The sequence below is a fragment of the Pseudophryne corroboree genome, chromosome 8, assembly GCF_028390025.1.
Source record: "Pseudophryne corroboree isolate aPseCor3 chromosome 8, aPseCor3.hap2, whole genome shotgun sequence".
NCBI classification, from domain to species: domain Eukaryota; kingdom Metazoa; phylum Chordata; class Amphibia; order Anura; family Myobatrachidae; genus Pseudophryne; species Pseudophryne corroboree.
Window position 1 is genome coordinate 486,491,961 of NC_086451.1, and position 72,089 is coordinate 486,564,049.

At 51.0% G+C, this 72,089-nt stretch overlaps 1 protein-coding gene across 1 annotated transcript; it reads left to right on the plus strand.

Annotated features, from left to right (window-relative positions):
- The first annotated feature begins 10,949 nt into the window (after positions 1 to 10,949).
- AP2S1 (adaptor related protein complex 2 subunit sigma 1) lies at positions 10,950 to 57,774 on the plus strand. Its single transcript, XM_063938420.1, has 5 exons — positions 10,950 to 11,117; positions 50,953 to 51,102; positions 57,048 to 57,161; positions 57,324 to 57,383; positions 57,458 to 57,774. Exons 1-5 carry the CDS (start codon positions 11,115 to 11,117, stop codon positions 57,557 to 57,559), a joined length of 429 nt encoding a protein of 142 aa, XP_063794490.1. The 5' UTR covers positions 10,950 to 11,114; the 3' UTR covers positions 57,560 to 57,774.
- Positions 57,775 to 72,089: the final 14,315 nt, after the last annotated feature.

Below are 72,089 nucleotides of genomic sequence, written 5' to 3' on the forward strand. Positions count from 1 at the left end.
ACTGCAGCTCACCCCCAGATCACGTGGACTGCAGCTCACCCCCAGATCACTTGGACTGCAGCTCACCCCCAGATCACGTGGACTGCAGCTCACCCTCAGATCACTTGGACTGCAGCTCACCCCCAGATCACGTGGACTGCAGCTCACCCCCAGATCACTTGGACTGCAGCTCATCCTCAGATCACTTGGACTGCAACTCACTCCCAGATCACTTGGACTACAGCTCATCCTCAGATCACTTGGACTGCAGCTCACCCCCAGATCATTAGGACTGCAGCTCACCCTCAGATCACTTGGACTGCAGCTCACCCCCAGATCACGTGGACTGCAGCTCACCCCCAGATCACTTGGACTGCAGCTCACCCTCAGATCACTTGGACTGCAGCTCACTCCCAGATCACTTGGACTGCAGCTCACCCCCAGATCATTAGGACTGCAGCTCACCCTCAGATCACTTGGACTGCAGCTCACCCCCAGATCACGTGGACTGCAGCTCACCCCCAGATCACGTGGACTGCAGCTCATCCTCAGATCACTTGGACTGCAGCTCACTCCCAGATCACTTGGACTACAGCTCACCCTCAGATCACTTGGACTGCAGCTCACCCCCAGATCATTAGGACTGCAGCTCACCCTCAGATCACTTGGGCTGCAGCTCACCCCCAGATCACGTGGACTGCAGCTCACCCCCAGATCACTTGGACTGCAGCTCACCCTCAGATCACTTGGACTGCAGCTCACCCCCAGATCACTTGGACTGCAGCTCACCCTCAGATCACTTGGACTGCAGCTCACCCTCAGATCACTTGGACTGCAGCTCACCCCCAGAGCACTTGGACTGCAGCTCACCCTCAGATCACTTGGACTGCAGCTCACCCTCAGATCACTTGGACTGCAGCTCACCCCCAGATCACTTGGACTGCAGCTCACCCCCAGATCACTTGGACTGCAGCTCACCCCCAGATCACTTGGACTGCAGCTCACCCTCAGATCATCTGGGGGTGAGCTGCAGTCCAAGTGATCTGGGGGTGAGCTGGCCAGACACTTCCCACCCCACCGCACAACTGCCCCCCCCCCCCCGCCCCCTCATCTGGGTGGTCAGGTACCAGCGCTGCCCGGCGCCTCCGCGCTGTCCCCAGCTGTGGTGCTCCCGTTATCTCTGGAGCTGCTGGTGCTGTAGGCAGCTCCAACAATGGGTCCCGACGCTGCCGCTACCCCCTTCCCCCCCCTCCCGCCGCGGTCCTGTAGTGGCAGCTCCAGAAAAGTCCTCTCCTCTAGACGCTACCGGCGGCTCCACTGTAGCGCCGGGTCGCGCCGCAGCTGCAGCTCAATGCCTATGGGTGATTGGACCAGCGGATCCAGTACTGGATTCGCTGTCCAATCAAATCTGCCTCGCTGACAGGGGCGGGTTTTCCCTGTCAACGAGGCACTGGCATATGTGCCGCTTCCCCCGTAGTTTTTTTATGGGCTTTCACAGCCCAGTGCTTGGCCCAGCCCCCTTTCTCTGAACCTTTCCAGTTGTTACCGGGAGGCACTGCTAATACTGCCTTCCAAGGTGATGAAAAATTTTAAAATGCATAGTATAATATAAAGAGATTACTTATGACACAGAATGTGTCATAAGTATCTTCTTTATATTATGTTAATCATTAATGGCTCATTAATGGCAGGGGAGGCACTGCCTCCCCTGACTGCACATCCTTGGGAGGTAGGGTACACCGAGTACTGCTCTTAGTCAGGAGGTAGGGTACACCGAGTACTGCTCTTAGTCAGGAGGTAGGGTACACTGAGTACTGCCCTTAGTCAGGAGGTCGGGTACACCGAGTACTGCCCTTAGTCAGGAGGTAGGGTACACCGAGTACTGCTCTTAGTCAGGAGGTAGGGTACACCGAGTACTGCTCTTAGTCAGGAGGTAGGGTACACCGAGTACTGCCGTTAGTCAGGAGGTAGGATACACCGAGTACTGCCGTTAGTCAGGAGGTAGGGTACACCGAGTACTGCCGTTAGTCAGGAGGTAGGGTACACAGAGTACTGCCGTTAGTCAGGAGGTAGGATACACCGAGTACTGCCGTTAGTCAGGAGGTAGGGTACACCGAGTACTGCCGTTAGTCAGGAGGTAGGGTACACCGAGTACTGCCGTTAGTCAGGAGGTAGGATACACTGAGTACTGCCGTTAGTCAGGAGGTAGGGTACACTGAGTACTGCCGTTAGTCAGGAGGTCGGGTACACCGAGTACTGCCGTTAGTCAGGAGGTTGGGTACACCGAGTACTGCCGTTAGTCAGGAGGTAGGGTACACCGAGTACTGCCGTTAGTCAGGAGGTAGGATACACCGAGTACTGCTCTTAGTCAGGAGGTAGGGTACACCGAGTACTGCCCTTAGTCAGGAGGTAGGGTACACGAGTACTGCCCTTAGTCAGGAGGTCGGGTACACCGAGTACTGCCCTTAGTCAGGAGGTAGGGTACACCGAGTACTGCTCTTAGTCAGGAGGTAGGATACACTGAGTACTGCCGTTAGTCAGGAGGTAGGATACACCGAGTACTGCCGTTAGTCAGGAGGTAGGGTACACCGAGTACTGCCGTTAGTCAGGAGGTAGGATACACCGAGTACTGCCGTTAGTCAGGAGGTAGGATACACCGAGTACTGCCGTTAGTCAGGAGGTAGGGTACACCGAGTACTGCCGTTAGTCAGGAGGTAGGATACACCGAGTACTGCCGTTAGTCAGGAGGTAGGGTACACCGAGTACTGCCGTTAGTCAGGAGGTAAAATACACTGAGTACTGCCGTTAGTCAGGAGGTAGGATACACTGAGTACTGCCGTTAGTCAGGAGGTAGGGTACACTGAGTACTGCCGTTAGTCAGGAGGTCGGGTACACCGAGTACTGCCGTTAGTCAGGAGGTTGGGTACACCGAGTACTGCCGTTAGTCAGGAGGTAGGGTACACCGAGTACTGCCGTTAGTCAGGAGGTAGGATACACCGAGTACTGCTCTTAGTCAGGAGGTAGGGTACACCGAGTACTGCCCTTAGTCAGGAGGTAGGGTACACGAGTACTGCCCTTAGTCAGGAGGTAGGGTACACCGAGTACTGCCCTTAGTCAGGAGGTAGGGTACACCGAGTACTGCCCTTAGTCAGGAGGTAGGGTACACCGAGTACTGCCCTTAGTCAGGAGGTAGGGTACACCGAGTACTGCTCTTAGTCAGGAGGTAGGGTACACCGAGTACTGCTCTTAGTCAGGAGGTAGGGTACACCGAGTACTGCCCTTAGTCAGGAGGTCGGGTACACCAAGTACTGCCCTTAGTCAGGAGGTAGGGTACACCGAGTACTGCTCTTAGTCAGGAGGTAGGGTACACCGAGTACTGCTCTTAGTCAGGAGGTAGGGTACACCGAGTACTGCCGTTAGTCAGGAGGTAGGATACACTGAGTACTGCCGTTAGTCAGGAGGTAGGGTACACCGAGTACTGCCGTTAGTCAGGAGGTAGGATACACTGAGTACTGCCGTTAGTCAGGAGGTAGGATACACTGAGTACTGCCGTTAGTCAGGAGGTAGGATACACTGAGTACTGCCGTTAGTCAGGAGGTAGGATACACTGAGTACTGCCGTTAGTCAGGAGGTAGGGTACACTGAGTACTGCCGTTAGTCAGGAGGTAGGGTACACTGAGTACTGCCGTTAGTCAGGAGGTCGGGTACACCGAGTACTGCCGTTAGTCAGGAGGTAGGGTACACCGAGTACTGCCGTTAGTCAGGAGGTAGGATACACCGAGTACTGCTCTTAGTCAGGAGGTAGGGTACACCGAGTACTGCCCTTAGTCAGGAGGTAGGGTACACGAGTACTGCCCTTAGTCAGGAGGTAGGGTACACCGAGTACTGCCCTTAGTCAGGAGGTAGGGTACACCGAGTACTGCCGTTAGTCAGGAGGTAGGATACACTGAGTACTGCCGTTAGTCAGGAGGTAGGATACACCGATTACTGCCCTTAGTCAGGAGGTAGGATACACTGAGTACTGCCGTTAGTCAGGAGGTAGGATACACTGAGTACTGCCGTTAGTCAGGAGGTAGGGTACACCGAGTACTGCCGTTAGTCAGGAGGTAGGGTACACTGAGTACTGCCGTTAGTCAGGAGGTAGGGTACACCGAGTACTGCCCTTAGTCAGGAGGTAGGATACACAGAGTACTGCCGTTAGTCAGGAGGTAGGATACACTGAGTACTGCCGTTAGTCAGGAGGTAGGATACACTGAGTACTGCCGTTAGTCAGGAGGTAGGATACACTGAGTACTGCCGTTAGTCAGGAGGTAGGGTACACTGAGTACTGCCGTTAGTCAGGAGGTAGGGTACACCGAGTACTGCCGTTAGTCAGGAGGTAGGGTACACCGAGTACTGCCGTTAGTCAGGAGGTAGGGTACACCGAGTACTGTCCTTAGTCAGGAGGTAGGGTACACCGAGTACTGCCCTTAGTCAGGAGGTAGGGTACACTGAGTACTGCCCTTAGTCAGGAGGTAGGGTACACCGAGTACTGCCCTTAGTCAGGAGGTAGGGTACACCGAGTACTGCTCTTAGTCAGGAGGTAGGGTACACCGAGTACTGCCCTTAGTCAGGAGGTAGGGTACACTGAGTACTGCCGTTAGTCAGGAGGTAGGGTACACCGAGTACTGCCCTTAGTCAGGAGGTAGGGTACACCGAGTACTGCTCTTAGTCAGGAGGTAGGGTACACCGAGTACTGCCCTTAGTCAGGAGGTAGGGTACACCGAGTACTGCCATTAGTCAGGAGGTAGGGTACACCGAGTACTGCCCTTAGTCAGGAGGTAGGGTACACCGAGTACTGCCCTTAGTCAGGAGGTAGGATACACCGAGTACTGCCCTTAGTCAGGAGGTAGGGTACACCGAGTACTGCTCTTAGTCAGGAGGTAGGGTACACCGAGTACTGCCCTTAGTCAGGAGGTAGGGTACACCGAGTACTGCTCTTAGTCAGGAGGTAGGGTACACCGAGTACTGTCCTTAGTAAGGAGGTAGGGTATACCGAGTACTGCCCTTAGTCAGGAGGTAGGGTACACCGAGTACTGCTCTTAGTCAGGAGGTAGGGTACACCGAGTACTGTCCTTAGTAAGGAGGTAGGGTATACCGAGTACTGCCCTTAGTCAGGAGGTAGGGTACACCGAGTACTGCCCTTAGTCAGGAGGTAGGGTACACCGAGTACTGTCCTTAGTCAGGAGGTAGGGTACACCGAGTACTGCCCTTAGTCAGGAGGTAGGGTACACCAAGTACTGCACTTAGTCAGGAGGTAGGGTACCCCGAGTACTGCCCTTAGTCAGGAGGTAGGGTACACCGAGTACTGTCCTTAGTCAGGAGGTAGGGTACACCGAGTACTGCCCTTAGTCAGGAGGTAGGGTACACTGAGTACTGCCCTTAGTCAGGAGGTAGGGTACACCGAGTACTGCCCTTAGTCAGGAGGTAGGGTACACCGAGTACTGCTCTTAGTCAGGAGGTAGGGTACACCGAGTACTGCCCTTAGTCAGGAGGTAGGGTACACTGAGTACTGCCGTTAGTCAGGAGGTAGGGTACACCGAGTACTGCCCTTAGTCAGGAGGTAGGGTACACCGAGTACTGCTCTTAGTCAGGAGGTAGGGTACACCGAGTACTGCCCTTAGTCAGGAGGTAGGATACACCGAGTACTGCCCTTAGTCAGGAGGTAGGGTACACCGAGTACTGCCCTTAGTCAGGAGGTAGGGTACACCGAGTACTGTCCTTAGTCAGGAGGTAGGGTACACCGAGTACTGCCCTTAGTCAGGAGGTAGGGTACACTAAGTACTGCACTTAGTCAGGAGGTAGGGTACACCGAGTACTGTCCTTAGTCAGGAGGTAGGGTACACCGAGTACTGCCCTTAGTCAGGAGGTAGGGTACACCGAGTACTGTCCTTAGTAAGGAGGTAGGGTACACCGAGTACTGCCCTTAGTCAGGAGGTAGGGTACACCAAGTACTGCACTTAGTCAGGAGGTAGGGTACACCGAGTACTGCCCTTAGTCAGGAGGTAGGGTACACCGAGTACTGCCCTTAGTCAGGAGGTAGGGTACACCAAGTACTGCACTTAGTCAGGAGGTAGGGTACACCGAGTACTGCCCTTAGTCAGGAGGCAGGATACACCGAGTACTGCCCTTAGTCAGGAGGTAGGGTACACCGAGTACTGCCCTTAGTCAGGAGGTAGGGTACACCGAGTACTGCCCTTAGTCAGGAGGTAGGGTACACCAAGTACTGCACTTAGTCAGGAGGTAGGGTACACCGAGTACTGCCCTTAGTCAGGAGGTAGGATGCACCGAGTACTGCCCTTAGTCAGGAGGTAGGGTACACCGAGTACTGCTCTTAGTCAGGAGGTAGGGTACACCGAGTACTGCCCTTAGTCAGGAGGTAGGGTACACCGAGTACTGCTCTTAGTCAGGAGGTAGGGTACACCGAGTACTGTCCTTAGTAAGGAGGTAGGGTATACCGAGTACTGCCCTTAGTCAGGAGGTAGGGTACACCGAGTACTGCTCTTAGTCAGGAGGTAGGGTACACCGAGTACTGTCCTTAGTAAGGAGGTAGGGTATACCGAGTACTGCCCTTAGTCAGGAGGTAGGGTACACCGAGTACTGCCCTTAGTAAGGAGGTAGGGTACACTGAGTACTGCACTTAGTCAGGAGGTAGGGTACACCGAGTACTGCCCTTAGTCAGGAGGTAGGGTACACCGAGTACTGCCCTTAGTCAGGAGGTAGGGTACACCGAGTACTGCCGTTAGTCAGGAGGTAGGATACACCGAGTACTGTCCTTATGGGCCCTACACATTTAAAGATTTAAGTGAACAATATGAACGTACTCGTTCGTATTGTTCAGTGCGGAGGCACCAGCGATGAATGATGCGCGGCCTCGTGCTCGTTCATTGTTGGTGCGGGGTCACTTATGCATGCAGGTCAATATGGACAATCTCGTCCATGTTAGCATGCACTGCTATGGAGTTGGGTGACGGGGGGAGTGAAGAAACTTCACTCCCCCCGTCACCTCCCCTCCGCCGGCCGTCGGGCAGTTCGGCGGCGGGTCACTGAGTGTGTAGGGCCCATTAGTCAGGAGGCAGGGTAAGTAAGTTCTTAGTCAGGGTGCTGCCTATTCTGGTGTCAGAGGTACATCAGCGGAAGCATAATGCTGTATTTGGCATTTCATTTATGATGCGAGTATTGCCGCATACAGTGGCCGAACGCCAGGATCTGATGCATCAAGTCGTGGTCTGCGACGTGGGGACAGGTAACACTTCTTCATACATGAGGTCGGTGCGGGCAGTATGACAGGGAGATAGGAAGATGTACAACGTATGTGAAACCCCAGAGCTCACTTTGGGCCTCATGCAGAGGCGCAGGCCATCCTGACCGATGCTGAATCTCCAGTGACAATAACATAGGAATTTAATGAAGGAATACATTAGAGATGAGCGGTATCTGTTCCCTGAGAACCGAACCCTACTGGACTTCACTGCCCGAGCCCGGATCCGTGTCAGGCTCGGGATTTCCCGCCTGACTCGGAAACCAGAACGAGGCAAAACGTCATCATCCCGCTGTCGGATTCTCGCAGGGTTTGGATTCCATATAAGGAGCCGCGCGTCCCCGCCATTTTCACTCCGGCACTGGAGAGTGTAGAGAGAGGATGTTTCTCCGTCCTCAGTGTTAGTGTCTTGTGCTGCATCAGTCCAGTCCAGTGGTGGTGTCCTCTGCTGCCATATGTCCAGTGCTGCTGTATAAATCCAGTCCAGTGGTGCTATGTTGTCCTGCCTCAGTCCAGTGGTGTTGTCCCTGTGCTGCCGTATATGTCCAGTGATACTGCCATATATGTCCAGCGGTACTGCCATATACATCCAGTGATCCTGCCGTATAATTCCAGTGATCCTGCAGTATAATTCCAGTGATCCTGCCGTATAATTCCAGTGATCCTGCAGTATAATTCCAGTGATCCTGCCGTATAATTACAGTGGTACTGGCGTATAAATCCAGTGATTCTGACGTATAATTCCAGTGGTACTGGCGTATAAATCCAGTGATCCTGCCATATAATTCCAGTGATCCTGCCGTATGATTCCAGTGGTACTGGCGTATAAATCCAGTCCAGTGATACTGCCGTAAATGTCCAGTGATACTGCCGTATATAATTCCACTGTTACTGCCATATAATTCCAGTGGTACTGCCGTATATAATTCCAGTGGTACTGCCATATAATTCCAGTGGTACTGCCGTATATAAGTCCAGTGGTACTGCCATATAATTCCAGTGGTACTGCCGTATATAATTCCAGTGGTACTGCCATATAATTCTAGTGATACTGCCGTATATATATATACCCTGTTGCAAAGCGGATTACTGAGGCCATAACAACTATGCTGGTGTTAGACCTGCATCCGGTATCCGCCATTAGTGCAGTGGGACTGCTGTGCCAACCCTAGATGGGCCAGGTGTTTGTGCCGCACACTTGTGTCGCTAACCTTAGTCATACAGCCACCTAATTGCCCTCTTTTACTTCTTGGCGTGATGTGCTGTTTGGGGACTATTTTTTTTTAAGCGCCATCCTGTCTGACACTGCAATGCCACTCTTAGATGGGCCAATTGTTTGTGTCGCTTAGCTTAGTCATACACCTACCGCATTGCACCTCTTTTTCATCTTTGCATGCAGTGCTGTTTGGGGCCTTTTTTTTTTATATCTGCCCTATAAATCCACCAATTGAAGATTTTTTTTAAAATGACAGGGGCGTGCAGGAGATGCTGTCAGTGGACTGAAAAATTGCGGCCCACTTTCGACATTCAGCCACTGTGTGCCACTACTAGATGGGCTGTGGCGCTTAGCTTAGTCATACAGCAACCTCGGTGCACCTCTTTTTCTTCTTTCAATCATGTGCTGTTTGGGGACTAGTTTTTATAAAGTGCCATCCTATCTGACACTGCAGTGCCACTCCTAGATGGGCCAGGTGTTTGTGCCGCACACTTGTATCGGGATGCGGTCAAGATCCTGCCGGACAGGATCCCGGCGGTCAGAATACCAACACCGGGATCTCGACATATTCTCCCTCTGTGGGTGTCCACGATACCCATAGAGGGAGAATAATTTAGTGTGCCCGCAGAGTGGCGAGTGCAGCGAGCCCACAAGGGGCTGTGTTGCGCTTGCCCCCCTGTCGGGTTTGTGCCGGTCGGGATCCTGGTGTCGGTATTTCGACAGCCGGGATCCCGTCCGGCGGGATCTCGTACTGATTCCCTTGTGCCGCTTAGCTTAGTCATACAGCAACCTCATTGCACCTCTTTTTCTTCTTTGCATCATGTGCTGTTTGGGGCCTAGTTTTTAAATCTTCCCTCCTGTCTACCACTGCAGTGCCACTCCTAGATGGGCCAGGTGTTTGTGCCGGCCACTTGGGTCGCTTAGCTTAGTCATACAGCCGCCTTGGTGCAACCTTTTGGCCTAAAAACAATATTGTGAGGTGTGAGGTGTTCAGAATAGACTGGAAATGAGTGGAAATGAATGTTATTGAGGTTAATAATACCGTAGGAGCAAAATTACCCCCAAATTCTGTGATTTTAGCTGTTTTTATGTTTTTTTTCAAAAATCATCCAGATCCAAAACCAAAACACGAAAGGGTGGTTTTGGCAAAATCAATCCAAAACCAAAACACGAGCCGGGAATTATAACCAAAACACGAAAAAGTGCCCGCCGCACATCTCTAGAAAAAATGGAGAAAATAATATAGAAATTATTTTTAAAAAGTAAATGTTAGGAATGAAGGGTTTGCAGAAAGACGCCCATGCTGGCTTCTCCGCCCCGCTGCCTGCGCACACTCCCATGGTGGAGGCGACGCGTTTCTCCTCTCCCAGAATCACAGAGTGGTGTACAGCAATGTGACAGGGTCGCAGCAACATCGCAGCACGATTACTGAGGCCCCGGCGCACGTACAGCCCTGAACCCATGGGGAGCAGCCTCTGTGGCCACAAGTGATGGACACCATGTTCTAACGTCCTGGGATTACAGTGCGGTCACACAGAGGTCATTACAGGGCCACACAGGGGTCATTACAGAGCCACACAGAGGTCATTACAGGGCCACACAGGGGTCATTACACGGCCACACAGGGGTCATTACAAGGTCACACAGGGGTCGCTACGGGGTCACACAGGGGTCATTACAGGGCCACACAGGGGTCATTACAGAGCCACACATGAGTAATTACAGGGCCACACAGGGGTCATTACAGAGCCACACAGGGGTCGCTACGGGGCCACACAGGGGTCATTACAGGGCCACACAGGTCATTACAAGGCCACACAGGGGTCATTACAGGGCCACACAAGGGTCATTACAGGGCCACACAGGGGTCGTTACAAAGCCACACAAGGGTCATTACAGGGCCACACAGGGGTCATTACAGGGCCACACAAGGGTCATTACAGGGCCACACAGGGGTCATTACAGGGCCACACAAGGGTCATTACAGGGCCACACAGGGGTCATTACATGGCCACACAAGGGTCATTACAGGGCGACACAGGGGTCATTACAGGGCCACACAAGGGTCATTACAGGGCCACAAGGGTCATTACAGGGCCACACAAGGGTCATTACAGGGCCACATAAGGGTCATTACGGGGCCACACAGGGGTCATTACAGGCCAGGGCCACATAAGGGTCATTACAGGGCCACAAGGGTCATTACAGGGCCACATAAGGGTCATTACAGGCCAGGGCCACATAAGGGTCATTACAGGGCCACACAGGGGTCACTGCAGGTGTGAGACCAGTCTAACGGGGAGATGTACTAAGCCTTGGAGGGAGATAAAGCAGCAGCCAATCAGCACCCGGCTGTAACACGACAGGATGTGATTGGCTGGCACTGTATCTCTCTCCAGGGATTAGTACATAGAGCCCTCATACACTGTGCGGGACATTACACCGGGTGTGACACGTGCGAGGCGGGCAGAAGCTGAACAGCGCAGTCACGTGTCCGGTCGCCGCTATCCGCATGCCGTGACGTCACTTCCCGCCGCTGCCGCCGAGCTTCATGGGAGTTGTAGTTCCTCCGGAAATCCGGAGCGGGTGACAGGAAAGGAAGAGAAGGGAGATACCGACATGGTGAGGACTCAGCCCGCTGCTCCCCGTTATTATACGTGTGTCTGTGCCCCCAGCCTTACCCGATATATACCATATATATATATATATATATATATATATATATATATATCCCAGCCCTACCCTGTATATACCATATATATATATATATATATATATATATATATATATATATATATATATATCTATATATCTATATCTATCCCAGCCCTACCCTGTATGTGTCTTGCTTATGTACCTATATATACCCCAGCCTTACCCTGTATGTACCATATATATATATATATACGCCAGCCCTACCCTGTATATACCATACATATATATATATATATATATATATATATACGCCAGCCCTACCCTGTATATACCATATATATATATATATATATATATATATATATATATATATATATCTCCCAGCCCTACCCTGTATGTGTCCTGCTTATGTACCTATATATACCCCAGCCTTACCCTGTATGTACCATATATATATATATATATATATATATATATATATATATATATATACGCCAGCCCTACCCTGTATATACCATACATATATATATATATATATACACGCCAGCCCTACCCTGTATATACTATATATATATATATATATATATATATATATATATATATATATATATATATACCCCAGCCCTACTCTGTATGTGTCCTGTATATATACCCCAGCCCTCCTGCGTATGTGTCTTGTACATCACCTAAATATACACATATACCTTCCCATCTATCATCTATATACACCTATATATAGTTACCCCAGCTCTCCTGTGTATGTGACCTGTACATCACCTATATATACACATATACCCTCCCATCTATCATCTATATACACCTATATATACCCCAGCTCTCCTGTGTATGTGTCCTGTACATCACACATATATATATATATATATATATATACACACATATACCCTCCCATCTATCATCTATATACACACCTATATATACCCCAGCCCTCCTGTGTATGTGTCCTGTACATCACCTATATACACATATACCCTCCCATCTATCATCTATATACACCTATATATACCCCAGCCCTCCTGTGTATGTGTCCTGTACATCACCTATATATAAACATATACCCTCCCATCTATCATCTATATACACCTATATATACCCCAGCCCTCCTGTGTATGTGTCCTGTACATCACCTATATATACACTCATGTACCCTCCCATCTATCATCTATATACACCTATATATACCCCAGCCCTCTTGTGTATGTGTCTTGTACATCACCTATATATACTCATGTACCCTCCCATCTATCATCTATATACACCTATATATATACCAGCCCTCCTGTGTATGTGTCCTGTACATCACCTATATACAGACATATACCCTCCCATCTATCATCTATATACACCTATATATACCCCAGCTCTCCTGTGTATGTGTCCTCTATATACCATACTAGGTGATTCATCACGCCCTATGGGCGCTCTTCACATCGTCGTAAGGGGCTACGCCCCCTTAAATCTTGCACGCCCTTCTGGCGTGCAATATTTTTATTTTCTCTGACGTCCTAGTGGATGCTGGGAACTCCGTAAGGACCATGGGGAATAGCGGCTCCGCAAGAGACTGGGCACAAAAGTAAAGCTTTAGGACTACCTGGTGTGCACTGGCTCCTCCCCCTATGACCCTCCTCCAAGCCTCAGTTAGATTTTTGTGCCCGGCCGAGAAGGGTGCACACTAGGGGCTCTCCTGAGCTTCTTAGAAAAAGTTTAGTTTTAGGTTTTTTATTTTCAGTGAGACCTGCTGGCAACAGGCTCACTGCATCGAGGGACTAAGGGGAGAAGAAGCGAACCTGCCTGCTTGCAGCCAGCTTGGGCTTCTTAGGCTACTGGACACCATTAGCTCCAGAGGGACCGAACACAGGCCCAGCCTCGGAGCTCGGTCCCAGAGCCGCGCCGCCGGCCCCATTACAGAGCCAGAAGCAAGAAGAGGTCCGGAAAAATCGGCGGCAGAAGACATCAGTCTTCAACAAGGTAGCGCACAGCACTGCAGCTGTGCGCCATTGTTACTCAGGCACACTTCACACTTCGGTCACTGAGGGTGCAGGGCGCAAGGGGGGGGCGCCCTGAGCAGCAATGTAAACACCTTGGCTGGCATAAATACACCACATATAACCCCCAGGGCTATATGGATGTATTTTAACCCCTGCCAGAACTCACCTAAAAAGCGGGAGAAAAGGCCGCCGAGAAGGGGGCGGAGCCTATCTCCTCAGCACACGGGCGCCATTTTCCATCACAGCTCCGCTGAAAGGACGTCTCCCTGACTCTCCCCTGCAGTCCTGCACTACAGAAAAGGGTAAAAAAGAGAGGGGGGCACTAATTTGGCGCAGTTTTGATACTAACAGCAGCTATAAAGGGAAAAGCACATTTTATAGTGGTATTCCTGTCTATATATAGCGCTCTGGTGTGTGCTGGCATACTCTCCCTCTGTCTCCCCAAAGGGCTAGTGGGGTCCTGTCCTCTATCAGAGCATTCCCTGTGTGTGTGCGGTGTGTCGGTACGATTGTGTCGACATGTTTGAGGAGGAAAATGAGATGGAGGCGGAGCAATTGCCTATTATAGAGTTGTCACCCCCTAGGGAGTCGACACCTGAGTGGATGAGCTTATGGAAGGAATTGCGTGACAGTGTCAGCTCTTTACGACAGACAGTTGACGACATGAGACAGCCGGCTACTCAGCTTGTGCCTGTCCAGGGGTCTCAAACGCCATCAGGGGCTTTAAAACGCCCGTTACCTCAAATGGCAGACACAGACACGGATACTGACTCCAGTGTCGATGATGAGGAGACAAACGTGACTTCCACTAGGGCCACACGTTACATGATTGAAGCAATGAAAAATGTATTGCATATCTCTGATAATACAAGTACCACTAAAAAGGGTATTATGTTTGGTGAGAAAAAACTGCCTGTAGTTTTTCCTGTATCCGAGGAATTAAATGAAGTGTGTGATGAGGCGTGGGTTTCCCTCGATAAAAAACTGATAATTCCTAAAAGGTTATTGGCATCGTACCCTTTCCCGCCAGAGGATAGGGCACGTTGGGAAACACCCCCTAGGGTGGATAAAGCGCTCACACGCTTGTCTAAACAGGTAGCACTACCCTCTCCTGATACGGCCGCCCTAAAGGAACCTGCCGATAGAAAGCTGGAGAATATCCTAAAATGTATATACACTCACACGGGTGTTATACTGCGACCAGCAATCGCCTCAGCCTGGATGTGCAGTGCGGGCCTGGCGTGGTCGGATTCCCTGACTGAAAATATTGATACCCTAGATAGGGACAGTATATTACTGACTATAAAGCATTTGAAGAATGCATTTCTATATATGCGTGATGCACAGAGGGATATTTGCCGACTGGCATCAAGAGTTAGCGCGCTGTCCATTTCTGCAAGAAGAGGTTTATGGACGCGGCAGTGGTCAGGTGATGCGGATTCTAAAAGGCACATGGAAGTATTGCCTTATAAGGGGGAGGAGTTATTTGGGGTAGGTCTATCAGACCTGGTAGCCACGGCAACTGCTGGAAAATCCACATTTTTACCCCAGGTAGCTTCTCAACCTAAGAAGACGCCGTATTATCAGGCGCAGTCCTTTCGGCCCCATAAGGGCAAGCGGGCAAAAGGCGCCTCATTTCTGCCCCGTGGCAGAGGGAGAGGAAAAAGGCTGCAACAAACAGCCAGTTCCCAGGAACAAAAGCCCTCTCCCGCCTCCGCAAAGTCCTCAGCATGACGCTGGGGCTTTACAAGCGGACTCAGGCACGGTGGGGGCCCGTCTCAAGAAGTTCAGTGCGCAGTGGGCCCACTCGCAAGTGGAACCCTGGATCCTTCAGGTGGTATCTCAGGGGTACAAATTGGAATTCGAGACGTCTCCCCCTCGCCGTTTTCTAAAGTCTGCTTTACCGACGTCTCCCTCAGACAGGGAGGCAGTATTGGAAGCCATTCACAAGCTATATTCCCAGCAGGTGATAATCAAGGTACCCCTCCTACAACAGGGAAAGGGGTACTATTCCACACTATTTGTGGTACCGAAGCCGGACGGCTCGGTGAGACCAATTTTAAACCTAAAATCCTTGAACACTTGCATACAAAGGTTCAAATTCAAGATGGAGTCACTCAGAGCAGTGATTGCAAACCTGGAAGAAGGGGACTATATGGTGTCTCTGGACATCAAAGATGCTTACCTACATGTCCCAATTTACCCTTCTCACCAAGGGTACCTCAGGTTTGTGGTACAGAACTGTCACTATCAGTTTCAGACGCTGCCGTTTGTATTGTCCACGGCACCCCGGGTCTTTACCAAGGTAATGGCCGAAATGATGATACTCCTTCGAAGGAAGGGAGTTTTAGTTATCCCTTACTTGGACGATCTCCTGATAAGGGCAAGATCCAGGGAACAGTTGGAAGTCGGAGTAGCACTATCTCAGATAGTGCTGCGCCAGCACGGTTGGATTCTCAATATTCCAAAATCGCAGCTGATCCCGACGACACGACTTCTATTCCTAGGGATGATCCTGGACACAGTCCAGAAAAAGGTGTTTCTCCCGGAGGAGAAAGCCAGGGAGTTATCCGAACTAGTCAGAAATCTCCTAAAGCCAGGCCAAGTCTCAGTGCATCAATGCACAAGGGTCCTGGGAAAGATGGTGGCTTCTTACGAAGCAATCCCATTCGGCAGATTCCACGCAAGAACCTTCCAGTGGGATCTGCTAGACAAATGGTCCGGGTCGCATCTTCAGATGCATCAGCGGATAATCTTGTCACCAAGGACAAGGGTCTCTCCCCTGTGGTGGTTGCAGAGTGCTCATCTTCTAGAGGGCCGCAGATTCGGCATTCAGGACTGGGTCCTGGTGACCACGGATGCCAGCCTGAGAGGCTGGGGAGCAGTCACACAGGGAAGAAATTTCCAGGGCTTGTGGTCAAGCCTGGAGACATCACTTCACATAAATATCCTGGAGCTAAGGGCCATCTACAATGCTCTAAGCCTAGCAAGACCTCTGCTTCAAGGTCAGCCGGTGCTGATCCAGTCAGACAACATCACGGCAGTCGCCCACGTAAACAGACAGGGCGGCACAAGAAGCAGGAGGGCAATGGCAGAAGTTGCAAGGATTCTTCGCTGGGCGGAAAATCATGTGATAGCACTGTCAGCAGTGTTCATTCCGGGAGTGGACAACTGGGAAGCAGACTTCCTCAGCAGACACGACCTCCACCCGGGAGAGTGGGGACTTCACCCAGAAGTCTTCCACATGATTGTGAACCATTGGGAAAAACCAAAGGTGGACATGATGGCGTCCCGCCTCAACAAAAAACTAGACAGGTATTGCGCCAGGTCAAGGGACCCTCAGGCAATAGCTGTGGACGCTCTGGTAACACCGTGGGTGTACCAGTCAGTGTATGTGTTCCCTCCTCTGCCTCTCATACCCAAGGTACTGAGAATCATAAGAAGGAGAGGAGTAAGGACTATACTCGTGGCTCCGGATTGGCCAAGAAGGACTTGGTACCCGGAACTTCAAGAGATGCTCACAGAGGACCCGTGGCCTCTACCTCTAAGAAGGGACCTGCTCCAGCAGGGACCCTGTCTGTTCCAAGACTTACCGCGGCTGCGTTTGACGGCATGGCGGTTGAACGCCGGATCCTGAAGGAAAAAGGCATTCCGGATGAAGTCATCCCTACCCTGATCAAAGCCAGGAAGGATGTAACCGTACAGCATTATCACCGTATTTGGCGTAAATATGTTGCGTGGTGCGAGGCCAGGAAGGCCCCTACAGAGGAATTTCAACTGGGTCGTTTCCTGCATTTCCTGCAAACAGGACTGTCTATGGGCCTAAAATTAGGGTCCATTAAGGTTCAAATTTCGGCCCTGTCGATTTTCTTCCAGAAAGAACTGGCTTCAGTTCCTGAAGTTCAGACGTTTGTCAAGGGGGTACTGCATATACAGCCTCCTTTTGTGCCTCCAGTGGCACCTTGGGATCTCAATGTAGTTTTGGGGTTCCTAAAATCACATTGGTTTGAACCACTCACCACTGTGGACTTAAAATATCTCACATGGAAAGTGGTAATGCTGTTGGCCCTGGCTTCAGCCAGGCGTGTCTCAGAATTGGCGGCTTTATCCTATAAAAGCCCTTACCTAATTTTTCATACGGACAGGGCAGAATTGAGGACTCGTCCTCAATTTCTCCCTAAGGTGGTTTCAGCATTTCACTTGAACCAGCCTATTGTGGTACCTGCGGCTACTAGGGACTTGGAGGACTCCAAGTTGCTGGACGTAGTCAGGGCCCTGAAAATATATGTTTCCAGGACGGCTGGAGTCAGAAAATCTGACTCGCTGTTTATCCTGTATGCACCCAACAAGCTGGGTGCTCCTGCTTCTAAGCAGACTATTGCTCGTTGGATTTGTAGTACAATTCAGCTTGCACATTCTGTGGCAGGCCTGCCACAGCCAAAATCTGTAAAAGCCCATTCCACAAGGAAGGTGGGCTCATCTTGGGCGGCTGCCCGAGGGGTCTCGGCTTTACAACTTTGCCGAGCAGCTACTTGGTCAGGGGCAAACACGTTTGCTAAATTCTACAAATTTGATACCCTGGCTGAGGAGGACCTGGAGTTCTCTCATTCGGTGCTGCAGAGTCATCCGCACTCTCCCGCCCGTTTGGGAGCTTTGGTATAATCCCCATGGTCCTTACGGAGTTCCCAGCATCCACTAGGACGTCAGAGAAAATAAGAATTTACTTACCAATAATTCTATTTCTCGTAGTCCGTAGTGGATGCTGGGCCCCCATCCCAAGTGCGGATTGTCTGCAATACTTGTACATAGTTATTGTTACAAAAATCGGGTTATTATTATTGTGAGCCATCTTTTCAGAGGCTCCTCTGTTATCATGCTGTTAACTGGGTTCAGATCACAGGTTGCACGGTGTGATTGGTGTGGCTGGTATGAGTCTTACCCGGGATTCAAAATCCTTCCTTATTGTGTACGCTCGTCCGGGCACAGTATCCTAACTGAGGCTTGGAGGAGGGTCATAGGGGGAGGAGCCAGTGCACACCAGGTAGTCCTAAAGCTTTACTTTTGTGCCCAGTCTCCTGCGGAGCCGCTATTCCCCATGGTCCTTACGGAGTTCCCAGCATCCACTACGGACTACGAGAAATAGAATTATCGGTAAGTAAATTCTTATTATATGGAGTATTACCTCCAGTCATAATTGTGTGAGTGGTTAAATATTGCACGGACAAAGGGCGTGCGATGTTAAGGGGCCTTAGCCCCTTGCGACTGCGTTAACATCGCATGCAGGGCCTGATGAATCACCTAGTAGGTGCTGTGGTTGGGGGAGTGGCGGGTGCGGGGGAGACGCAGATGGGGGAGGGGAAGGGGCGGTTGTGGGAGGGGCAGGTGGGCAAGGGAGTCCTGAGCCACCTTGGCTGGAGGAGGGGTGGGTGCGAATGTGCTGTGGGTGGAGCGTTTGCAGGGGGGTGCGGATGGGGGTCCAGTGGTGCTGCTGGTGAGGGTGCCGCGGTTGGGGGAGGGGCAGGTGCGGGGCTGTTGTGGATGGGGGAGGGGTTACGGAGGCGCTGCAGGTGGGTAAGGTGCGGGGGTGCTGCGAGTGGGGTAGGGGGTCGGGAGGCGCGGGGTTGACGCGGCTGGGGGAGTGGCAGGTGTGGGGGTGCTGCCGATGGGAGATGGGGTCCATAGGTGCTTCAGGTGGTGGAGTGCTGGGTGCGGGGGTGTCACGGTTCAGGTAGGGGGTCTGGAGGCACCATGGGAAGGGGCGGGTGCTGCGGGTGGAGGAGGGGGCGAGCTCTGGGGTGCCACGGGTGGGGGAGGGGGGATGGGTGCGGGAGGGGCATGTGTTTGGTTCAGAATGGAAATAGACGCAGCAGTGTGTGGTCAGGCAGGGAGCGCGACCTCTGCGTCTTAGGTGCATCAACTACTCACCAGACAGTTAAAGGATCATGGCCTGCATTCAGCCACCTCTCCTATATATTTGGGCAGATCTGTGACTCTCTGACTCCGCCCAGCATTGTGACTCCGCCCAGCATTAGGAAATGAGTCACAGATCTGGGCTAATATATTGGAGATATACACTGCTCAAAAAAATAAAGAGAACACAAAGGGCCGAAACACACGAGGTGGCTGGCGCCGGCCGGCTTTAAACCGCTGCCGTGATGTAAAGACACATGCAGCGCAATTTGTCCTTACACACGGCACGGTCCCGGCCCGGCTGCCGGGTTGCAGCCGGCTCTCACCACTGGAAGGTCCGGCTGCCGGGTCTCGCCACTGGAAGGTCCGGCTGCCGGGCCGTCTTTGCAGCCAGTAAACCGTGTGCGTGAAGGGGAGCTTTCACACACAACGCTTTTTTCTCTAACGTCCTAGTGGATGCTGGGAACTCCGAAAGGACCATGGGGAATAGCGGCTCCGCAGGAGTCTGGGCACAACTAAAAGAAAGCTTTTAGACTACCTGGTGTGCACTGGCTCCTCCCACTATGACCCTCCTCCAAGCCTCCGTTAGATTTTTGTGCCCGGCCGAGCTGGATGCACACTAGGGGCTCTCCTGAGCTCTTAGAAGAAAGTATATTTTAGGTTTTTTATTTTACAGTGAGACCTGCTGGCAACAGGCTCACTGCAACGAGGGACTAAGGGGAGAAGAAGCGAACCTACCTGCTTGCAGCTAGCTTGGGCTTCTTAGGCTACTGGACACCATTAGCTCCAGAGGGACCGACCGCATGGAACTGGCCTTGGTGTTCGGTCCCGGAGCCGCGCCGCCGTCCCCCTTACAGAGCCAGAAGCAAGAAGAAGTCCGGAAAATCGGCGGCATGAAGACTTCTGTCTTCTCCAAGGTAGCGCACAGCACTGCAGCTGTGCGCCATTGCTTCTCATACACACTTCACACTCCGGTCACTGAGGGTGCAGGGGGGGGGGGGGGGGGGCCTGAGCAGCAATAAAAACACCTTGGCTGGCAAAACAATCACAATATATAGCCCCAGAGGCTATATATGTGATAATTACCCCTGCCGGAATCCTAAAAAAAGCGGGAGAATAGTCCGTGAAAAAGGGGCGGAGCTATCCCCCTCAGCACACTGGCGCCATTTTTCCCTCACAGTTCCGCTGGAAGGAAGCTCCCTGGCTCTCCCCTGCAGTCTACACTACAGAAAAAGGGTAAAAAAGAGAGGGGGGGCACTAAATTTAGGCGAAGTAAATATTATAGCAGCTATAGGGGACATAATTCAGTTAGTCCCTGCAGTATATAGCGCTCTGGTGTGTGCTGGCATACTCTCTCTCTGTCTCCCCAAAGGGCTTCTGTGGGGTTCTGTCCTCTGTTTAGAGCATTCCCGGTGTGTGTGCGGTGTGTCGGTACGGCTGTGTCGACATGTTTGAGGAGGAAAATTATGTGGAGGCGGAGCAGATGCCTGTAGAAGTGATGTCACCCCCTGCGGGGCAGACACCTGAGTGGATGGTTTTATGGAAGGAATTACGTGCAAGTGTCGACTCCTTACACAAAAAATTTGACGACATGCCAAATGCGGGACAGCCGGCTTCTCAGCTTGTGCCTGCCCAGGTGTCTCAAAGGCCATCAGGGGCTCTAAAACGCCCGCTACCTCAGATGGCAGACCCAGATGTCGACACGGATACTGATACCAGTGTCGACGACGATGAGTCTAATCTAATGTCCACTAAGGCCATTCGCTGCATGATTGAGGCAATGAAAGAGGTGTTACACATTTCAGATTTAAACCCAGGTACCACAAAAAAGGGTATTATGTTTGGGGAGAAAAAACTACCCGTAGTTTTTCCCCCATCTGAAGAATTAAATGAAGTGTGTGAAGAAGCGTGGGCTTTCCCTGATAAAAGATTGATAATCTCAAAAAAAAAATTACTAATGGCGTTCCCTTTCCCGCCAGAGGATAGGGCACGTTGGGAAACACCTCCTAGGGTGGATAAAGCGCTCACACGTTTGTCTAAAAAGGTGGCACTTCCGTCTCCGGATACGGCCGCCCTGAAGGAGCCTGCGGATAGAAAACAGGAGGCGATCCTGAAGTCTATATATACACACACAGGCATTATACTTAGGCCAGCTATTGCGTCAGCATGGATGTGCAGTGCTGCCGCTGCGTGGTCAGATTCCCTGTCAGAAAATATTGACACCCTTGACAGGGACACTATTCTGCTAACCATAGAGCATATAAAAGACTCAGTCTTATACATGAGAGATGCACAGAGGGAGATCTGCCGGCTGGCATCTAAAATAAGTGCATTGTCCATTTCTGCTAGGAGAGGCTTATGGACCCGGCAGTGGACAGGGGATGCAGATTCCAAAAGGCACATGGAAGTTTTGCCTTATAAGGGTGAGGAATTATTCGGGGATGGTCTCTCGGACCTCGTTTCCACAGCGACAGCTGGGAAGTCAGCATTTTTACCCCATGTTCCCTAACAGCCTAAAAAAGCGCCGTTTTATCAGGTACAGTCCTTTCGGACCCAGAAAAACAGGCGAGGAAAAGGCGGGTCCTTTCTGTCCAGAGGCAGAGGTAGGGGAAAAAGGCTGCAACAAACAGCTAGTTCCCAGGAGCAAAAGTCCAAAAGTCCTCCCCCGCTTCTTCCAAGTCCGCCGCATGACGGTGGGGCTCCACAGGCGGAGCCAGGTACGGTGGGGGGCCGCCTCCAAAATTTCAGCGATCAGTGGGCTCGCTCACAGGTGGATCCCTGGATCTTTCAAGTAGTATCTCAGGGGTACAAGCTGGAATTCGAGGCGTCTCCCCCCCGCCGTTTCCTCAAATCAGCCTTGCCAGCAACTCCCTCGGACAGGGAGGCTGTGCTAGAGGCAATTCACAAGCTGTATTCCCAGCGCGTGATAGTCAAGGTGCCCCTACTTCAACAAGGACGGGGTTACTATTCCACACTGTTTGTGGTACCGAAACCGGACGGTTCGGTGAGACCCATTTTAAATTTGAAATCCTTGAATACATACATAAAAAAATTCAAGTTCAAGATGGAATCGCTCAGGGCGGTTATTGCAAGTCTAGACGAGGGGGATTACATGGTATCCCTGGACATCAAGGTTGCTTACCTGCATGTCCCCATTTACCATCCTCACCAGGAGTACCTCAGATTTGCTGTACAGAATTGCCATTACCAATTCCAGACGCTGCCGTTTGGTCTGTCCACGGCACCGAGGGTGTTTACCAAGGTAATGGCGGAAATTATGATACTCCTTCGAAAAAAGGGAGTTTTAATTATCCCATACTTGGACGATCTCCTAATAAAGGCGAGATCCAAGGAGCAGTTGTTGGTAGGAGTAGCACTATCTCAGGAGGTGCTACACCAGCACGGTTGGATTCTAAATATTCCAAAGTCACAGCTGGTTCCGACGACACGTCTACTGTTCCTGGGAATGATTCTGGACACAGTCCAGAAAAAAGTGTTTCTCCCAGAGGAAAAAGCCATGGAGCTGTCGTCTCTAGTCAGAAACCTCCTGAAACCAAAACAGGTGTCGGTGCATCACTGCACGCGAGTCCTGGGAAAGATGGTGGCTTCTTACGAAGCAATTCCTTTCGGCAGGTTCCATGCCAGAATCTTTCAGTGGGACCTGTTGGACCAATGGTCCGGATCGCATCTTCAGATGCATCGGCTAATAACCCTGTCTCCAAGAACCAGGGTGTCTCTGCTGTGGTGGCTGCAGAGTGCTCATCTTCTAGAGGGCCGCAGATTCGGCATACAGGACTGGGTCCTGGTGACCACGGATGCCAGCCTTCGAGGCTGGGGGGCAGTCACACAGGGAAGAAACTTCCAAGGACTATGGTCGAGTCAGGAGACTTCCCTACACATAAATATTCTAGAACTGAGGGCCATTTACAATGCCCTAAGTCAGGCAAAACCCCTGCTTCTACACCAGCCGGTACTGATCCAGTCAGACAACATCACGGCGGTCGCCCATGTAAACCGACAGGGCGGCACAAGAAGCAGGACGGCAATGGCAGAAGCCACAAGGATTCTCCGATGGGCGGAAAATCATGTGCTAGCACTGTCAGCAGTGTTCATTCCGGGAGTGGACAACTGGGAAGCAGACTTCCTCAGCAGGCACGACCTCCACCCGGGAGAGTGGGGACTTCATCCAGAAGTCTTTCAAATGATTGTAAACCAGTGGGAAAAACCACAGGTGGACATGATGGCGTCCTGCCTAAACAAAAATCTAGAGAGATATTGCGCCAGGTCAAGGGACCCTCAGGCGATAGCGGTGGACGCTCTAGTGACACCGTGGGTGTACCAGTCGGTTTATGTGTTCCCTCCTCTGCCTCTCATACCAAGGGTACTGAGAATAATAAGAAAACGAGGAGTAAGGACAATACTCGTGGTTCCGGATTGGCCAAGAAGAGCGTGGTACCCGGAACTTCAAGAGATGATCTCAGAGGACCCATGGCCTCTGCTGCTCAGACAGGACCTGCTGCAGCAGGGGCCCTGTCTGTTCCAAGACTTACCGCGGCTGCGTTTGACGGCATGGCGGTTGAACACCGGATCCTAAAGGAAAAGGGCATTCCGGAGGATGTAATTCCTACGCTGATTAAAGCCAGGAAAGATGTAACTGTAAAGCATTATCACCGCATATGGCGGAAATATGTTGCTTGGTGTGAGGCCAATAATGCCCCAACAGAGGAATTTCAGCTGGGTCGATTTCTGCACTTCCTACAGGCAGGAGTGACTATGGGCCTAAAATTAGGCTCCATTAAGGTGCAGATATCGGCTCTGTCGATTTTCTTCCAAAAAGAACTAGCTTCACTGCCTGAAGTTCAGACATTTGTAAAAGGAGTGCTGCATATTCAACCCCCTTTTGTGCCTCCAGTGGCACCCTGGGATCTCAACGTGGTGTTGAATTTTCTAAAATCATATTGGTTTGAGCCACTAAAGACCGTGGATCTAAAATATCTCACGTGGAAAGTGGTCATGTTATTGGCCTTGGCTTCGGCCAGGCATGTATCAGAATTGGCGGCTTTGTCATTTAAAAGCCCTTATCTGATTTTCCATATGGATAGGGCAGAATTGAGGACTCGTCCCCAGTTTCTCCCTAAGGTGGTATCAGCTTTTCACTTGAACTAACCTATTGTTGTGCCTGCGGCTACTAGCGACTTGGAGGATTCCAAGTTGCTGGACGTAGTCAGGGCCTTGAAAATTTATGTTTCCAGGGCGGCTGGAGTCAGGAAAACTGACTCGCTATTTATCCTGTATGCACCCAACAAACTGGGTGCTCCTGCTTCTAAGCAGACTATTGCTCGCTGGATTTGTAGCACAATTCAGCTGGCGCATTCTGCGGCTGGACTGCCGCATCCTAAATCAGTTAAAGCCCATTCTACAAGGAAGGTGGGCTCATCTTGGGCGGCTGCCCGAGAGGTCTCGGCTTTACAACTTTGCCGAGCTGCTACTTGGTCAGGGGCAAACACGTGTGCAAAATTCTACAAATTTGATACCCTGGCTGAGGAGGACCTTGAGTTCTCTCATTCGGTGCTGCAGAGTCATCCGCACTCTCCCGCCCGTTTGGGAGCTTTGGTATAATCCCCATGGTCCTTTCGGAGTTCCCAGCATCCACTAGGACGTTAGAGAAAATAAGATTTTACTCACCGGTAAATCTATTTCTCGTAGTCCGTAGTGGATGCTGGGCGCCCGTCCCGAGTGCGGATTGTCTGCAATAATTGTACGTAGTTATTGTTCACTAACGGGTTATTGTTATGAGCCATCTGTTGAGAGGCTCAGTTATGTTTCATACTGTTAACTGGATATGGTATCACGTGTTATACGGTGTGATTGGTGTGGCTGGTATGAGTCTTACCCGGGATTCAAAATCCTTCCTTATTGTGTCAGCTCTTCCGGGCACAGTATCCTAACTGAGGCTTGGAGGAGGGTCATAGTGGGAGGAGCCAGTGCACACCAGGTAGTCTAAAAGCTTTCTTTTAGTTGTGCCCAGACTCCTGCGGAGCCGCTATTCCCCATGGTCCTTTCGGAGTTCCCAGCATCCACTACGGACTACGAGAAATAGATTTACCGGTGAGTAAAATCTTATTTCTCTGACGTCCTAGTGGATGCTGGGAACTCCGTAAGGACCATGGGGAATAGCGGCTCCGCAGGAGACTGGGCACAAAAGTAAAAGCTTTAGGACTACCTGGTGTGCACTGGCTCCTCCCCCTATGACCCTCCTCCAAGCCTCAGTTAGATTTTTGTGCCCGGCCGAGAAGGGTGCACACTAGGGGCTCTCCTGAGCTTCTTAGTGAAAAGTTTAGTTTTAGGTTTTTTATTTTCAGTGAGACCTGCTGGCAACAGGCTCACTGCATCGAGGGACTAAGGGGAGAAGAAGCGAACTCACCTGCGTGCAGAGTGGATTGGGCTTCTTAGGCTACTGGACACCATTAGCTCCAGAGGGACCGAACACAGGCCCAGCCTCGGAGCTCGGTCCCGGAGCCGCGCCGCCGGCCCCCTTACAGAGCCAGAAGCAAGAAAAGGTCCGGAAAAATCGGCGGCAGAAGACATCAGTCTTCAACAAGGTAGCGCACAGCACTGCAGCTGTGCGCCATTGTTACTCAGGCACACTTCGGTCACTGAGGGTGTAGGGCGCTAGGGGGGGCGCCCTGAGCAGCAATGTAAAACACCTTGGCTGGCATAAATACACCACATATAACCCCCAGGGCTATATGGGTGTATTTTAACCCCTGCCAGAACTCACCTAAAAAGCGGGAGAAAAGGCCGCCGAGAAGGGGGCGGAGCCTATCTCCTCAGCACACGGGCGCCATTTTCCATCACAGCTCCGCTGGAAGGACGTCTCCCTGACTCTCCCCTGCAGTCCTGCACTACAGAAAAGGGTAAAAAAGAGAGCGGGGGCACTAATTTGGCGCAGTTTTATACTAACAGCAGCTATAAAGGGAAAAGCACATTTTATAGTGGTATTCCTGTATATATATATATAGCGCTCTGGTGTGTGCTGGCATACTCTCCCTCTGTCTCCCCAAAGGGCTAGTGGGGTCCTGTCCTCTATCAGAGCATTCCCTGTGTGTGTGCGGTGTGTCGGTACGATTGTGTCGACATGTTTGAGGAGGAAAATGAGATGGAGGCGGAGCAATTGCCTATTATACAGTTGTCACCCCCTAGGGAGTCGACACCTGAGTGGATGAGCTTGTGGAAGGAATTGCGTGACAGTGTCAGCTCCTTACGACAGACAGATGACGACATGAGACAGCCGGCTACTCAGCTTGTGCCTGTCCAGGGGTCTCAAACGCCATCAGGGGCTTTAAAACGCCCGTTACCTCAAATGGCAGACACAGACACGGATTCTGACTCCAGTGTCGATGATGAGGAGACAAACGTGACTTCCACTAGGGCCACACGTTACATGATTGAAGCAATAAAAAATGTATTGCATATATCTGATAATACAAGTACCACTAAAAAGGGTATTATGTTTGGTGAGAAAAAAACTGCCTGTAGTTTTTCCTGTATCCGAGGAATTAAATGAAGTGTGTGATGAGGCGTGGGTTTCCCCCGATAAAAACTAATAATTCCTAAAAGGTTATTGGCATCGTACCCTTTCCCGCCAGAGGATAGGGCACGTTGGGAAACACCCCCTAGGGTGGATAAAGCGCTCACACGCTTGTCTAAACAGGTAGCACTACCCTCTCCTGATACGGCCGCCCTAAAGGAACCTGCCGATAGAAAACTGGAGAATATCCTAAAATGTATATACTCTCACACGGGTGTTATACTGCGACCAGCTATCGCCTCAGCCTGGATGTGCAGTGCGGGCCTGGCGTGGTCGGATTCCCTGACTGAAAATATTGATACCCTAGATAGGGACAGTATATTACTGACTATAGAGCATTTGAAGGATGCATTTCTATATATGCGTGATGCACAGAGGGATATTTGCCGACTGGCATCAAGAGTTAGCGCGCTGTCCATTTCTGCAAGAAGAGGTTTATGGACGCGGCAGTGGTCAGGTGATGCGGATTCTAAAAGGCACATGGAAGTATTGCCTTATAAGGGGGAGGAGTTATTTGGGGTAGGTCTATCAGACCTGGTAGCCACGTCAACTGCTGGAAAATCCACATTTTTACCCCAGGTAGCTTCTCAACCTAAGAAGACGCCGTATTATCAGGCGCAGTCCTTTCGGCCCCATAAGGGCAAGCGGGCAAAAGGCGCCTCACTTCTGCCCCGTGGCAGAGGGAGAGGAAAAAGGCTGCAACAAACAGCCAGTTCCCAGGAACAAAAGCCCTCTCCCGCCTCCGCAAAGTCCTCAGCATGACGCTGGGGCTTTACAAGCGGACTCAGGCACGGTGGGGGCCCGTCTCAAGAAGTTCAGTGCGCAGTGGGCTCACTCGCAAGTGGACCCCTGGATCCTTCAGGTGGTATCTCAGGGGTACAAATTGGAATTCGAGATGTCTCCCCCTCGCCGTTTTCTAAAGTCTGCTTTACCGACGTATCCCTCAGACAGGGAGGCAGTATTGGAAGCCATTCACAAGCTGTATTCCCAGCAGGTGATAATCAAGGTACCCCTCCTACAACAGGGAAAGGGGTACTATTCCACACTATTTGTGGTACCGAAGCCGGACGGCTCGGTGAGACCAATTTTAAACCTAAAATCCTTGAACACTTGCATACAAAGGTTCAAATTCAAGATGGAGTCACTCAGAGCAGTGATTGCAAACCTGGAAGAAGGGGACTATATGGTGTCTCTGGACATCAAAGATGCTTACCTACATGTCCCAATTTACCCTTCTCACCAAGGGTACCTCAGGTTTGTGGTACAGAACTGTCACTATCAGTTTCAGACGCTGCCGTTTGGATTGTCCACGGCACCCCGGGTCTTTACCAAGGTAATGGCCGAAATGATTATACTCCTTCGAAGGAAGGGAGTTTTAGTTATCCCTTACTTGGACGATCTCCTGATAAGGGCAAGATCCAGGGAACAGTTGGAAGTCGGAGTAGCACTATCTCAGATAGTGCTGCGCCAGCACGGTTGGATTCTCAATATTCCAAAATCGCAGCTGATCCCGACGACACGACTTCTATTCCTAGGGATGATCCTGGACACAGTCCAGAAAAAGGTGTTTCTCCCGGAGGAGAAAGCCAGGGAGTTATCCGAACTAGTCAGAAATCTCCTAAAGCCAGGCCAAGTCTCAGTGCATCAATGCACAAGGGTCCTGGGAAAGATGGTGGCTTCTTACGAAGCAATCCCATTCGGCAGATTCCACGCAAGAACCTTCCAGTGGGATCTGCTAGACAAATGGTCCGGGTCGCATCTTCAGATGCATCAGCGGATAATCTTGTCACCAAGGACAAGGGTGTCTCTCCTGTGGTGGTTGCAGAGTGCTCATCTTCTAGAGGGCCGCAGATTCGGCATTCAGGACTGGGTCCTGGTGACCACGGATGCCAGCCTGAGAGGCTGGGGAGCAGTCACACAGGGAAGAAATTTCCAGGGTTTGTGGTCAAGCCTGGAGACATCACTTCACATAAATATCCTGGAGCTAAGGGCCATCTACAATGCTCTAAGCCTAGCAAAACCTCTGCTTCAAGGTTAGCCGGTGCTGATCCAGTCGGACAACATCACGGCAGTCGCCCACGTAAACAGACAGGGCGGCACAAGAAGCAGGAGGGCAATGACAGAAGTTGCAAGGATTCTTCGCTGGGCGGAAAATCATGTGATAGCACTGTCAGCAGTGTTCATTCCGGGAGTGGACAACTGGGAAGCAGACTTCCTCAGCAGACACTACCTCCACCCGGGGGAGTGGGGACTTCACCCAGAAGTCTTCCACATGATTGTGAACCGTTGGGAAAAACCAAAGGTGGACATGATGGCGTCCCGCCTCAACAAAAAACTAGACAGGTATTGCGCCAGGTCAGGGGACCCTCAGGCAATAGCTGTGGACGCTCTGGTAACACTGTGGGTGTACCAGTCAGTGTATGTGTTCCCTCCTCTGCCTCTCATACCCAAGGTACTGAGAATCATAAGGAGGAGAGGAGTAAGGACTATACTCGTGGCTCCGGATTGGCCAAGAAGGACTTGGTACCCGGAACTTCAAGAGATGCTCACAGAGGACCCGTGGCCTCTACCTCTAAGAAAGGACCTGCTCCAGCAGGGACCCTGTCTGTTCCAAGACTTACCGCGGCTGCGTTTGACGGCATGGCGGTTGAACGCCGGATCCTGAAGGAAAAAGGCATTCCGGATGAAGTCCTCCCTACCCTGATCAAAGCCAGGAAGGATGTAACCGTACAACATTATCACCGTTTTTGGCGTAAATATGTTGCGTGGTGCGAGGCCAGGAAAGCCCCTACAGAGGAATTTCAACTGGGTCGTTTCCTGCATTTCCTGCAAACAGGACTGTCTATGGGCCTAAAATTAGGGTCCATTAAGGTTCAAATTTCGGCCCTGTCGATTTTCTTCCAAAAAGAACTGGCTTCAGTTCCTGAAGTTCAGACGTTTGTCAAGGGGGTACTGCATATACAGCCTCCTTTTGTGCCTCCAGTGGCACCTTGGGATCTCAATGTAGTTTTGGGGTTCCTAAAATCACATTGGTTTGAACCACTCTCCACTGTGGACTTAAAATATCTCACATGGAAAGTGGTAATGCTGTTAGCCCTGGCTTCAGCCAGGCGTGTCTCAGAATTGGCGGCTTTATCCTATAAAAGCCCTTACCTAATTTCTCTAAGGTCCTAAGTGGATGCTGGGGACTCCGTAAGGACCATGGGGAATAGCGGCTCCGCAGGAGACTGGGCACAAAAGTAAAGCTTTAGAACTACCTGGTGTGCACTGGCTCCTCCCCCTATGACCCTCCTCCAAGCCTCAGTTAGATTTTTGTGCCCGAACGAGAAGGGTGCAAACTAGGTGGCTCTCCTGAGCTGCTTAGTGAAAAGTTTAGTTTTAGGTTTTTTATTTTCAGTGAGACCTGCTGGCAACAGGCTCACTGCATCGAGGGACTAAGGGGAGAAGAAGCGAACTCACCTGCGTGCAGAGTGGATTGGGCTTCTTAGGCTACTGGACATTAGCTCCAGAGGGACGATCACAGGCCCAGCCATGGATGGGTCCCAGAGCCGCGCCGCCGGCCCCCTTACAGAGCCAGAAGACAGAAGAGGTCCGGAAAATCGGCGGCAGAAGACGTCCTGTCTTCAACAAGGTAGCGCACAGCACTGCAGCTGTGCGCCATTGCTCTCAGCACACTTCACACTCCGGTCACTGAGGGTGCGGGGCGCTGGGGGGGGGCGCCCTGAGACGCAATAAAAACACCTTGGATGGCAAAAAAATGCATCACATATAGCTCCTGGGCTATATGGATGAATTTAACCCCTGCCAGAATACATAGAAAAACGGGAGATAAGGCCGCCGATAAGGGGGCGGAGCCTATCTCCTCAGCACACTGGCGCCATTTTCCCTCACAGCTCCGTTGGAGGGAAGCTCCCTGGCTCTCCCCTGCAGTCACTACACTACAGAAAGGGTTAAAAAAGAGAGGGTGGGCACTAATTACGCGCAGTATTAAAGATACAGCAGCTATAAGGGGAAAAACACTTATATAAGGTTATCCCTGTATATATATAGCGCTCTGGTGTGTGCTGGCAAACTCTCCCTCTGTCTCCCCAAAGGGCTAGTGGGGTCCTGTCCTCTATCAGAGCATTCCCTGTGTGTGTGCTGTATGTCGGTACGTTTGTGTCAACATGTATGAGGAGAAAAATGATGTGGAGACGGAGCAGATTGCCTGTAATAGTGATCTCACCCCCTAGGGGGTCGACACCTGAGTGGATGAACTGTTGGAAGGAATTACGTAACAGTGTCAGCTCTGTATAAAAGACAGTGGTTGACATGAGACAGCCGGCTACTCAGCTTGTGCCTGTCCAGACGTCTCATAGGCCGTCAGGGGCTCTAAAGCGCCCGTTACCTCAGATGGCAGATATAGACGCCGACACGGATACTGACTCCAGTGTCGACGGTGAAGAGACAAATGTGACTTCCAGTAGGGCCAGACGTTACATGATTGAGGCAATGAAAAATGTTTTACACATTTCTGATAATACGAGTACCACCAAAAAGGGGTATTATGTTCGGTGAGGAAAAACTACCTGTAGTTTTCCTGAATCTGAGAAATTAAATGAGGTGTGTGATGATGCGTGGTTTTCCCCCGATAACAACTGATAATTTCAAAAATGTTATTGGCATTATATCCTTTCCCGCCAGAGGTTAGGGTGCGTTGGGAAACACCCCCTAGGGTGGATAAAGCGCTCACACGCTTGTAAGAACAAGGGCTCTACCCTCTCCTGAGATGGCCGCCCTTAAGGATCCTGCTGATAGAAAGCAGGATGGTATCCTAAAATGTAGTTACACACATACTGGTGTTATACTGCGACCAGCAATCGCCTCAGCCTGGATGTGCAGTGCTGGGTTGGCGTGGTCGGATTCCCTGACTGAAAATATTGATACCCTAGATAGGGACAGTATATTATTGCCTATAGAGCATTTAAAAGATGCATTTCTATATATGCGTGATGCACAGCGGAATATTTGCCGACTGGCATCAAGTCTAAGCGCGTTGTCCATTTCTACCAGTAGAGGGTTAAGGACACGACAGTGGTCAGGTGATGCGGATTCCAAACGGCATTTGGAAGTATTGCCTTATTAAGGGGAGGAGTTATTTGGGGTCGGTCTTTCAGACCTGGTGGCCACGGCAACAGCTGGGAAATCCACGTTTGTACCCCAGGTCGCCTCTCAACATGAGAAGACGCCGTATTATCAGGCGCAGTCTTTTCGTGGGCAAGCGGGCAAAAGGTTCCTCATTTCTGCCCCGTGACAGAGGGAGAGGAAAAAGGCTGCAGAAATCAGCCAGTTCCCAGGAACAGAAACCCTCTCCCGCCTCTGCCAAGCCCTCAGTATGACGCTGGGGCTTTACAAGCAGAATCAGGCACGGTGGGGGCCCGTCTCAATGAATTTCAGCGCGCAGTGGGCTCACTCGCAAGTAGACCCCTGGATCCTTCAGGTGATATCTCAGGGGTACAAATTGGAATTCGAGACGTCTCCCCCTCGCCGTTTCCTAAAGTCGGCTTTACCGATGTCTCCTTCTGACAGGGAGACAGTTTTGGAAGCCATTCACAAGCTGTATTCCCAGCAGGTGATAATCAAGGTACCCCTCCTGCAACAGGGAACGGGGTATTATTCCACACTGTTGTGGTACCGAAGCCGGACGGCTCGGTGAGACCGATTCTAAATCTAAAATCTTTGAACACTTACATACAGAGGTTCAAATTCAAGATTGAGTCACTCAGAGCAGTGATTGCGAACCTGGAAGAAGAGGACTACATGATGTCTCGGGACATCAAGGATGCTTACCTTCATGTCCCAATTTACCCTTCTCACCAAGGGTACCTCAGGTTTATGGTACAGAACTGTCACTATCAGTTTCAGACGCTGCCGTATGGATGGTCCACGGCACCCCGGGTCTTTACCAAGGTAATGGCCGAAATGATGATACTCCTTCGAAGGAAGGGAATTTTAGTTATCCCTTACTTGGACGATTCCCTGATAAGGGTAAGATCCAGGGAACAGTTGGAGGTCGGTGTAGCACTATCTCAGGTAGTGTTGCAGCAGCACGATTGGATTCTCAATATTCCAAAATCGCAGCTGATTCCGACGACTCGTCTTCTGTTCCTAGGGATGATCCTGGACACAGTCCAGAAAAAGGTGTTTCTCCCGGAGGAGAAAGTCAGGGAGTTATCCGAGCTAGTCGGGAACCTCCTATAACCGAGCCAAGTCTCAGTACATCAATGAGATGGTTCTGGGAAAAATGGTGGCTTCCTATGAAGCAATCCCATGCGGCAGATTCCACGCAAGAACTTTCCAGTGGGACCTGCTGGACAAATGGTCTGGGTCGCATCTTCAGATGCATCAGCGGATAACCCTGTCACCAAGCACAAGGGTGTCTCTCCTGTGGTGGTTGCAGAGTGCTCATCTTCTAGAGGGCCGCACATTCAGGACTGGGTCCTGGTGACCACGGATGCCAGCCTGCGAGGCTGGGGAGCAGTCACACAGGGAAGGAATTTCCAGAGCTTATGGTCAAGCCTGGAGACATCACTTCACATAAATATCCTGAAGCTAAGGGCCATTTACAATGCTCTAAGCTCAGCAAGACCTCTGCTTCAAGGTCACCCGGAGTTGATCCATTCGGACAACATCACGGCAGTCACCCACGTAAACAGACAGGGTGACACAAGAAGCAGAAGGGCAATGGCAGAAGCTGCAAGGATTCTTCGCTGGGCGGAAAATCATGTGATAGCACTGTCAGCAGTATTCATTCTGGGAGTGGACAACTGGGAAGCAGACTTCCTCAGCAGACACGACCTCCACCCGGGAGAGTGGGGACTTCACCCAGAAGTCTTCCACATGTTTATAAAACTCGACAAGTATTGCGCCAGGTCAAGGGACCCTCAGGCAATAGCTGTAGACGCTCTGGTAACACAGTGGGTGTACCAGTCAGTGTATGTGTTCCCTCCTCTGCCTCTCATAACCAAGGTACTGAGAATTATAAGATGGAGAGGAGTAAGCACTATATTCGTGGCTCCGGATTGGCCAAGAAGGACTTGGTAACCGGAACTTCAAGAGATGCTCACGGAGGATCCGTGGCCTCTACCTCTAAGAAGGGACCTGCTCCAGCAAGGACCCTGTCTGTTCCAAGACTTACCGCGGCTGTGTTTAACGGCAGGGCGGTTGAACGCCGGATCCTGAAGGAAAAAGGCATTCCGGATGAAGTCATCCCTATCCTGATCAAAGCCAGGAAAGATATAACCGCAAAACATTATCACCGCATTTGGCGAAAATATGTTGCGTGGTGCGAGGCCAGTAAGGCCCAGACGGAGGAATTTTCAACTAGGTCGATTCCTACATTTCCTGCAAACAGGAGTGTCTATGGGCCTGAAATGGGGGTCCATTAAGGTTCAAATTTCGGCCCTGTCAATTTTCTTCCAAAAAGAACTAGCTTCAGTCCCTGAAGTTCAGACGTTTGTGAAAGGGGTACTGTATATACAGCCTCCTTTTGTGCCTCCAGTGGCACCTTGGGATCTAAATGTAGTTTTTGGGTTCCAAAAGTCACATTGGTTTGAACCACTTAAATATGTGGAGTTAAAATATCTCGCATGGAAAGTGGTCATGCTGTTGGCCCTGGCCTGGGCCAGGTGCGTGTCAGAATTGGCGGCTTTATCCTGTAAAAGCCCTCATCTGATTTTCCATTCGGACAGGGCGGAATTGAGGACTTGTCCTCAGTTTCTCCCTAAGGTGGTTTTCAGCGTTTCACCTGAATCAACCTATTGTGGTGCCTGCGGCTACTAGGGACTTGGAGGACTCCAAGTTGCTAGACGTTGTCAGAGCCCTGGAAATATAGGTTTCCAGGACGGCTGGAGTCAGAAAATCTGACTCGTTGTTTATTCTGTATGCACCCAACAAGCTGGGTGCTCCTGCTTCTAAGCAGACGATTGCTCGTTGGATTTGTAGTACAATTCAGCTTGCACATTCTGTGACAGGCCTGCCACAGCCAAAATCTGTAAAAGCCCATTCCACAAGGAAGGTGGGCTCATCTTGGGCTGCTGCCCGAGGGGTCTCGGCTTTACAACGTTGCCGAGCAGCTACTTGGTCAGGAGCAAATACGTTTGTAAAATTCTACAAATTTGATACCCTGGCTGAGGAGGACCTGGAGTTCTCTCATTTGGTGCTGCAGAGTCATCCGCACTCTCCCGCCCGTTTGGGAGCTTTGGTATAATCCCCATGGTCCTTACGGAGTCCCCAGCATCCACTTAGGACGTTAGAGAAAATAAGAATTTACTTACCGATAATTCTATTTCTCGTAGTCCGTAGTGGATGCTGGGCGCCCATCCCAAGTGCGGATTGTCTGCAATACTGGTACATAGTTATTGTTACCAAAAAAATCGGGTTATTGCTGTAGTGAGCCATCTTTTCTAGAGGCTCCTCTGTTATCATGCTGTTAACTGGGTTTAGATCACAAGTTATATGGTGTGATTGGTGTGGCTGGTATGAGTCTTACCCGGGATTCAAAATCCTTCCTTATTGTGTACGCTCGTCCGGGCACAGTATCCTAACTGAGGCTTGGAGGAGGGTCATAGGGGGAGGAGCCAGTGCACACCAGGTAGTTCTAAAGCTTTACTTTTGTGCCCAGTCTCCTGCGGAGCCGCTATTCCCCATGGTCCTTACGGAGTTCCCAGCATCCACTACGGACTACGAGAAATAGAATTATCGGTAAGTAAATTCTTATTTTTCCCGAACCGTGTCTAATGCTGCGCATGCGCACAGCATCACACACGGCTCAAAGCCGTCCTGTGTGACAGACTCTGCCGGTTTCTCCCGGATGGCAAAAAGCCGGACAAAGGCCCTCATTCCGAGTTGTTCGCTCGCAAGGCGATTTTAGCAGAGTTGCTCACGCTAAGCCGCCGCCTACTGGGAGTGAATCTTAGCATCTTAAAATTGCGAACGGTGTATTCGCAATATTGCGATTACACACCTCGTAGCAGTTTCTGAGTAGCTCCAGACTTACTCGGCATCTGCGATCAGTTCAGTGCTTGTCGTTCCTGGTTTGACGTCACAAACACACCCAGCGTTCGCCCAGACACTCCTCCGTTTCTCCGGCCACTCCCGCGTTTTTTCCGGAAACGGTAGCGTTTTTTCCCACACGCCCATAAAACGGCCTGTTTCCGCCCAGTAACACCCATTTCATGTCAATCACATTACGATCGCCAGAACGATGAAAAAGCCGTGAGTAAAATTACTAAGTGCATAGCAGATTTACTTGGCGCAGTCGCAGTGCGGACATTGCGCATGCGCATTAAGCGGAAAATCGCTGCGATGCGAAGATTTTTACCGAGCGAACAACTCGGAATGAGGGCCAAAGTTTGTCCGGCTTTTTGCCATCCGGGAAAAACCGGAGTGTGTGTTACAGCCCTAAAATAACACATCCTAGATCTGAGTGAATGAAATATTCTTATTAAATACTTTGTTCTTTACATAGTTGAATATGCTGACAACAAAATCACACAAAAATTATCAATGGAAATCAAATTTATTAACCCATGGAGGTCTGGATTTGGAGTCACCCTCAAAATTAAAGTGGAAAAACACACTACAGGCTGATCCAACTTTGATGTAATGTCCTTAAAACAAGTCAAAATGAGGCTCAGTAGTGTCTGTGTGGCCTCCACGTGCCTGTATGACCTCCCTACAATGCCTGGGCATGCTCCTGATGAGGTGGCGGATGGTCTCCTGAGGGATCTCCTCCCAGACCTGGACTAAAGCATCTGCCAACTCCTGGACAGTCTGTGGTGGATGGAGCGAGACTTGATGTGCTCAATTGGATTCAGGTCTGGGGAACGGGCGGGCCAGTCCATAGCATCAATGCCTTCATCTTGCAGGAACTGCTGACACACTCCAGCCACATGAGGTCTAGCATTGTCTTGCATTAGGAGGAACCCAGGGCCAACCGCACCAGCATATGGTCTCACAAGGGGTCTGAGGATCTCATCTCGGTACCTAATGGCAGTCAGGCTACCTCTGGCGAGCACATGGAGGGCTGTGCGGCCCCCCAAAGAAATGCCACCCCACACCATTACTGACCCACTGCCAAACCGGTCATGCTGGAGGATGTTGCAGGCAGCAGAACGTTCTCCTTGGCGTCTCCAGACTCTGTCACGTCTGTCACATGTGCTCGGTGAGAACCTGCTTTCATCTGTGAAGAGCACAGGGCGCCAGTGGTGAATTTGCCAATCTTGGTGTTCTCTGGCAAATGCCAAACGTCCTGCACAGTGTTGGGCTGTAAGCACAACCCCCATCTGTGGACGTCGGGCCCTCATACCACCCTCATGGAGTCTGTTTCTGATCATTTGAGTAGACACATGCACATTTGTGGCTTGCTGGAGGTCATTTTGCAGGGCTCTGGCAGTGCTCCTCCTGTTCCTCCTTGCACAAAGGCGGAGGTAGCGGTCCTGCTGCTGGGTTGTTGCCCTCCTACGGCCTCCTCCACGTCTCCTGATGTACTGGCCTGTCTCCTGGTAGCGCCTCCATGCTCTGTACACTACGCTGACAGACACAGCAAACCTTCTTGCCACAGCTCGCATTGATGTGCCATCCTGGATGAGCTGCACTACCGGAGCCACTTGTGTGGGTTGTAGGGAGGTCATACAGGCACGTGGAGGCCACACACACTACTGAGCCTCATTTTGACTTGTTTTAAGGACATTACATCAAAGTTGGATCAGTCTGTAGTGTGTTTTTCCACTTTTATTTTGAGGGTGACTCCAAATCCAGACCTCCATGGGTTAATAAATTTGATTTCCATTGATCATTTTTGTGCGATTTTGTTGTCAGCACATTCAACTATGTAAAGAACAAAGTATTTAATAAGAATATTTCATTCATTCAGATCTAGGATGTGTTATTGTAGTGTTCCCTTTATTTTTTTGAGCAGTGTATATATCCTGCATATACACCTATATATACCCCAGCTGTCCTGTGTATGTGTCCTCACCTGTATATACCATATATATCCTGCATATACACCTATATATACCCCAGCCCTCCTGTGTATGTGTCCTTTACATCACCTATATATACTCATGTACCGTCCCATCTATCATCTATATACACCTATTTCTCTTAAGTCCTGGAGGATGCTGGGGACTCCGTAAGGACCATGGGGTATAGACGGGCTCCGCAGGAGACATGGGCACTATAAAGAACTTTAGATGGGTGTGCACTTGCTCCTCCCTCTATGCCCCTCCTCCAGACCTCAGTTAGATCCTGTGCCCAGAGGAGACTGGGTGCATTACAGGGGAGCTCTCCTGAGTTTCTCTGAAAAAAGAATTTTGTTAGGTTTTTTATTTTCAGGGAGCACTGCTGGCAACAGGCTCCCTGCATCGTGGGACTGAGGAGAGAGAAGCAGACCTACTTAAATGATAGGCTCTGCTTCTTAGGCTACTGGACACCATTAGCTCCAGAGGGTCGGAACGCAGGTCTCACCCTCGCCGTACATCCCGAAGCCGCGCCGCCATCCTCCTCACAGAGCCGGAAGATAGAAGTCGGGTGAGTATAAGAAGAAACTTCAAAGGCGGCAGAAGACTTCAGATCTTCTCTGAGGTAAAGCGCAGCGGTAACGCTGCGCGCCATTGCTCCCACACACAACACACACTGCAGGCACTGATGGGTGCAGGGCGCAGGGGGGGCGCCCTGGGCAGCAATATTAAACCTCTAGGACTGGCTAACAGGCATATATAGGCTGCGGAGGCAGTATATATTATAATCCCCCGCCAGTATTGAAAAATTGAGCGGGACCGAAGCCCGCCACTGAGGGGGCGGAGCTTGATCCCACAGCACTAACCAGCGCCATTTTCTCCACAGCACACTGCAGAGAAGCTGGCTCCCCGGACTCTCCCCTGCTAAACACGGTGACACAGGGCAAAAAATAGGGGGGGGGGGGGGGGGGGGCACTTGTAAGGCGCAGTGAGTGTATATATACATATAATTATATAAAAGCGCTGTTTATCTGGGAATTTAGTTTCCAGTGTCAGTTGGCGCTGGGTGTGTGCTGGCATACTCTCTCTCTGTCTTTCCAAAGGGCCTTATTGGGGAACTGTCTCCATATAAATATATCCCTGTGTGTGTGGGGGTGTCGGTACGCGTGTGTCGGCATGTCTGAAGCGGAAGGCTCATCTAAGTGGAGGAGCATCTAAGTGGAGGCTCATCTAAGGAGGTGGAGCAGATGATTGTGGTGTCTCAGTCGGCAACGCCGACACCTGATTGGTTGGACATGTGGAATGTTTTAAATGCAAATGTGACTTTATAACATAAGAGATTAGACAAAGCAGAATCCAGGGATAATACAGGGAGTCAATCAATGGCTTTGACGGTGTCACAGGGCCCCTCAGGGTCTCAAAAAACGTCCCCTATCCCAAATAGCAGACACTGATACCGACACGGATTCTGACTCCAGTGTCGACTACGATGATGCAAGGTTACACCCAAGGGTGGCCAAAAGTATTCATTATATGATTATTGCAATAAAAGATGTTTTGCATATCACAGATGACCCCTCTGTCCCTGACACGAGGGTCCACATGTTTAAGGAAAAGAAACCTGAGGTTACCTTTCCCCCATCTCATAAGCTGAATGCGTTATTTGAAAAGGCTTGGGAAACTCCAGACAAGAAACTGCAGATTCCCAAAAGAATTCTTATGGCGTATCCTTTCCCTGCACAGGACAGGGTACGGTGGGAATCCTCGCCCAGGGTGGACAAGGCTTTAACGCGCTTATCCAAGAAGGTGGCGCTACCGTCTCCAGACACGGCAGCCCTCAAGGATCCTGCTGATCGCAGACAGGAAACGACTTTAAAATCAATATATACACATACGGGTGCCTTGCTCAGACCGGCAATAGCATCGGCTTGGGTTTGTAGCGCGGTAGCAACTTGGACAGATACCGTATCAGCTGATATTGATACCCTAGATAGGGATACCATTTTATTGACTTTCGGTCACATCAAGGACGCAGTCTTATATATGAGAGACGCTTGGAGAGACGTTGGGATGCTAGGGTCGAGAGCCAACGCCATGGCGATTTCTGCTAGGCGAGCATTGTGGACCCGCCAATGGACGGGTGATGCCGACTCAAAGAGGCATATGGAAGTTTTGCCTTACAAGGGTGAGGTTTTATTTGGGGAAGGTCTCACGGACCTGGTTTCCACAGCTACCGCAGGTAAATCTACTTTTCTGCCTTATGTTCCCCCGCAGCAAAAGAAAACACCACAGTATCAGATGCAGTCCTTTCGGTCGCATAAGTCCAGAAGAGGTCGGGGCTCTTCCTTCCTCGCCAGAGGTAAGGGTAGAGGGAAAAGAATGCCTGCTTCGGCTAGTTCCCAGGAGAAGAAGTCCTCCCCGGCTTCTACTAAATCCACCGCATGACGCTGGGGCTCCACTGAGGGAGTCCGCGCCGGTGGGGGCACGTCTTCGACTCTTCAGCCACGTCTGGGTTCAGTCGGACGTGGATCCTTGGGCGATGGAAATTGTATCCCAAGGCTACAAGCTGGAATTGGAAGACGTGCCTCCTCGCCGATTCTTCAAATCTGTTTTACCAGCTTCTCCCCCTGAGAGGGAGATAGTTTTAGCTGCAATTCAAAAGCTGTGTCAACAGCAAGTGATTATCAAGGTTCCCCAAAATACAACGGGTAAAAGGGTACTATTCAACCCTATTTGTGGTCCCGAAACCGGATGGCTCGGTCAGACCCATTCTAAATTTAAAATCCCTAAACCTGTACTTGAAAAAGTTCAAGATGGAATCGCTCAGGGCTGTTATCTCCAGCCTGGAAGGGGGGGGTTTTATGGTGTCACTGGACATAAAGGATGCATACCTTCACGTCCCCATATATCCTCCTCATCAGGCATACCTGAGATTCGCTGTACAGGACTGTCATTACCAGTTTCAGACGTTGCCGTTTGGGCTTTCCATGGCCCCGAGGGTTTTCACCAAGGTAATGGCGGAAATGATGGTGCTCCTGCGCAGACAAGGAGTCACAATTATCCCGTACTTGGACGATCTCCTGATAAAAGCGAGATCAAAGGAACAGTTGCAGAAAAGCGTGTCGGTCTCCCTGAGAGTGCTGCAGCAGCATGTCTGGATCCTGAATCTACCAAAGTCACAGTTGGTTCCAACGACTCGACTGTCTTTCTTAGGCATGATTCTGGACACAGAACAAAAGAGGGTTTTTCTCCCGATGGAAAAAGCCCAAGAACTCAAGAACATGGTCAGAGACCTGTTAAAACCGAAAAGTGTCAGTCCATCAATGCACTCAAGTACTGGGGAAAATAGTGGCGACCTACGAAGCCATCCCCTTCGGCAGGTTTCATGCAAGGACGTTTCAGTGGGACCTTCTGGGCAAGTGGTCCGGGTCCCATCTTCAAATACATCAGAAAATAACCCTGTCCCCCAGGGCCAGGGTGTCTCTCCTGTGGTGGTTGCAGAGTGCTCACCTTCTAGAGGGTCGCAGGTTCGGCATTCAAGACTGGGTTCTGATGACCACGGACGCGAGCCTCTGAGGATGGAGAGCAGTCACACAAAGAAGAAATTTTCATGGACTATGGTCAAGCCAGGAGGCTTGTCTACACATCAACATACTGGAATTAAGGGCCATATACAAAGGCCTACGACAAGTGGAGAATCTTCTTCGCGACCTACCTGTTCTGATTCAATCGGACAACGTCACAGCCGTGGCTCATGTAAATCGCCAAGGCGGGACAAGGAGCAGAGTGGCAATGGCGGAAGCCACCAGGATTCTACGATGGGCAGAAAATCACGTAAGCGCTCTGTCAGCGGTATTCATTCCGGGAGTGGACAACTGGGAAGCAGACTTCCTCAGCAGACACGATCTCCATCCAGTAGAGTGGGGACTTCATCAAGAAGTTTTTGCAGAGATAACAAGTCTTTGGGGACTTCCTCAAATAGACATGATGGCGTCACGCCTCAACAAGAAGCTTCGGAGGTATTGTGCCAGGTCAAGGGACCCTCAGGCAGTAGCGGTGGATTCCCTGGTGACACCATGGGTGTTTCAGTCCGGTCTATGTGTTCCCTCCTCTTCCTCTCATCTCAAAAATATTGAGAATCATAAGACGAAAAAGAGTGCAGACAATACTCATTGTTCCAGATTGGCCTCGAAGGGCCTGGTATTCAGATCTTCAGGAGATGCTCACAGAAGATCCATGGCCTCCTCCTCTCAGGGAGGACCTGTTGCAGCAGGGGCCCTGTGTGTTCCAGGACTTACCGCGGTTACATTTGACGGCATGGCGGTTGAGCACCGAATCCTAGCTGGGAAAGGTATTCCAGAGGAAGTCATCCCTACTCTGATGAAGGCTAGGAAGGAGGTGACGGCGAAACATTATCACCGTATCTGGAGGAAATATGTATCTTGGTGTGAAGTCAAGAATGCTCCTACGGAAGAGTTTCATCTGGGCCGTTTTCTCCACTTTCTACAGACAGGAGTGGATATAGGCCTAAAGTTAGGCTCCATTAAGGTACAGATTTCGGCCCTATCTATATTCTTCCAGAAGGAATTGGCTTCTCTCCCAGAAGTCCAGACTTTTGTAAAAGGAGTGCTACACATCCAGCCTCCTTTTGTGCCCCCAGTGGCACCATGGGACCTTAACGTGGTGTTACAGTTCCTAAATTCTCACTGGTTTGAACCTCTTCAGACAGTTGAATTAAAATATCTTACTTGGAAGGTGGTCATGTTGTTGTCCTTGGCATCTGCAAGGCGGGTGTCCGAATTGGCGGCTTTGTCTCATAAGAGCCCCTATCTGATTTTCCATGTGGATAGAGCAGAGTTGAGGACTCGTCCTCAATTTTTGCGTAAGGTGGTGTCATCATTTCATATGAACCAACCTATTGTGGTGCCTGTGGCTACGGGAGACTTGGAGGATTCCAAGTCCCTTGATGTAGTCAGGGCCCTAAAAATTTACGTAGCCAGGACGGCTCGGATTAGGAAAACAGAGGCACTGTTTGTCCTGTATGCAGCCAACAAAGTTGGCGCTCCTGCTTCTAAGCAGACTATTGCTCGCTGGATCTGTAACACGATTCAGCAGGCTCATTCTACGGCTGGATTGCCGTTACCAAATTCGGTAAAGGCCCATTCCACTAGGAAGGTGGGCTCTTCTTGGGCGGCTGCCCGAGGCGTCTCGGCTTTGCAGCTTTGCCGAGCGGCGACTTGGTCGGGGTCAAACACTTTTTTGTTAAATTCTACAAGTTTGATACCTTGGCTGAGGAGGACCTCCTGTTTGCTCAATCGGTGCTGCAGAGTCATCCGCACTCTCCCGCCCGGTCTGGAGCTTTGGTATAATCCCCATGGTCCTTACGGAGTCCCCAGCATCCTCTAGGACGTAAGAGAAAATAAGATTTTAAACCTACCGGTAAATCTTTTTCTCCTAGTCCGTAGAGGATGCTGGGCGCCCGTCCCAGTGCGTACGTATTTCTGCATGACTTGTATATAGTTGTTGCTTACATAAGGGTTATGTTACAGTTGGGAGTCTGTTTTGTTCATACTGTTAACTGGTTGCGTATATTCCAGGTTATACGGTGTGGATGGTGTGGGCTGGTATGAATCTTGCCCTTAGATTAACAAAAATCCTTTCCTCGTACTGTCAGTCTCCTCTGGGCACAGTTTCTCTAACTGAGGTCTGGAGGAGGGGCATAGAGGAAGGAGCCAGTGCACACCCATCTAAAGTTCTTTATAGTGCCCATGTCTCCTGCGGAGCCCGTCTATACCCCATGGTCCTTACGGAGTCCCCAGCATCCTCTACGGACTAGGAGATAAAGATTTACCGGTAGGTTTAAAATCTTATTATATACCCTAGCCCTCATGTGTATGTGTCTTGTACATCACTTATATATACTCATGTACCCTCCCATCTATCATCTGTCAGAGGTTCTCAAACTCGGTCCTCGGGAGCCCACACAGTGCATGTTTTGCAGGTCTCCTCACAGAATCGCAAGTGAAATAATTAGCTCCACCTGTGGACCTTTTAAAATGTGTCCGTGAGTAATTAATACACCTGTGCACCTGCTGGGTTACCTGCAAAACATGCACTGTTTGGGCTCCCGAGGACCGAGTTTGAGAACCTCTGATCTATGTACACACATATATACCCCAGCCCTCCTGTGTATGTGTACTGCATATAATATATATATATATATATCTATATCGCAACAGCGGATTTGCACCAATCGGTCAAAGCTTTCGGCCTCCCAGCATGCAACGGGCCCGTCCATGTATCGCCGCCTCCTGGCTCAGGCATAGTTGTTGTTTATTTTTATGCTGCAGGAGCCGGACCATGGTCACAGGGCTGCTGGTTTTTAGCAACCATAAGCTTTTTTTATTTTATTTTTATAGTCTTACTATTCTTCTGAGGGATCTTTCTAAACAGCGTCTTATACGTACCTTAGAAAGAGTCGCTCCAACAACTCCCCGCCGGGTCGCGACAATGCTTACCAACGAGTACAGGGCTGTTTCGGCATGCGTCTGTGTCGGATGTACTAGCAGGTCCAGCAGACGTTACCAGGCTGTGGCCGGAACACTGGGAGAAGGTAAGGCATCGGTTCCGCTTAGAGGGGGAGCATGGACACAGCTGCACTGTTTTGGGAGGAGACTACCAAACAGTCGCTGACGCAGCTGCCACCTAGGGTACACCAGCGCTAGGCCCCCCCAGTTCATGACCAGTTTCCCACCATGAACTGAGTTCCTGCTTCCGTCTGAGACGCTGTGTAACTAAAAGGACCCAATCGCAGCATAGGCTGCTGTGTGACTGGTGCGTCAGTGTTCATTCTGGAGTCTGTTTTCACTGTAGGTTCACAGAGCGGTTGTGTACACTATTAGCGTCTGGATCCACTCAGCGTTCGCTAACGTATTGATCGGTCCTGGAAGCGGGGTGAGTCTCCCTGTATTCCACTCTCCTGAGCCGGGTGATACAGCACTAAGTCTCTATCTACCTTTGAGTACGAATAGTTGGTTAAGCGCCTGATGCATTTAAGTCTGTAAACTATTGCTGCTGTTTTCTTTAGCTGTGCAACTGAATGCGGTTAAAACTCCTATATAAGGTAATGCAGTAATATGTTTTTCCTACATACTTGAAATGTATTTGTAGTTGATTATGTGCTCATATTGCTTATTATACTAATGTATAACCTGTGACTGATTGCTAGTGTGATTGCTGACTTTACTATAATTCGGTCAGTTTTTCTGTGTATTCTGATCCTCAATGCTGGTGCAAAGCAGGGAGGGATCGGATTGTGTGTCACTTTAACAAAATTTAGAGTGATTACAGTCACAAATTGTGTAGTTAACACTGTACAGGTGTGTGATTTATTTATCATGTCTAAGAGCGGCAAGGGTGAGTTAAATACACTTTGCACACAAACACCAACACACATTTCATGTTTGTCTTGCGAAGCTAGGTTAACCTCTCAGGATCTGGTTCAAAATGGATTATGTGCAAATTGTTTTAGCTTTCACCGTAGTCTCTTAAATAATCCGGGGCAAGCACAGGTTCTAGTTGAACCCGCATGGGCTGCTTTTGAACAGACATCCAGCATAGCTGAGCGGATAATGCCAGCTCTTATACCAGGGATAGGTTACCCTTTTAACCCTTACATGCAACATTCCTCCTGGGGTTATCACATCCACCACGGGAATTGGCAGCCTCTCAACAAAAGTAGTCTACACATGTTTCAGATGAGGACTTGTCGGAGGATGAGGACTCATCGCACTTCGGGTCTGCATACAGAGACGAGGAGGAAGGCCTCAGCTCAGTGGACATACCTGAGCTAATTAATGCTATAAAAACCAAACTATCCTTAGAAGAGGCAGCAGAGCATTTGTTAAAAACTAAGGTACCTGTGTGTAAACGTCCCAAAACAGGACTGAGTCCTCGGTCAGATCAGCTGATGGAAATTATGCAAGAAGCTTGGGTTACGTCCAGTAAGAAGTTAGAATTCCAAGGAAATGGAATTCCAATTATCCTCTTCCGGCTGGGGACTGTTTAAAAAAGGGAGGTGGTTCCCAAAGTAGATACGCATATCTTTAGATTGGTGCAAAAATCTACATTACCTCTGCCTTCAACATCAATAAATGATGTCACGGATAAGAGAGTCGATGAGTGAAGTTTCCTTCCACACACTTATTGAAGCCTAGATTTCCAGCTTTTTCTGCACTTTTGGAATCAAGGAAAAGGAAAGGGTGCTGGTAAATAGTCCCAATCCAACAAGTCTGGTAAGACCAAAAAAGTATTGGGCTACCAGAGGACCAGCTTCTAAATCAGAAGATAAACCATCAGCCTGATGGTGCGGGCCTCCATCTTCTTCAGTTTGCACAGAACTGGCAGCAGTCTACCACAGATGCCTGGGTGCAAGAAGCGGTATCTCACGGTGATGCATTTGTATTTGGGTGCCTCGGTTTCATATGGAAACTTTACGTTCCATTATTTTGTCCATGGAGCCGGAGGATTTTATGGTACCCCTGGATATCCAGGATGCTTACCTACATGTTCCTATAGCACTGTCCCATCAGTACTATCTCAGGTTTGCTATCCTCCAGCATCATTTTCAGTTTCAGGCCCTACCATATAGACTGACCACAGCTCCCAGAGTATTCACCAAAATTATGGTGGTGATGGCATCTTATCTCCATTAGCAGGGGATAAAGATTTTTCCATACCTTCACTACTTATTAATCCTGGCACAATCTCAGGAATTGATTGTGTCATCTGCAACAGACAGTAGCTTGTTTACAGAGATACGGTTGGCTCATAAATTGGGCAAAGTCGTCCCTGGTTCAGTCACAACGGATGACTCGCTTGGTGTCTGTGTTGGAATTGGGTATTCAGAGAGTAATTTTATCTCTGAACAAAATATCCAAAAGTCATTTAAGGATTCAGGAGTTGCTACACAGTTAAACGATAACCATTTACGCGGTAATGCATGTGATGGGTTTGATGGTGTAGACCAGTAGTTCTCAAACTCGGTCCTCAGGACACCACACGGTTCACGTTTTCCATGTCACCCAGCAGGTGTACTGTGTATCGCCAACTGTCACATTTTAAAAATGTACAGGTGACCTGGAAAACATGAACCGTGTGGAGTCCTGAGGACCGAGTTTGAGAACCTGTGGTGTAGACATTCGGCTTGATGAAGTATATTCAGTTCCACTCAATACATCTGCAACGTCTGATCTTTTCCAAGTGGAACGACATTAAAAGCGCAGATTATGGTCTTTCCTCTGGAAGTTAGGAGGTCAATAGCCCGGTGGCTACAGACATCCTATCTGGACAAAGGGAGACTTCTTTGGATATCAGATTGGGAAACTCTGACAATGGATGGCCAGCCTTCAGGGCTGGGGAGCAGTGTCAGGAAGGAGTTGTTTCCAGGGGCAGTGGACCAAGGTAGAAAGTTGCTTGCCAATAAATATATTGAAACTTCGGGCCATATTTATGGCATTTATTCAAGCAAAGAACATCGTTCAGGGCAAACCAGTTGCATTAGCGTACCTCAACCATCAGGGAGGAACTCGCAGCCAAAACACAATGAAGAAGGTAAATCACACGTTAAGATGGGCAGAACTTCATTATCCAGCCTTGTCTGCAGTATTAATTCCGGGAGTCCTAAACTGGGAAGCGGATTTTCTCAGTAGACACGCCATTCATGCACAAATAGGCTTTACACCCCAATGTCTTACAAACTCTGGTAGACAATAGGGGTTACCGGAGATAGATCTCATGGTGTCCCGTCAGAACAACGAAGTTTCCACATATGGGTCAAGAACAAAGGATCCCTTAGCGACCTTTTTGGATGACCTGTCAATGAAATGGAACTTTCGTCTGGCTCATGTGTTTCCACCAATCACCCTGTGACTCGGGGTGATGAGAAAGGTAAGACAAGGTAAGGGTGCAGTGATACTAATAGCTCCGGCTTGGTCCAGAAGGCAGTGTTACACAGATCTGCAGAGGCTGTCGATGGATGCTCAATTCCTACTCCCTCAACATCCAGATCTACTGTCTCAGGGTCCTTGTTTTTACAAGCACTTGGATCAGCTGTCTTTGACGGTGTGGCTCTTGAGACTTCCATCCTGAAAGCAAGAGGATCTCACAACAGGTAATTTAAAAAAATGCTCAGAGTAAGGAAGCCTTCCTTAACTCGCTTTATCACCGAATATGGCAAACCTATATTCAGTGGTGCAGTAACTGGAAATTTGACCTTGGGTTTCAAAATTTCAGAGTCTTAGCATCCCTTTAGGTAGGAATGGACTATGGTCTGCGGATGGCTCCTTGAGAGTACAAGTGTCAGCATTGACTGTATGGTTCTAAAAGGAAAATTGCTGACCTACAGGATGTGCGCATTTGTTTCCAGGAAATGCTGCAGATTCACCCTCCTTTTGTTCCTCCTATAGTGCTTTGGGACTTAAGGTTAGTCCTAAAGGCCCTTCAGGTTGCCCCATTTGAACCACTAAAAAGAGTGGCTCTTAAATGGTTGACAGCTAAAGTTCTCTTTCTACTGGCCATGGCATCAGCTAGAAGAGTTTCAGATTTAGGGGCGTTGTTATGTCGTCCTCCATTTCTGACTTTTTTTTATCCAGATAGAGCAGTTCTCAGAACTAAATCTAGGTATCTTCCTAAGGTGGTGTCTAAATTCCACCTTAACGAAGAAATTGTAGTTCCGGCTTTCCAAGGGCTGGACCTTTTTGTGGGAGATGCATCGTTGGACGTAGTCTGTGCCTCAAGGATCTACGTGGATCGTACCAGTGCCATCAGAAAAACAGATTCTCTCTTCGTTCCCTACGGATTTCACAAGAGAGGATGGCCTGCTGATAAGCAGACACTGGCGAGGTGGCTTCGGATGACGATTTCGGAAGCATATTCTTGAGCTGATCTCCATGTTCCAGCTAATGTCTCTGCTCACTCTACACATAAGGTAGGTCCTTCATGGGCAGCACAACGTAGTGCTTCAGCAGAACAGATATGTAAGGCAGCCACATGGTCTTCCAATAACACATTCATTAGACATTATGCCATTGATACCTTTGCCTCTCATGACGCTGAATTCGGGCGAAGGATTCTCCTGTCCAATCAGGAGCATCCGCCACCACTAAATTGCTTTGAAACATCCCAATGTTATCCTGTGAATAACCTGTAGACCCTGCCGGAGAAATATACGTTTTGGTAAGAACTTACCGTTGATAATGGTATTTCTCCTAAGTCCACAGTATCCACAGGGATCCCACCCTGACGCACCTGATTTGAGGATCCTTTCATTCACTAACATCTTCTTCTTGTACGGAAGAATGTGCATGTGTGTTCTTCTCGCCTGATTAGGGCTCCACATGATGCTCCTGCCTTGAGCTATGGAAAAACAATTGATTTCCCCGAGCCAGGAAGCGGGGATATATGGATGGGCCCGTTGCATGCTGGGAGGCCGAAAGCATTGACCGATTGGTGCAAATCCGCTGTTGTGTCATCATATCCCAATGTTATCCTGTGGACTTAAGAGAAATATATATATATATATATATATATATATATATATACACATCCTCCCATCTATATGCACATTTATATACCCCAACCCTCCTGTGTATATGTCCTGCATATACACACATATACAGTATGTACCCCATATATACTCTAGCCATCCTGTGTGTGTGTCCTGTACATCACCTATAGATACATATATACCATCCCATCTATATACACATATATATGCCCCAGACCTCCTGTGTATGTGTCCTGTACATCACCTATAGATACACACAAATATTCACTACCCCTCCTCTGTATATCTCCTATACATCATTTATATATACTTACACATTGATATATATATATATATATATATATATATATATATATATATATATATATATATATACAAACCCCACCATTCCTCTGTATACATCGTATACATCACCTATATACCCTCATCTATCTGTAAATAACCTATACATCACCTATATATACATAAATATTATCCTCCCATCTATTTATATACACACACATCTCCCATCCCTCTTCTGTCTGTATGTACGTATATACAGTACTGTGCAAAAGTTTTAGGCAGGTGTGGAAAAACTACTGCACAGTAAGAATGCTTTCACACATAGGAGTGTTAATATTTTATTTTTATTAATTAACAAAGTGCAAAGTGAATGAACAGAAGAGAAATCTCAATCACATCAATATTTGGTGTGACCATCCTTTGTCTTCAAAGCACCATCAATTCTTCTAGGTACACTTGCACACAGTTTTTGAAGGAACTCGGCAGGGAGGCTGTTCCAAACATCTTGGAGAAGTAACCACAGATCTTCTGTGGATGTAGCTTGCTCAGATCCTTCTGTCCCTTCATGTAATCCCAGACAGACTCGATGATGGTGACAGCAGGGCTCTGTGGGGGCCATATCATCATTTCCCGGACTCCTTGTTCTTCTTTACACTGAAGATAGTTCTTAATGACATTGGCTGTATGTTGGGGGTCGTTGTCCTGCTGTAGAGTAAATATGGAGCCAGTTAGATGCCTGGACTCCCTCCACCCAAGTCACAAAACTGAACAGCTTTCCCCCAGGCAAACCAACAACCAAACTCCACAGGACGGACAGGCACAACAGTCAGCGCAGGCTGGGATGGAGTTGGGTATCTGGTCAGGATTAATGGTGTCTTCAATGATGGGAAATACAGGCAGGTACTGATCCATCATGCAGTGCCATCAGGGAGGCGTCTGATTGGCTCTAAATTTGTTCTGCAGCAGGACAACAACCCCAAACATACAGCCAATGTCATTCAGAACCATCTTCAGCGTAAAGAAGAACGAGGAGTCCTGGAAGTGATGATATGGCCCCACAGAGCCCTGATCTCGCCATCATCGAGTCTGTCTGGGATTACATGAAGAGACAGAAGGATGTGAGCAAGCTACATCCACAGGAGATCTGTGGTTACTTCTCCAAGATGTTTGATACAATCTCCCTGTCGAGTTCCCTCAAAAACTGTGTGCAAGTGTACCTAGAAGAATTGATGCCCTTTTGAAGGTAATGGCGGTCACACCAAATATTGATTTGATTTAGATTTCTCTTCTGTTCATTCACTTTAGATTTTGTTAATTGATAAAAATAAACTAACTTATATTTTTTAAAAACTTTCTTACTTTGCGGCATTTAGCACATATATATATCTCCAACGTCTCGTCACCTGTGTGATCCTGGTGTACGCTTCTCTTCACTTCTCCCCAGATCCGCTTCATCCTGATCCAGAACCGTGCAGGGAAGACGCGCCTGGCGAAGTGGTACATGCAGTTTGACGATGATGAGAAACAGAAGCTGATTGAGGAGGTCCATGCGGTGGTGACGGTCAGAGATGCGAAGCACACCAACTTCGTGGAGGTAACGGCAGAATTAGCGCTGACATATAGCTACAGCCAGCACCTTCATTACACAGGTGTACAGTATTACAGGGGTACCGGAGGACGCAGCCCGCAGATCACGCTACAGTGTAGCAGGGGAACCTGAGGACGCAGCCCGCAGATCACGCTCCAGTGTTACAGGGGGACCGGAGGACACAGCCCACAGATCACGCTACAGTGTTACAGGGGGACCGGAGGACACAGCCCACAGATCACGCTACAGTGTTACAGGGGGACCGGAGGACACAGCCCACAGATCACGCTACAGTGTTACAGGGGATCCTGAGGACGCAGCCCACAGATCACGCTACAGTGTTACAGGGGATCCTGAGGACGCAGCCCACAGATCACGCTACAGTGTTACAGGGGAACCGGAGGACGCAGCCCGCAGATCACGCTACAGTGTTGCAGGGGAACCTGAGGACGCAGCCCGCAGATCACGCTCCAGTGTTACAGGGGAACCTGAGGACGCAGCCCGCAGATCACGCTACAGTGTTACAGGGGAACCTGAGGACGCAGCCCGCAGATCACGCTCCAGTGTTACAGGGGAACCTGAGGACGCAGCCCGCAGATCACGCTCCAGTGTAACAGGGGAACCTGAGGACGCAGCCCGCAGATCACGCTCCAGTGTTACAGGGGAACCTGAGGACGCAGCCCGCAGATCACGCTACATTGTTACAGGGGAACCGGAGTACGCAGCCCGCAGATGATGCTACAGTGTAACAGGGGAACCTGAGGACGCAGCCCGCAGATGATGCTACAGTGTAACAGGGGAACCTGAGGACGCAGCCCGCAGATCACGCTACAGTGTTACAGGGGAACATGAGGACGCAGCCCACAGATCACGCTCCAGTGTTACAGGGGAACCTGAGGACGCAGCCCGCAGATCACGCTACATTGTTACAGGGGAACCGGAGTACGCAGCCCGCAGATGATGCTACAGTGTTACAGGGGAACCGGAGGACACAGCCCACAGATCACGCTACACTGTAACAGGGGAACCTGAGGACACAGCCCACAGATCACGCTGCAGTGTTACAAGGGAACCGGAGGACGCAGCCCGCAGATCACGCTACATTGTTACAGGGGAACCGGAGGACGCAGCCCGCAGATGATGCTACAGTGTTACAGGGGAACCTGAGGACGCAGCCCGCAGATCACGCTCCAGTGTTACAAGGGAACCGGAGGACGCAGCCCACAGATCACGGTACATTGTTACAGGGGAACCGGAGTACGCAGCCCGCAGATCACGCTACAGTGTTACAGGGGAACCTGAGGACGCAGCCCGCAGATCACGCTCCAGTGTTACAGGGGAACCTGAGGACGCAGCCCGCAGATCACGCTCCAGTGTTACAGGGGAACCTGAGGAAGCAGCCCGCAGATCACGCTCCAGTGTTACAGGGGAACCTGAGGACGCAGCCCGCAGATCACGCTACAGTATTACAGGGGAACCTGAGGACGCAGCCCGCAGATCACGCTCCAGTGTTACAGGGGAACCTGAAGACGCAGCCCGCAGATCACGCTCCAGTGTTATAGGGGAACCTGAGGACGCAGCCCGCAGATCACGCTACAGTGTTACAGGGGAACCTGAGGACGCAGCCCGCAGATCACGCTACAGTGTTACAGGGGAACCTGAAGACGCAGCCCGCAGATCACGCTCCAGTGTTACAGGGGAACCTGAAGACGCAGCCCGCAGATGATGCTACAGTGTTACAGGGGAACCTGAAGACGCAGCCCGCAGATGATGCTACAGTGTTACAGGGGAACCGGAGGACGCAGCCCGCAGATCACGCTACAGTGTTGCAGGGGAACCTGAGGACGCAGCCCGCAGATCACGCTCCAGTGTTACAGGGGAACCTGAGGACGCAGCCCGCAGATCACGCTACAGTGTTACAGGGGAACCTGAAGACGCAGCCCGCAGATCACGCTACAGTGTTACAGGGGAACCTGAGGACGCAGCCCGCAGATCACGCTCCAGTGTTACAGGGGAACCTGAGGACGCAGCCCGCAGATCACGCTACAGTGTAATAGGGGAACCTGAGGACGCAGCCCGCAGATCACGCTACACTGTTACAGGGGAACCTGAGGACGCAGCCCGCAGATCACGCTCCAGTGTTACAGGGGAACCTGAGGACGCAGCCCGCAGATCACGCTCCAGTGTTACAGGGGAACCTGAGGACGCAGCCCGCAGATCACGCTCCAGTGTAACAAGGGAACCGGAGGACGCAGCCCGCAGATCACGCTACATTGTTACAGGGGAACCGGAGTACGCAGCCCGCAGATGATGCTACAGTGTAACAGGGGAACCTGAGGACGCAGCCCGCAGATCACGCTCCAGTGTTACAGGGGAACCTGAAGACGCAGCCCGCAGATCACGCTCCAGTGTTACAGGGGAACCTGAGGACGCAGCCCGCAGATCACGCTCCAGTGTTACAGGGGAACCGGAGTACGCAGCCCGCAGATCACGCTCCAGTGTAACAAGGGAACCGGAGGACGCAGCCCGCAGATCACGCTACATTGTTACAGGGGAACCGGAGTACGCAGCCCGCAGATGATGCTACAGTGTAACAGGGGAACCTGAGGACGCAGCCCGCAGATCACGCTCCAGTGTTACAGGGGAACCTGAAGACGCAGCCCGCAGATCACGCTCCAGTGTTATAGGGGAACCTGAAGACGCAGCCCGCAGATCACGCTCCAGTGTTACAGGGGAACCTGAGTACGCAGCCCGCAGATCACGCTCCAGTGTTACAGGGGAACCTGAGTACGCAGCCCGCTGATCACGCTCCAGTGTTACAGGGGAACCTGAGGACGCAGCCCGCAGATCACACTCCAGTGTTACAGGGGAACCTGAGGACGCAGCCCGCAGATCATGCTACAGTGTTACAGGGGAACCTGAGGACACAGCCCGCAGATCACGCTACAGTGTTACAGGGGAACCTGAAGACGCAGCCCGCAGATCACGCTCCAGTGTTACAGGGGAACCTGAGGACACAGCCCGCAGATGATGCTACAGTGTTACAGGGGAACCTGAGGACGCAGCCCGCAGATCACGCTACAGTGTTACAGGGGAACCTGAAGACGCAGCCCGCAGATCACGCTCCAGTGTTACAGGGGAACCTGAAGACGCAGCCCGCAGATGATGCTACAGTGTTACAGGGGAACCTGAAGACGCAGCCCGCAGATCACGCTACAGTGTTACAGGGGATCCTGAAGACGCAGCCCGCAGATCACGCTCCAGTGTTACAGGGGAACCTGAAGACGCAGCCCGCAGATGATGCTACAGTGTTACAGGGGAACCTGAAGACGCAGCCCGCAGATCACGCTACAGTGTTACAGGGGAACCTGAGGAAGCAGCCCGCAGATCACGCTCCAGTGTTACAGGGGAACCTGAAGACGCAGCCCGCAGATGATGCTACAGTGTTACAGGGGAACCTGAGTACGCAGCCCGCAGATCACAGATGTTGGATGGAGGCGTCCTACAGACGCCGCACTGTATTAGCTTATCTGTACGGTCTCCTTCCTGGCGCTTCCCTGCGGCTGTGCTGTGCATTACTGTACACTGTCATATCCGTTATATGCTGTTATTGGATTGTGGTTCCGTGTGGTGAAGTTACACACCTGGTTAGTGTGTGTGTAACAGAGAAATGTGAATACTTATTACACTTTCTGGTGCAGCCTGTACCTGGCAGGAGTTGCACTGAGAGCTGCAGTCTGGTGTTATTGGGGGGAGGATATGTACATACAGAGTGTAAGCTCTCGCGAGCAGGGCCCTCTCCCCTCGTGTGCTTGTCCCTCTATTAGTAGACTATTTCCTACTCCATACCCCAATCATCGGCACCTAACTCTGGGTCAGTGCCACCCTAATGATTACTTCAGTGTCCTGTCTCTTGCACCAGCCCTGCAATATGCCTCCTGTACTTTCTAGGCTTCTATATTCTGTAACACCAATTCCTACAGTCTGCCATGTTTCTGTAAAGTGACTTACTATTATTCTTATTTGTTGCCTGGAGACGTGCTGGACCCAGGAGCCGGAGGAGAGGTGCGTGACGTTTCTGCTGGGAGTTAGGCTCCTGGGTTGTGCAGCGCACAGGTGTTACATGCGTAGCAGAGAGTGTTCCGCGGCCGGAGGAGAGGTGCGTGATGTTTCTGCTGGGAGTTAGGCTGCTGGGTTGTGCAGCGCACAGGTGTTACATGCGTAGCAGAGAGTGTTCCGCGGCCGGAGGAGAGGTGCGTGACGTTTCTGCTGGGAGTTAGGATCCTGGGTTGTGCAGCGCACAGGTGTTACATGCGTAGCAGAGAGTGTTCCGCGGCCGGAGGAGAGGTGCGTGATGTTTCTGCTGGGAGTTAGGCTCCTGGGTTGTGCAGCGCACAGGTGTTACATGCGTAGCAGAGAGTGTCCCACGGCCGGAGGAGAGGTGCGTGACGTTTCTGCTGGGAGTTAGGCTCCTGGGTTGTGCAGCGCACAGGTGTTACATGCGTAGCAGAGAGTGTTCCGCTGCCGGAGGAGAGGTGCGTGATGTTTCTGCTGGGAGTTAGGCTCCTGGGTTGTGCAGCGCACAGGTGTTACATGCGTAGCAGAGAGTGTCCCACGGCCGGAGGAGAGGTGCGTGACGTTTCTGCTGGGAGTTAGGCTCTTGGGTTGTGCAGCGCACAGGTGTTACATGCGTAGCAGAGAGTGTCCCACGGCCGGAGGAGAGGTGCGTGACGTTTCTGCTGGGAGTTAGGCTCTTGGGTTGTGCAGCGCACAGGTGTTACATGCGTAGCAGAGAGTGTTCCGCGGCCGGAGGAGAGGTGCGTGACGTTTCTGCTGGGAGTTAGGTTCCTTGGTTGTGCAGCACACAGGTGTTACATGCGTAGCAGAGAGTGTTCCGCGGCCGGAGGAGAGGTGCGTGACGTTTCTGCTGGGAGTTCGGATCCTGGGTTGTGCAGCGCACAGGTGTTACATGCGTAGCAGAGAGTGTTCCGCGGCCGGAGGAGAGGTGCGTGACGTTTCTGCTGGGAGTTAGGCTCCTGGGTTGTGCAGCGCACAGGTGTTACATGCGTAGCAGAGAGTTCCGCGGCCGGAGGAGAGGTGCGTGACGTTTCTGCTGGGAGTTAGGCTCCTGGGTTGTGCAGCGCACAGGTGTTACATGCGTAGCAGAGAGTGTCCCGCGGCCGGAGGAGAGGTGCGTGACGTTTCTGCTGGGAGTTAGGCTCCTGGGTTGTGCAGCGCACAGGTGTTACATGCGTAGCAGAGAGTGTTCCGCGGCCGGAGGGTGTACTATTCCATTGTAACTATTGGTAAATGTCTGCAGCTCCGATCCCAGCGAGAATACAAGACAGGGCAAAGAGAGTAACAGTATCAGCATGTATACAGAGAAACAACTGGGACTACACTGTATAGGGGGGAATTCAATTGTTTCGGGTGTCTAAAAACCTTGTCCAAAAGGGACTATTTAGACGCCCAAACTATTGTCATTATTCAGTTCATTACATATTGCGCATGTCGCGTCCAAACAGACAGGATTTAGCTGCGTAAAGCGGCTAAACCCATCTGAAGTCCGGCTTTGGGTGTCAACTTAGCGCACGTTTCTCCCCGGATCTCAGCAGGCTGCAACAAGAAATGTTATTCCCCGTGGCTACCGGGCGTCTAAATTGAGCAGCAATTGAATTGCCCTGTTTTGCGCACCCTAGTGGTAGTCGGGGGTGAAACTTGAATCTCCCCCTTTTTGTGTTCTGTGTAACCCCATCACATGGGTCAGTGATATTGTTCCTTCTGTCTAATATTTGCATCTGGTCTGTACCCCCGGGAAGAGGGAGACTGGACTGATAGGGATCTGATCTGTGGGTTGGTCTCTGACACCTACCTGGGTAACGTAGATAGCGTTCATTACACCTTACGTTGTGTCATCAGGTGACTCTGTCCTCCCGGCCTCTCTCTTGCAGTTCAGGAACTTTAAGATCATCTACCGGCGCTACGCGGGGCTGTACTTCTGCATCTGTGTGGATGTGACGGACAATAACCTGGCGTATCTGGAAGCCATCCACAATTTTGTAGAGGTGAGACCTGGGACTGTTCTGGGGAGAGCTGTGGGGGGGGGTTGTACTCGGGCGCACTTAAGTGGTGGGAGGGGGGGTGTCCAGGTGACTGACATACTGTGTTGTAACCCGTAGCAACTTAGATGTATATTAATCATCCCACACCTCTTGCTGTCTCCATAGGTGTTAAATGAATATTTCCACAATGTCTGTGAATTAGATCTGGTGTTTAACTTCTACAAGGTGAGACGCTGCGTCAGTAGTCAGCTCTTCTGCCCAGTGCACCGCCCCCATCTCACACGCTTCCTCCCTTCTAGGTGTACACAGTGGTGGATGAGATGTTCCTGGCCGGAGAGATTCGGGAAACCAGCCAAACTAAGGTTCTCAAACAGCTGCTGATGCTCCAGTCCCTGGAGTGAGCCTGACCCCTGACCTCCCAAGTCACATGACCACATTCCAGCAGTAGCCTGGCAGGAGCAATCCCCTCCCCCGCTCTGCGCCTCCCACCTCGTATTGCTGATCTCTCTTCCCTGTCTGGTTCCTGCCTCTCACCCGCTTCTCCTATTTATCATAGTAGACTTCTTTTTTTTTTTTAACACTGTAAATGTGAAACAATAAAATATTCTGTGTATGATGATGGCTCCCTGAGATACAGAATGGGCGGAGGCACATGTATAGAGAGGTGAGGAGGAGGCACGGGAGGCACATGTATAGAGAGGTGAGGAGGAGGCACGGAGCAGTACACGGGAGGCACATGTATAGAGAGGTGAGGAGGAGGCACGGAGCAGTACACGGAAGGCACATGTATAGAGAGGTGAGGAGGAGGTACAGAGCAGTGCATGGGAGGCACATGTATAGAGAGGTGAGGAGGAGGCACAGAGCAGTGCATGGGAGGCACATGTATAGAGTGGTGAGGAGGAGGCATGGAGCAGTACACGGAAGGCACATGTATAGAGGTGAGGAGGAGGCACGGAGCAGTACACGGGAGGCACATGTATAGAGAGGTGAGGAGGAGGCACGGAGCAGTACACGGGAGGCACATGTATAGAGAGGTAAGGAGGAGGCACGGAGCAGTACACGGGAGGCACATGTATAGAGAGGTGAGGAGGAGGCACAGAGCAGTGCATGGGAGGCACATGTATAGAGTGGTGAGGAGGAGGCACGGAGCAGTACACGGGAGGCACATGTATAGAGAGGTGAGGAGGAGGCACAGAGCAGTGCATGGGAGGCACATGTATAGAGTGGTGAGGAGGAGGCATGGAGCAGTACACGGAAGGCACATGTATAGAGGTGAGGAGGAGGCACGGAGCAGTACACGGGAGGCACATGTATAGAGAGGTGAGGAGGAGGCACGGAGCAGTACACGGGAGGCACATGTAAAGAGAGGTGAGGAGGAGGCACGGAGCAGTACACGGGAGGCACATGTATAGAGAGGTGAGGAGGAGGCACAGAGCAGTGCATGGGAGGCACATGTATAGAGTGGTGAGGAGGAGGCATGGAGCAGTACACGGGAGGCACATGTATAGAGAGGTGAGGAGGAGGCACAGAGCAGTGCATGGGAGGCACATGTATAGAGTGGTGAGGAGGAGGCGGCATGGAGCAGTACACGGAAGGCACATGTATAGAGGTGAGGAGGAGGCACGGAGCAGTACACGGGAGGCACATGTATAGAGAGGTGAGGAGGAGGCACGGAGCAGTACACGGGAGGCACATGTATAGAGAGGTGAGGAGGAGGCACGGAGCAGTACACGGGAGGCACATGTATAGAGAGGTGAGGAGGAGGCACGGAGCAGTGCATGGGAGGCACATGTATAGAGTGGTGAGGAGGAGGCATGGAGCAGTACACGGGAGGCACATGTATAGAGAGGTGAGGAGGAGGCACAGAGCAGTGCATGGGAGGCACATGTATAGAGTGGTGAGGAGGAGGCATGGAGCAGTACACGGAAGGCACATGTATAGAGGTGAGGAGGAGGCACGGAGCAGTACACGGGAGGCACATGTATAGAGAGGTGAGGAGGAGGCACGGAGCAGTACACGGGAGGCACATGTATAGAGAGGTGAGGAGGAGGCACGGAGCAGTACACGGGAGGCACATGTATAGAGAGGTGAGGAGGAGGCACAGAGCAGTGCATGGGAGGCACATGTATAGAGTGGTGAGGAGGAGGCATGGAGCAGTACACGGAAGGCACATGTATAGAGGTGAGGAGGAGGCACAGAGCAGTACACTGGAGGCACATGTATAGAGAGGTGAGGAGAAGGCACATGTTGTATAGAGAGGTGAGGAGGCGGCGAGGAGCAGTACACGGGAGGCACATGTATAGAGAGGTGAGGAAGAGGCACGGAGCAGTACACGGGAGGCACATGTTGTATAGAGGTGAGGAGGGAGCACAGGGCAGTACACGGAAGGCACATGTTGTATAGAGGTGAGGAGGAGGCACATGTATAGAGATGAGGAGGAGGCACAGAGCAGTACACTAGAGGCACATGTTGTATAGAGAGGTGAGGAGAAGGCACATGTTGTATACAGGTGAGGAGGAGGCACGGAGCAGTACATGGGAGACACATGTTGTATAGAGAGGTGAGGAGGAGGCACGGAGCAGTACATGGGAGGCACATGTTGTATAGAGAGGTTAGGAGGAGGCACGGAGCAGTACACGGGAGGCACATGTTGTATAGAGAGGTGAGGCACGGAGCACTACATGGGAGGTACATGTTGTATAGAGAGGTGAGGAGAAGGTGCAGAGCAGTACATGGGAGGCACATGTTGTATAGAGAGGTGAGGAGGCACGGAGCAGTACATGGGAGGCACATGTTGTATAGAGGTGATGAGGAGGCACGGAGCAGTGCATGGGAGGCACATGTATAGAGAGGTGAGGAGGAGGCACGGAGCAGTACACAGGAGGCACATGTATAGAGAGGTGAGGAGGAGGCACGGAGCAGTACACGGGAGGTACATGTTGTATAGAGAGGTGATGGGGAGGCACAGAGCAGTGCATGGGGCACATGTTGTATAGAGAGGTGAGGAGGAGGCACGGAGCAGTGAATGGGAGGCACATGTATAGAGAGGTGAGGAGGAGGCACGGAGCAGTACACAGGAGGCACATGTATAGAGAGGTGAGGAGGAGGCACGGAGCAGTACACGGGAGGTACATGTTGTATAGAGAGGTGATGGGGAGGCACAGAGCAGTGCATGGGGCACATGTTGTATAGAGAGGTGAGGAGGCACGGGGCAGTGCACGAGAGGTGAGGAGGAGGCATGGAGCAGTACACGGGAGGCACATGTTTTATAGAGAGGTAAAGAGGAGGCACGGAGCAGTACACGGGAGGCACATGTTGTATAGAGAGGTGAGGAGGAGGCACGGAGCAGTACACGGGAGGCACATGTTGTATAGAGAGGTGAGGAGGAGGCACGGAGCAGTACACGGGAGGCACATGTTGTATAGAGAGGTGAGGCACAGGGCAGTACATGGGAGGCACATGTTGTATAGAGAGGTGAGGAGGCATGGAGCAGTACATGGGAGGCATAATTTTTATAGTGAGATGGAGGCACGGAGTAGTACACAGGAGGCACATGTTTTATAGAGAGGTGAGGAAGAGGCACAGAGCAGTACACGGGAGTCGCATGTTGTATAGAGAGGTGAGGAGGCAGCACGGAGCAGTACACAGGAGGCACCTGTTTTGTAGAGTGGTGAGGAGGTGGCACGGAGCAGTACACGGGAGACACCTGTTTTATAGAGAGGTGAGGAGGAGGCGTGGAGCAGTACACGGGAGACACATGTATAGAGAGGTGAGGAGGAGGCACGGAGCAGTGCATGGGAGGCACATGTATAGAGAGGTGAGGAGGCACGGAGCAGTACACGGGGAGGCACATGTTGTATAGAGAGGTGAGGAAGAGGCAAGGAGCAGTACACGGGAGTCACGTGTTGTATAGAGAGGGGAGGAGGCACGGAGCAGTACACGGGAGACACATATTGTATAGAGAGGTGAGGAGGAGGCACGAGCAGTGCTTGGGAGGCACATGTTGTATAGAGAGGTGGAGGAGGCACGGAGCAGTACACGGGAGGCACATTGTATAGAGAGGTGAGGAGGAGGCATGGAGCAGTACACGGGAGGCACATGTTGTATAGAGAGGTGAGAAAGAGGCACGGAGCAGTACACGGGAGGCACATGTATAGAGAGGTGAGGAGGCACAGGGCAATACATGGGAGGCACATGTGTAGAAAGGTGAGGAGGCATGGAGCAGTACATGGGTGGCAAAATTTTTATAGTGAGATGGAGGCACGGAGTAGTACACAGGAGGCACATGTTGGAGTGACAGGAGGAGGCACGGATCAGCACACAGGAGGCACATGCTGTATAGAGAGGTGAGGAAGAGGCACGGAGCAGTACACGGGAGGCACATGTATAGAGAGGTGAGGAGGCACAGGGCAGTACATGGGAGGCACATGTATAGAAAGGTGAGGAGGCATGGAGCAGTACATGGGTGGCAAAATTTTTATAGTGAGATGGAGGCACGGAGTAGTACACAGGAGGCACATGTTGGAGTGACAGGAGGAGGCACGGATCAGCACACAGGAGGCACATGCTGTATAGAGGTGAGGAAGCGGCACAGAACACTACACAGGATGCATATGTTGGAGTGACAGGAGCAGGTATGGAGCAGTACACACGAGGCCCATGTTGATGTGAGAGGTGAGGCACATTGGGTAGAGAGGTGAGGAGGAGGCACGTGCCTTGGTGTCTGATAAACGCACAGGATTAGACATAGGGAGCTGTGTATTTGGTGATGTAGGGCTGATGTGCGCTGCCTCCTGTGATGTACATGGGATTCTGCCCTGCGGGTAGGGGGGCACAGATACGTACAGCCCCGAGTTCTCCGCGGTTATGGCTGACTTGCCTTATGCATCGTCCCCACAATGTGTCACTGTAATGCAGCAGGCCTGTATACGAGTGACATAAGAGATGAGATTACACCTTGTGGTGCGACAGACGCCACGCCTCGCCATTCCCGGACCTCTCTACTGTTTCCTGAACTTAGCGTCTTATTTGCATCATAGCTGCAGACATTATAGTGCCCCGGCGCCTGTGGTCATGGTTCTGCCGCAGATTAGGCACAACGCTGGCTTTTGCAGCTCTCGCACAGGTTACTGTCCGAGGCAATGCCAGCGGAGTGCCCAGGGGGCCCGAACTTTGTGCTTCTCTCATTTAAGTGACACTAGTAAGATTTTGTGAGAAGTGACGGGAAGTATGGTGCGGTTTAGTCACGAAGTCTGTGGCGCAGAAACGGATATTTGGTGCAATCTGAGGATAGACGTGTGAGGATGCATCTGTGCGTGCTCCTGTCTCGTGTGGGGTCACCGGAGGAATCTTATTTCTGCTGCGGGGTACACTGGGCTCCACAAGTCTGGACAATGGGGTGTAGAGTAGGATCTTGATCCGAGGCACTAACAGGCTCAAAGCTTTGACTGTTCCCAGAATGCACAGCACCGCCTCCTCTATAACCCCGCCTCCCAGCACAGGAGCTCAGTTTTGTAGTTGGTGCACGCAGCCCTAAGAAAAGCTTTTTATGAGGTAAAAAGTGAAGACTACAAGGGCAGCAGCGGTGGTAAATGTCTTGTGACATTCTCTGCTGCAGCTCCAGCTCTCCCCAGCGGCGCTGTACACTCCCGAGCCCTGGTTGCCGGGTACCTACAGCGGAGGCTCCGATTTTCTTCATGTTAGACACACACGGTTGGGGCTCTCCAGGATCACGTGGCCGCGCTTCGGGAGGTGGTAAGTGGGACCCGCTCGCGGGACCCGGTCTTTATCGCGATCCGGCGCGGTCAGTGGGAGGCGGGCCGCACGTGCTGGCGGTGGACACTGTGGATACAGGCGATCCCACTAGATCACCAGGGCATGGGCGCAGGTCAGGTTTTCTCTCAAAACCAATTTTAATATCGCCCACAGTACCCGGTGGTTTTGCCAGCAAGGGGGATAAGGCTTAGACCTGAAGCCCCTCCCCCAGCCCCAGGGCGCCATTTCCAGCAAGTGTTCCCGCCCTGGAGCTGCATCTCTGTCTTTTCCTCACTCCCTGTCAGTGTCTGCGGCGCCATTACTCCTCAGCTCACTGTTCCTGGGACTGCTTGGGCAAATCCTCCTGTGTAAAGCCGCCTGGTTGTCAGCGCTGTGACTTTACATGACACTTAAGTATTCTACCTGCCTTTTTAGTCAGTGTTCGTAAGAAAGAGTGCATTTAGTCAGGGGTTTATAGTACAATTACCCTGTGATATACATCCAGTTCTTACTGTGTAGTGTTATATCTATTGTTATATAGCTGTGTAAGCTAGTCCAGTGCAGTATTATTGTTAGTAATAACCTCTGCATTGTACAAACTGTGACTTTCTGTGTGTGCATTTGATAGCTGAGTGGTGTCCATTTCGTGTCTTTCACTCAACTTGCTATCCCTATATTCTATAACCTGAGGGGGCTTGGTGCGTCAGGTGTTATCTAATATAGGATTTTCACAAAGATATACTGTATTACGTATTTTTCTCTGTGATTTAGTCACCATATCTCTCCTTTATCTCTGCTTGTGCTGACTACACTGCACAGGGGTTTGGGTTTGGGATATTGTGCTGCTGCCAATTGTACTGTTACCTCATACTGCAAGTTATATCATGTCTGCTTCTGAGGGTAACGGTTCTGGGGCGGAACACACTGCTGGTGTTGCTGAAGCCACAGGCACATATGAGGAGAATATAGCAGCTGTGGGCTCTGGTTCTAGGGGCTCCTTGCCCCCCAGTGGGACTGTGGCAACGGAGGCATATACTGACCCTCCGTGGGCCGCTTTTTCCACGCTTCTGCATACGCTAGTTCATAAACTAACACCCCCTATGGGACCCCCAATGCCGGTACAACCGTATGTGGTCCCTGCAGCTAACCCGCTGTGGGCGGACGATTAATCTGCTCAATTAAAGAAGTTGAACCAGTCCCTGACTACTAAAAAGTCTGACCAATGCTCGCCTAAGTCCAAGAGGTCCTCTAAGCGAGCGCTCGTCTCTTCACAATCCACTGCTGTCACTGACATCTCGTCTGATGAAGACAGCACATACACTGACCCCACAGGTTCTGACTCAGATACGGCTGATGGGGAGGGTAGTAAACTTGTGGATGTTCCTGATCTTTTGGAGGCTATTAAGTTAATTCTGCAGATTACGGATGATCCCGAGCCATCCGTTCCTCCTAAGAAACCAGATAGGTTCAAGCGTCAGAAGGTGATTAAACATGTTTTACCTCACTCTGACCACCTAGTGGATATACGTCAGGAACCCTGGCAAAGCCCGGGTACGAAGTTTGTGCCTCAAAAGAAGATGCTGGCTCGCTATCCCCTCGCGCCAGAGCTGTCTAAGAATTGGGGAACGCCTCCTCCAGTAGACTCACATGTGGCTAGGATGGTGGTTTCCTCAGCTCTACCTGTCACTACCGTCACGTCTCTAAAAGAGCCTACGGATAAACGTGTCGAGGGTTGTCTAAAAGTGATTTACACCCTCACGGGTGCTGCACAAAGGCCCACTATTGCAGCTACATGGGCGGCAGAGGCTATTGAAGCATGGGCCTTGGAGTTAGAAGCTGAAATCTCCTCTGACCATGCTAAACAATGCTTGTCATATATTGTCACAGCTTCTCGCTATATTAAAGAGGCGGCTTCTGATGCCGGTATCCTAGCAGCCAAGGCCTCTACTTCGTCAGTCTTGGCTCGCCGGATTTTGTGGCTGAGATCCTGGTCTGTGGATCTGGACTCTAGAAAAACCCTGGAGGTACTCCCTTTCAAGGGGGATATTCTGTTTGGGGAGGACTTAAATAAGATAGTGGCTGACTTGGCTACTGCCAAAACTGCCTGTCTGCCTAATACAGCTCCTTCTTTGTCGAAGGCCAAAGGCACGTCCTTTCGTCCTTCAGGTAAAGCAAAAGGTCAGGCGTACCATAAGCAGGCCCGCACTTCCAAACCTGGTAAGCCGAAGCCCAAAAGAGCCTGGGCTGCCCGTCAGCCAGCAGCCAAGACCGATAAGCCTGTCGCATGACGGGGCGGGCCTCCCCCTGGGGGATCCCAGGGTGGGGGGCCGGCTTCTAGGGTATGCCCAGGAATGGTTGAAGACCACTTCAGATGCCTGGGTACTGGAAGTCGTCACTCGAGGTTACGCCATAGCCTTCAAAAACCGACCCCCTCATCGATTTTGCCAGACAGACATCCCGTCGGACCAGACAAAGGCAAACACTCTGCATTCGGTGGTACAGACCCTCCTGGATACAGGAGTCGTAGTACAGGTGCCTCTTGCTCAGAGGGGCCGGGGGTACTATTCTCCGCTGTTTCTAGTCCCGAAACCGAATGGGTCCTCCCGGCCCATTCTTAACCTCAAGGCACTGAACAAGTTTGTGAAGGTTTCCAAGTTCCGTATGGAAACCCTTCGCTCTATAGTTCTGGCCTTGGAACCTGGGGACTACATGGTCTCCCTGGACATACAGGATGCTTACCTGCATATTCCTATAGCAGTATTACATCAACAATACCTGAGGTTCGCTATTGGCAACCTCCATTACCAGTTTCGGGCGTTACCTTTTGGTTTAACAACGGCTCCTCGAGTCTTCACCAAAGTTATGGCGGTGATGACGGTGGTACTCCGCCGTCAAGGGGTCAGGATACTGCCGTATCTGAACGACTTGTTAATCCTGGCAAATTCCCCAGATCTTCTCCTGCGTCATCTGGATATGACGGTCCGGTTTCTACAAGCCCACGGGTGGCTCATCAACTGGAAGAAATCCTCCCTGGTCCCTGCTCAGAGCATGGTGCACCTGGGAGCGCTATTGGACATTCACAACCAGCGGTTGTTCTTGTCTCAGGAGAAAGTCCTGAAGTTTCAGGACAGGATTCGTTGCTTCCTTTCTCGTCCGCAAGTGTCGATACATTCGGCGATGCAGGTGCTGGGCCTCATGGTTTCAGCATTCGACATGGTGGAGTACGCTCAATTCCACTCTCGCCCCCTCCAGAGGCTGATTCTAGCCAAGTGGGATGGCCTGCCTCACCGGATCAGATCTCAAATGATCTTATTGACTCCGGAGGTCCGTGTGTCGCTGCTTTGGTGGCTCCGGGACCAACAATTGTGCAGGGGTCGTCCCTTCTGGATATCCAACTGGGTCCTGTTGATGACAGATGCCAGTCTAAGAGGTTGGGGCGCGGTGCTGGAGCAGCACGCCTTGCAGGGTCGGTGAACCAAGGAGGAATCTCTCCTCTCGATCAACATTCTGGAATTGCGGGCGGTCTTCAATGCGTTGAACCAAGCCCAGCATTTGATTCAGAACTGTCCTGTTCAAGTACAGTCGGACAACGCCACCACAGTGGTTTACATAAATCATCAAGGCGGCACTCGAAGCCGTTTGGCAATTAAGGAAGCCTCAAGGATTCTACATTGGGCAGAACGCCATCTACCGGCTATATCAGCAATATTCATTCCGGGAGTCCGGAATTGGGAAGCGGACTTTCTCAATCGTCAGGACGTGCATGCCGGCAAGTGGGGCCTCCATCCAGAAGTGTTTCAACTCCTCGTGGAAAGGTGGGGTCTTCCAGATGTGGATCTGATGGCGTCTCGACACAATCACAAGGTTCCGGTCTTCGGAGCAAGGACAAGGGATCCTCAAGCAGCATTCGTGGATGCGCTGGCGGTGCCGTGGAGGTTTCGGCTGCCGTACGTGTTCCCTCCCGTATCACTCCTGCCCAGGGTAATTCGGAAGTTCAAGCAAGAAAAAGGAAATCTGCTTCTCATAGCTCCGGCGTGGCCCAGACGGCACTGATTCTCAGACCTGCAAGGCCTATCGTCAGAGCGTCCAATTCTACTTCCACAACGCCCAGACCTCCTCGTTCAGAGCCCCTGTGTCTACCAGGACCTAGCCCAGCTGTCTTTGACGGCGTGGCTCTTGAAGCTTCCGTCTTAAGAGATAAGGGTTTTTCTGAAGAGGTCATTAAAACTATGTTGCGGGCCCGGAAACCGGCCTCTGCTCGGATTTACCATCGGGTCTGGCATTCCTACTTTGTTCGGTGCGCATCTAACCATTATGACGCTTCCAAGTTTAGTACAGCCAAACTTTTGGCTTTTCTACAGCAGGGCCTAGATTAGGCCTGCGTCTGGCCTCCCTCAAGGTTCATATTTCTGCCTTGTCGGTGTGGTTTCAGAGAAAAATTTCGACTTTACCTGATGTTCATACTTTCACTCAGGGTGTGTTGCGTATCCAACCTCCCTATGTCCCGCCTGTGGCTCCTTGGGACTTGTCGGTGGTTTTGGAGGTGTTACAAGAGTCTCCATTTGAACCTCTTGGTTCAGCTGACCTTAAGTGGCTTTCCCTTAAGGTGGTGTTTCTGTTGGTTATTGCCTCTGCTAGAAGAGTGTCGGATTTGGGTGCCTTGTCTTGTAGTTCCCCATATCTGATTTTTCACCGTGACCGGGCGGTTCTTAGGACTCGTCCCGGATATTTGCCTAAGGTGGTTTCTTCTTTCCACCTTTAATCAGGAGATTGTGGTTCCAGCTTTTGTCTCTCCTGATTTGTCTCCCAAAGAGCGGTCTTTGGATGTGGTATGGGCTCTCCTTATCTATGTGAAGAGAACTGCTTCTATTCGAAAGTCTGATTCTCTCTTTGTTTTGTTTGGATTTCACAAACGTGGCTGGCCTGCTCACAAGCAAACTTTGGCCAGATGGATTAGAATGGTGATTGCACATGCTTATGTGAAGGCTGGTCTCTCAGCTCCTGATCACATTAAGGCCCATTCTACTCTGTCTGTTGGACCTTCTTGGGCGGGCCAACGTGGTGCGACCCTTGATCAATTGTGCAAGGCGGCTACGTGGTCCTCCGGGAACACGTTCATAAGGTTCTATGCCTTCGATACTGCCGCTTCCCAGGATGCTTCCTTTGGACGCCGGGTTCTTGTGCCCGCTACAGTGCGTCCCCTCCCATAAGGAACTGCTTTAAGACATCCCCATTGTCCAGACTTGTGGAGCCCAGTGTACCCCGCAGCAGAAAACGAGTTTTATGGTAAGAACGTACCCTTGTTAAAACTCTTTCTGCGAGGTACACTGGGCTCCACAATGCGCCCAGCCTGACGCACTTAGCTTCTTTGGGTTGATATGGCATTAGCCGCTGACACTTCTCTTGTCATGAGAGTGTGGTGTATGTGGCTACTAACCGTTGTCGTCTCTTTTCCTGCTACTGCATTGGGCTGGTTAACTAAACTGAGCTCCTGTGCTGGGAGGCGGGGCTATGCATCTTGGGAAGAAGGTCAAAGCTTTGAGCCTGTTGGTGCCTCGGATCAAGATCCTACTCTACACCCCATTGTCCAGACTTGTGGAGCCCAGTGTACCTCGCAGAAAGAGTTTTAACAAGGGTAAGTTCTTACCATAAAACTCGTTTTCCAAACCATGAGTTTTATATTATGAATACTAGAATTGTGCTGCTCTACCATTCTGTGCCAGGTGGTGGCGCTGCTGCTCCCTCTATAGAATTACTACGCTATTGCCCAGCGTGTTCCCATGTGTAATTATATGGCGTGTTTGGGAATTCGTTTTATTGGCCACTTTGATGACTAATTAGAGCCGTTTTCTGTACAGGAATCGGTTTCATAGACGTTGATGCGGGCAGTCAGTGTAAGGTGTGCCTGGCTGTGTGAAATGTAAGCGCCGTTTTGTATTAGCGCCTCCAGCCCGCCACCCAGCTGTCTGCCTGTTATGGTAGTGGGGGGGTTATACAGTTATTAGTAGCAATATGTTACCATTTGCAGGATATTGTAACCACATTGAGCCGAGATCCGTCTGATTACACATCGCTTTCATGTGCCTGATGCTGAGTGCGGTGTACAGATGTAGCGCGTCTGACCGCACATGGCTCTGCTGGGGCTATGTTCCCCCAGGCACACTGACAGTAGCGCATCCTGAGGCAGCCGCAGGGTGGAGAAGGTTATGTTTAGCCTGCGTTGAGGGGGTAGGTTTTGGGAAGGGGGATTTAGGGTTAGGCTGCTTGGAGGGGGGGAGGGTTAAGTTTAGGCACCACCTGGGAGGATTAGGGTTAGGGGTAGGTTTAGGCTGCAGAAAGGGAGGGTTAGGAGAGGATTGGGGAAAGGTAGGTATACTTACCTTGCCCCTGTCGATATTCTGACTGCCGGCATATCAGACCCAACCCCGCACTGGTGGTCAGCCGATGAGATATTAATGCCTTAGGAACGGCAGCTCTTATAACTCAGTGCGCCAAATGTAATGGGATGCAGTTTGGTCAAAATGCGAGTTTAGCGCTAATCTCACACATTTGAACCATCTTGCAATGGGGTGCGGGAACATGCAATCTCGCAATCCTAAAACTCGCAATGGCAATACTCGCATCCAGACATTTTGCCATTGCAGTCATACAACTCTGGCTACGTAATATGACGAGAGTTTACAACTCGCACCTAAAACATTACCAAAATCTGTCCTAAAAATACACCAGCTTCTGGCTGGCGAGCTGGACGGACGCATGCGCAGATCGGTGACATCTGTGCACGCTTCTGTCTGTAAACCAGTAACAGGAGGTGTACATATTCCCCTCCACCGGTCACGCTGATCCAGTCTGTGCCCCCGCTTACTGGTTACAGGCCCACTGGCGCTATTTGTTCCCTTATCCCCCTGTGTGACCCATCATTGCTGCTTCTACTTGCCGTGCTGAGTCTCTCTCCCACCCTCTATACCCACCACCCTCCTCTGTCTCTGGTTTATCATTGCTGCTTCTACTCGCCGTGCTGAGTCTCTATCCCACCCTCTATACCCGCCACTCCTCCTCTGTCTCTGGTTTATCATTGCTGCTTCTACTCGCCGTGCTGAGTCTCTCTCCCACCCTCTATACCCGCCACCCCTCCTGTCTCTGGTTTATCATTGCTGCTCCTACTCGCCGTGCTGAGTCTCTATCCCACCCTCTACCCGCCACTCCTCCTCTGTCTCTGGTTTATCATTGCTGCTTCTACTCGCCGTGCTGAGTCTCTCTCCCACCCTCTATACCTGCCACCCCTCCTGTCTCTGGTTTATCATTGCTGCTTCTACTCGCCGTGCTGAGTCTCTATCCCACCCTCTATACCCGCCACCCCTCCTCTGTCTCTGGTTTATCATTGCTGCTTCTACTCGCCGTGCTGAGTCTCTATCCCACCCTCTATACCCGCCACCCCTCCTCTGTCTCTGGTTTATCATTGCTGCTTCTACTCGCCGTGCTGAGTCTCTATCCCACCCCCTATACCCGCCACCCCTCCTGTCCCTGGTTTATCATTGCTGCTTCTACTCGCCGTGCTGAGTCTCTATCCCACCCTCTATACCCGCCACTCCTCCTCTGTCTCTGGTTTATCATTGCTGCTTCTACGCGCCGTGCTGACTCTCTATCCCACCCTCTATACCCGCCACTCCTCCTCTGTCTCTGGTTTATCATTGCTGCTTCTACTCGCCGTGCTGAGTCTCTCTCCCACCCTCTATACCCGCCACCCCTCCTGTCTCTGGTTTATCATTGCTGCTCCTACTCGCCGTGCTGAGTCTCTATCCCACCCTCTATACCCGCCACTCCTCCTCTGTCTCTGGTTTATCATTGCTGCTTCTACTCACCGTGCTGAGTCTCTCTCCCACCCTCTATACCCGCCACTCCTCTGTCTCTGGTTTATCATTGTTGCTTCTACTCGCCGTGCTGAGTCTCTATCCCACCCTCTATACCCGCCACTCCTCCTCTGTCTCTGGTTTATCATTGCTGCTTCTACTCGCCGTGCTGAGTCTCTCTCCCACCCTCTATACCCGCCACCCGTCCTGTCTCTGGTTTATCATTGCTGCTTCTACTCGCCGTGCTGAGTCTCTATCCCACCCTCTATACCCGCGACTCCTCCTGTCTCTGCTTTATCATTGCTGCTTCTACTCGCCGTGCTGCGTCTCTATCCCACCCTCTATACCCGCCACTCCTCCTCTGTCTCTGGTTTATCATTGCTGCTTCTACTCGCCATGCTGAGTCTCTCTCCCACCCTCTATACCCGCCACCCCTCCTCTGTCTCTGGCTTATCATTGCTGCTTCTACTCGCCGTGCTGAGTCTCAATCCCACCCTCTATACCCGCACCCCTCCTCTGTCTCTGGTTTATCATTGTTGCTTCTACTCGCCGTGCTGAGTTTCTATCCCACCCTCTATACCCGCCACCCCTCCTGTCTCTGGTTGCTGCTTCTACTCGCCGTGCTGAGTCTCTATCCCACCCTCTATACCCGCCACCCCTCCTGTCTCTGGTTTATCATTGTTGCTTCTACTCGCCGTGCTGAGTCTCTATCCCACCCTCTATACCCTCCACCCCTCCTGTCTCTGGTTTATCATTGCTGCTTCTACTCGCCATGCTGAGTCTCTATCCCACCCTCTATACCCGCCACCCCTCCTGTCTCTGGTTTATCATTGCTGCTTCTACTCGCCGTGCTGAGTCTCTCCCCACCCTCTATACCCGCCACCCCTCCTGTCTCTGGTTTATCATTGCTGCTTCTACTCGCCATGCTGAGTCTCTCTCCCACCCTCTATACCCGCCACCCCTCCTGTCTATGGTTTATCATTGCTGTTTCTACTCGCCGTGCTGAGTCTCTCTCCCACCCTCTATACCCGCCACTCCTCCTCTGTCTCTGGTTTATCATTGCTGCTTCTACTCGCTGTGCTGAGTCTCTATCCCACCCTCTATACCAGCCACCCGTCCTGTCTCTGGTTTATCATTGCTGCTTCTACTCGCCGTGCTGAGTCTCTATCCCACCCTCTATACCCGCCACTCCTCTCTGGTTGCTGCTTCTACTCGCTGTGCTGAGTCTCTATCCCACTCTCTATACCCGCCACCCCTCCTGTCTCTGGTTTATCATTGTTGCTTCTACTCGCCGTGCTGAGTCTCTATCCCACCCTCTATACCCTCC

What these genes read in the sequence shown, in the direction of transcription:
- AP2S1 (XM_063938420.1), top strand. An exon ending in AGCACACCAACTTCGTGGAG is followed by an intron (nt 51,103 to 57,047) that starts GTAACGGCAGAA and finishes TCTCTCTTGCAG; the next exon opens with TTCAGGAACTTTAAGATCAT. An exon ending in TGGTGTTTAACTTCTACAAG is followed by an intron (nt 57,384 to 57,457) that starts GTGAGACGCTGC and finishes CCTCCCTTCTAG; the next exon opens with GTGTACACAGTGGTGGATGA.